General features: G+C 37.0%; 2 protein-coding genes across 3 annotated transcripts; one reads left to right on the top strand and one right to left on the bottom strand.

Moving 5' to 3' along the window:
- Positions 1 to 17,611: 17,611 nt before the first annotated feature.
- On the bottom strand, positions 17,612 to 33,936 carry LOC149779071 (uncharacterized). Of its 2 annotated transcripts, none has more exons than XM_089938554.1 (2): positions 33,681 to 33,936; positions 17,612 to 19,001 (listed from the first exon to the last, which is right to left on the bottom strand). In XM_089938554.1, the coding sequence occupies exons 1-2, from the start codon at positions 33,688 to 33,690 to the stop codon at positions 17,989 to 17,991; spliced, it is 1,023 nt and encodes a 340-aa protein (XP_089794680.1). In that variant the 5' UTR covers positions 33,691 to 33,936; the 3' UTR covers positions 17,612 to 17,988. The 2 variants fall into 2 exon arrangements, with proteins under 2 accessions (XP_089794680.1, XP_089794681.1); XM_089938555.1 differs by lacking the exon at positions 33,681 to 33,936 and adding an exon at positions 20,361 to 20,495.
- Positions 33,937 to 34,005: 69 nt separating this feature from the next.
- Positions 34,006 to 64,656, top strand: LOC149779070 (uncharacterized). The gene is made up of 7 exons (XM_089939625.1): positions 34,006 to 34,124; positions 36,708 to 36,888; positions 42,343 to 42,411; positions 43,283 to 43,434; positions 48,952 to 49,012; positions 54,798 to 55,066; positions 55,704 to 64,656. Exons 2-7 carry the CDS (start codon positions 36,733 to 36,735, stop codon positions 56,191 to 56,193), a joined length of 1,197 nt encoding a protein of 398 aa, XP_089795751.1. The 5' UTR covers positions 34,006 to 34,124; positions 36,708 to 36,732; the 3' UTR covers positions 56,194 to 64,656.
- Positions 64,657 to 72,089: the final 7,433 nt, after the last annotated feature.

Genomic DNA, 72,089 nt, shown 5'->3' with positions numbered 1-72,089 from the left:
CATATTCGGTGCCAAACACACAGTTGTACTTGTGCGAAAACCTGATGATAATGACGCTATCTGGCGAGATGCTGCTGTTGCCCCTGGTCAGGTAATACTAACTAAACTGTGGTTGTGGATGCCAGTGTTGTCTCCGTCAATCACCGAAGAACAACGACTGTTGTCTTTCATGGACACGGGCGGTAAATCACTGCTATCCTGGAAAACAACAACCACAGACGTTATTCAGGGTGATAATGGTGGGTTGTTTACATGGCATATATCATCGCAACAAGGAGTATCAGCACCACGACATATTTTCATTGCATTTCAATACCGTGCTAGAACAGATAGCCAGGAAAGAAATCCAATGGTATTTGATACACTTGGAGTTTCTGAAGTTTCGTTGAGAATAAATGGGCATCAGGAGCCATCTGAGGATATATTAATAGATTTCGAACATCATCGTGTCGCACGCGCGTATCATCGTCTGATGTCATTTATGGGGCGCGACCTTAATGTAGACACTGGCCTGCAAATATCACAGCGAGACTTTATGAGTTTATATCCGATTTATTACTTTTCGCTGGAACATCTTGATCTGGTTAAACAATCTGTTGTCGACCTACATTTCCGAGCTCGTGTAGGTGTTCCTGCTGGTGGTTACAGAGCGATTGCTGTCATACTCTCCGATAAAGCAATGCTGCTTGAAGGTGTTGGCGGACGAATGAGGGTCATCGACGCTCCAATCGAGAATATGTAACGCAATTAAAATCAAACTTAGGATATAATGTCATACAGTCATGTTAATGTCACCTTGACTTCCGGTCAAACGAAGAAATTGCAATCAAAGAACGCAAGCACGTGCGGGACATCAATAACACTAAAACGAGATCAGATTACTGGTGGTCCAAACAAATTGTCGTTGACTAATACTCAGCTTAAACATTTTAATAAGGCACTAACAGCAAAAACCGGTGTCCGACTTGATTTCTCTGCTGCAGCTATCAAGGACATGACTAAAACCGGTGGAATATTTCCTCTTCTCGCAGCAATACCGGCGTTGATTGCCGCGGCAGCACCAGCCGTAGCAAAAGCCGCAGCACTCGGTGCAGTTGGAACTGCAGCTGGAATGGCACTAAAAAAGGCAACGGGAAAAGGATACAAGAAAAAAAAGGGACGCGGTCTAAGACTACCAGGAACTCCACCATCATGGTATCCAAAAAAATTCTAACGCCGTTGAGCAATTTTGATTTACTCGATGCTGTTAAAAAATTGCGTGTAAAACATTTCAGAGGCGTATTTATGCGAGATCAATTACCGCAACGACCGAATAATCCAGAAACTGGCATTATCAATCTCGACAACAAAGATGGTCCGGGAACTCACTGGGTTGCTTACGCGATCGATCCACGTGGAATTATCTATTTTGATTCGTACGGTTTAGCACCGCCAGTTGAGTTTCTCAAGTATGTCAGCAGATTTTCTAATGTTCCAGTGTGGCAGTCGACGTTACCAACACAAACATTAATTGATCCGCCTATTTGTGGGAGGGAGGTTTTAAATGTTCTTGATGCAATCTCAAGAAATCCAGCAACTCCTCCTCATAAAGTAGTGTATGAATATACCGCATCGAGAAATGCTAGCATTTGAAAAACAGCAATAAGAATAATGGTGGATATTTACGGAAGACCTTTCACACGAGGAGGTAAACCAAGCACAGATGCTGATCTCTCAAAATATGCGACCAAAGATGAAGTCGATAATCTTTTGAATATAGCTGGAGTTGACCCAGATGAAGTTGCTATTTTCCAAGACAGGCAAGGAAAACTAAGAACGAGCAACATTAAGTGGAATGATATAATTCGCAGAGTTCTTGGAGCTACCAAGGATAACTTCGTTGCATTTAGTGATGGCGGCCGGATCAAGGACTCGAATATATCAATCGCAAGCATCAAAGACAGTATTGATAAAGGTGTTGATAAATGTGTGAAAAAAGCCGGTGACACGATGACAGGCGAACTCAGCATGAGCGGCAACAAAATAACCGCGTTAGCGAATCCCGAATCCGACCAGGATGCGTCAAACAAACAATACGTGGACATCGTCAACGGTAAACTAAATACGCTGCGTGCAGAGCATGATGTTCACGTGGGCGCGTTTACAAGATTTCGAAGAAACTTCGTAAAAACTGATGAGGTCGTGGATAAGTTCTTTGGGACTCCTCCAGTCGTCGATGTAAAACTCGCTGATGTAAAGACCGACATTAACACGATCAAACAAACACAGCAGGATATCGTATCGGGTATTCCTGATATCGTTAACAAAACCAGTTTGATTAAAGTTCCCACTGGAGTTACTCCGGGGCATATCACCAACATCGTATTCACGGTATCATCGGGATTCGCAACATGGTCACGACAAAATAACACTATCAAATATACAGCAACAGCCACCGGTGTTTACAGGTTGTCTGTGTTTTCAGCCGCTAAATTTGAAATCTTCACAACATATCCTTGGAGACATTCCACCGATAAGTATTCCGGGGTTTGCACTGTAATACTAAACAGCGGAACCGAGGAAACATTTATGCTTGAAGCCGAGGACGATAGTTTAACAGCAACATCTTACTGGTTTTGTTTGGAATTCGTCGCTGCAACGCCTCAATTGGTTACCGCGTAATTGAATAATGTCAACGACGCCAGATGCTCAACAATATCGATACAATCAAGTCCGTGAGTGGCAATCTGAGTTAAAAACTGTCATCGAAGTAACTAGTCAAAAAGTAAAAAAATACAAGCGCCGCATAACAGTGCTGGATATTATGGTTTATTCAGTATCTGCCGTTGTTGCATCTGCCGGAGCAATACTATCAGCGGTCACTCCGGTAACTGCAGCAGTCGCCGCCACGATCTGTGTTTCCGCGGCCACAACAACAGCTGGAGTTTTCGGCATCATAGCAAAAAAAATATCATCATGTGCTAACACAAAATTACACGATTACACGACAAAATTAAATACAGCCACGACCGCATATCAGAAATTATCATCGCTGATATCATCATCGTTAGACGTGCAAAGTAGCGACGCTACGATATCAGATTCTGAATTCAAACTAATGTCAGATGCGTACAATGACTATTTGAAAACTAAACAAATAAATAATGTCAATAGAACTGCTTCAACAAATAGTCACAAACACAACACCGGTAAGGACCACAATGATCTCAGTGTCCTCGACGACACCAGAATTCGGTATTAATTTTCGAACTCCAATTCCAGTGAGTGAAATCGCGTTAGCAAAGCTCAGTGTGTATCACAGCTGGCCCAATGTTAGGTCGGCATCATTTGGTGGTCTGCAGCCAAATAATTCATTCGTGTTCGGGAAAAGCAAAGCCGACTCCGGCGAACAGGGTGAACTTGACTGGAATACAATTACACTTCCCACTGGGAGTTATCAGATCGAAGAAATCAATAATGAGATACAACGCCAAATAAAACGAATCACCGGCAAGGAAGCCAAAATATCTATAACAGCTCATGAACCAACGCTGTCTGCGGTCATTGAAATCTCAACGCCAGGATACGCCGTGGATATTTATAACAGCTCAATCCGAACATTATTAGGATGGCCAAAGGCCCCCGAGGTTAAACCTCGTCCACCAAAACCTGAAAAATCGGATTTTATGACCTATAAAGAAGCACTACACGACCTCGAGTACAATTATTATTTACTCCTTGCAGATCAATTACTAGCAAGAAAAAGTACTTTAGTGCCCGATACTTGGAGTATAGAAGCTCCACGTGTTAAGGGGGGGGCAGGAGCTCCGTGTTTACCGTCTAGATGATATAGAATCTGAATTATTTATTCCGATCAATCTAGTACATAAACAACAGCTACAACTCCTGCGAGTATATTTCCTAGATTATATTTCTGATTTAACAAGTCCGCGTGATAATATTATCACAACCATAGAAAAACTAAACAAACTCGCATCGGCCATGGAAACTATAAATCAAAGAATAATTCAGGCTTTACTGGATCTTAAAGACTATATCGATGATAATTATAGACAGATAGCCAGAGCAGATTTTGCAATTAAATATGGTATTCAAGTAAATGATATTTCAGATTTTAAATTTCCTGGATATAACGTGCCCGAGCTGAGAAAATCAGTCTCTGATCTCATCGATCAATCTTTCGAAGATATTCTTGCCGCGTACGAACGAATAAAACCACAACCTGTTATTCTCAAGCACGACAACAGTACAGCATCCGATGGCAGACACATCTCACCCGGGATCGTAAATATCACAGATGTTATTGCGGTCAATCTTGTATGTGACGTCATCGATGGCAGTTACAGCGCATCAGATACTACGACGGCACAACAGGGGTTTATCCTGTATACGTTCACACCAAGAGACCCCCCTGGTTTTCTGATTGTGCAAGAACCAATCAATCCGGTCTATCTACGGTGTCATAACCCGTGGTTGTCAACGATAAATTTCAAACTCACCGACCAGAGGGGGAATTTGTTGGACCTGCGTGACGAGACTGTTAGTATAAACTTACTGGTGAAGTCCTAAGTCAAGGGATCCATAATATTTATAATAGTTTTTTTTTCTGCACTGATCCATTTTCGTCATTTTATCGTGCAAATACCCTATCAAAACCAGTATAAGTTATCGTTGAAAGTGCTAGCACGCATTTAAAAAAAAACGGTTGTGTATAATGTATCAACCCGAGTACATTCATGCACGAGTTCATATTCATGATAAGCAAATTCTTTACGAGGCAATAAAAACCGCATTTCAAATACAGACATTCCCAGAACAGTATTTCCCCGTTAAAATAGTTATTGACGTGTATGGTGACGAAGACTTCTTGTTAACTCCGTCACAATTAACAGAGCTACAGCAAAATCATATGATCATAGTTTGGTGTCAACGAGAACAGATTATGAACTATTCTCATTCCTGTATTGATGTTGAAACGCTTAAGCAAATCCTGAAAATCTGAAAGCGCCCTTCACTTGAGAAACTCTTTGAGTTTCCAAGGGCAAAAAAAATAATACACTTTTTTTTTTACCCGTGGAAATGTGCTTTACACTCCAAGCGGGGGGGGGGGGGGGGCGCTAGCGTTCTCAGGTTCTACTTTCACTTTGTGCTGTGAGTCACACGCTATGCGGTTTATACTTCCTTGTCGGCCTCGTAGTCAGAAACACTAGTATTTTTGTCAGAAATGCAAGGCATTTCCGTGTCTAGATTCTTTATATAACCTTTTAACCGTCTCACCCTGGTGCTAATTAATTTTCGAGTCTCATACTCTTGTGACAATCCAAGACGAATCTTCTCAACTGCACGGCACAGTGGAATAAATTCAGATACCTGATTTTCAGTTATCCCGGCAAGTGATCTGTAAACACGATCTTGCAAACCCTTAATGAACCTATAACGAGCAGGGAGATTGTTCTTCCCCAACCGTGATAGCTCATTCAAGGATTCAAAATCTGACATAATTGTTTCAGTGTCTAGTAAAATATTAAAACCTCGCTGTTGTAATTCTTTAATTTCAACAAGTATGGTATTTATATTTTCGTGATTCATATTATTATATATTTTTATATTTTTAATAGAAACACTTTGCATGAGAAACGCTAGCTTTCCAAAACAAAACGAGACAGTCGGAAACATTTATCCCCTGCAAGGGCCTAGATCGTCAAATAACGTTCTAGAACCCCACGAGGACTGCTTCCGACATGACAATACAACATGTAACACGAAACACTTTATCCCCTGCAAGCCTCTAGATCGTCAAATAACGTTCTATAGGCTCAAGAAGACGTGTTTAGTGAATTGACAAGGACAAACATATAACACGTAACTTATCCTAAGGACGGACCCCTCTGACTGCCAAGTGACTCAGAGGCACATTTATTTACAAGACGAGACAGCCCTGGCTTCTAGGATCGAGTTCTCTAGCAGGCCCGGCAAACATTTATTTGACAACACAAACAACCTTTACCTCTGATTCGAGTATCACAGCAAGCAAAGGTACAATGAACATGTAATCTTATCCTAAGAGACGGTACAGAACAGACAACCTTTACCTCTGATTCGAGTATCACAGCAAGCAAAGGTACAATGAACATGTAATCTTATCCTAAGAGACGGTACAGAACAGACAACCTTTAACCTCTGATTCGAGTATGACAGCAAGTAAAGGCACAATGAACATGTAATCTTATCCTAACTTATCCTAAGACCTTATCCTATGACGACACAAACATACACAGGTGGGTCATTTTCTACGGTCAGCAGCAGAGCAAAACCATCCATTGAATCGACCATTGGATGGTGCACAAAAGACACCCGCCATTGGCGGATTAAATTTATGGTTTTGCTTGCGCGTGCTGACTTTCGATCGACCCAAAGGTCTTATGGAGCGATTTCGTATATAACCCAACTGTTACTTGCGAGTTGGAAATTCGCTCTAGCAGTGGGCGGGACTTGTTTAAAATATTTTAATTGTATGTTTTCTTAAGCGCGGTCATATAACAAGCACAGAAGAGCAAAACAGTCGGATATATTCAGTAAAACGAGGATATTGTTTGTAAAAAAATATATATTCTACGGTAAATAAATGATTACATGTTATGAACTCGATAAAATATTTTATCAAGGTGGCTTTCTTAGGGGGAGCAAATCCTCTGACCAGCAACGACAACTCTGCAAAGCGTTACACACTCTCGGAGGAGTTATCGTCGTTTGTGTCAACGATAAGAGTTATATAACAGAATGAAATCTTCTGTTTGAGCTTCTTTGAAAATGCTGTTTTGTAGATCCCATCTGCGACATGCTGTACAGAAGGTGGACAAATACCGAAATACCTACCGGCGGCGTTTATTGACTGGAATACAATTTCTTCACCTGTAATTGCGTTTATAGATTTAATAGCTCTTCTTGCAACTGTTTTACAACGCCCTGTGTTACCCAGTAGGCAGTTCTTGCTCTGAGTGACCACGCGAAGATTGTTTATAGAGTTATCAAGTATGTTACCGTTAATGTGATCAATGACAAAACCCTTAGGGATCACTCCAAAGAAACATTCGTAAATAAAACGATGACATAAATACCTCTTTCCGCACGTGGCAGTAAATCTTGAATAACCACCATTATCAACTCCACCAACTGGTCGTCTTCGCGTGCAGTGTCGTACTATGCCATCTCGGTTTGCCTCATAATTTGGAATAGTTGGATGTCGGACGAATTCTTGATTCATTATACTATAAGCAAATCATTTGTCTAATTCATAATTTGTCTGAAAACTTATTTATGTAATCACGCTCCGAGAGAGCGTTATCACAGTCTGGATTTTTTTTATCATAATACCGTTTTAGTTCTCGATAGCGTTTTCCCCCACACGCTGAACATAATTGCGTTTTTCCTCGTACTCCAATGCCGCATCTGATACACGGTATCGGTCCTAGACTCCCACCGCGGACCTGTTGAGCATGTTGTCCACAGTATTCGCCTCTGCAGGGTTTGCTACACGGCGCTGATGAATTTAGTTTGATCCACTTGCATGAGAAACTCTTTGAGTTTCCGTTCATTATATATAATATTTTTGTCTATTTAAATATTTGTCTTAATTATAATAATGGGTTTTGAAAGACTATCCAGAATAAAACCCGTATCAGGTTCTCGATTCGATCTTGACCGGTTAACCGCTGATCCACGACGAAGAGAGTTAGCAACGGTAATTGGTGTTATCAAGAACGCCAAAGAAGAGTTTCGTCGTGATGGTGCCGGACATGTGTTCTCTACGTATAAAATTATCCCCGACGCGAGCATTATCATTGATGCTACCATGAACGATACAATCGCGCGTAACATAATTGGGTATCTCGACGATAGAAGATATTTCATACAGATAAAATTTATTGTTAGAGTCGACGACGGAAAGTGGATTATCAGAGACAAACTAGACCCTGTTCTTGATGCCAAGGGGGTTCGTGGAAAAACCGTTCTGTTAAGTAAAGACTCAAAACCGGGAGTACTTGTTGGGATTGATATACCATATTATGCCAGAGCGTATCCTGTGACCGCAGTCATTTATGGAATTTATCCGATGAAGAAACCAAGCGTTGATAAACTCAAACCGATGAAGGTGTCGCCGTTGACAGAGTCAAGGATGAATTGTGTAGCTGAGCGAGTAATGGAACATTTTAAAAATGCAATGCGAGGAAACGGCCTAACACCGCTAAGACAAACTAAAATAACAGCGTGGGCGACACGAGTAGCGGATAAAGGAGCGTCAATAAATGATGTTGCTGAGCTAGAGCGATTACTAAAATTTCCTATAACGGTTTCATCGTTAACCGGTGAGGTATTGTATGAGTGTAAATACAATTCCCGTGGAACACCAATAACTATTATCGATCATAACAGTCACGCCTGGACTGACTCGGTTAGGATATTCCCGCGAGACCGTGTTGTGAAGTATTATCCGGAATTGCAAAGCAATTCTGGGAGCATGTTTGATTTTATTTATCAGATAAGTAAAACCGATCCGGTGTCTGTGTGGTTATTCAGAAGTAGTGAAGATGGAGAATATGATCAGTTTGTGAGACCCGACGGGGAAATATATAGAACAACGGCGTTACAGCAGGAAATGAAAAAACTCGCAGAAAAATATCATGCGGGCAACACTGATACATTACTGACACACTGTTTTACTGTCCCGGGTGTTGCCGCACATGTAGCCCGGGAACGAAATTCATGGAGACCAACTCCGAAAAGTTTTCTTGCGGATATCCAACAGAGCTGTGTTGAATACGGACACGGCGGTTTGTGGAATACTCGATATGATCACCGCGGTATGATATCCGTCGACATGACGGCGTGTTATCCAGGAAGTTTCCTTGGGCGTGGAGAATGCAGCGAATATTTTAAACGATTTGGCCACGTTACAAACTCGATGACAAGAGTTGCTGTAAACGGACCATTGCCTGATTTTGACTTGACCGGATTTGCTTGTGTGTCGTCGTTTAAATTCGCTAAGGATTTACATCCTGTGTGTTATGTTTGGTTTGGCAGACATTTCGTTGAGAAGCGATGGGCACCGATAGTGTTATTGCGATACATGCTTGACAGTCGAATACTGTTGTCGCTGACGGTCAGCGAAGCGATTATATGTTATTGTCGTCAAACCGAAGTTTGGTTGCCAACTCCAACGCCGGTTACGTTAGAAGAAGTCATCGAAGATTGGTCACGAGAATATCCAGAAACTTCTATCGACGCTATCATCAAGAAAGCTCCTGAAGTACTTAAAAACAAACTCAGAAATGACGAAAGCACAGCAAAAGATCTAGGACGAAGAATAATAGGGAAATTCACTCAAGGTGGAGCGTATGATCATAAACAACATCACAGTCGATTAATCATGGACAAGACTGAATTGGATCTTGTTGTCGCTGATGCAGCCACGAACAACATGTTCTGTAACCGCGAAGATGTGTTTCTGTCAAACGGGGAAAAACTAGGGACTGTTTTTAGTTATATCGACGGAGAATCATCTCAGTACACACATTTGAGATCTTCGATGCTAGCTTATGTATCCATAAATTTGTTGTCGATGATTAATAGATTCCCTGTTGTCGCAGTGAGAGTTGCAACGGATTCATTTTATATTAATAAAAAATACTCAGCGCTGTTGGATAATGTTATATCGGATGATCCATCGTGGGGCTCGTGGAGAATAAAGAATGAAATGTTACAAGGATATTGTGAATCAGCTGACGTTGCAATCGTGGATGAGTATCGCAGCGCAGAAATGTCTTCGACGGTTTCGTTGTCTCCGCCGGTGCACGATCCTGTTACAAGACACAAAACAGTTTATCTAAACGGCCCTGGTGGTTCTGGTAAGACAACTCGGGCGATTGAATTATTTCGCGGTTCTGACTTGGTCGTGCTGACTCCCACACACAGACTTGCCAGGGAGATGAGACAACGGGATGTTAACGCGTGCACGTATCACAGTTTTTTCAAATACAGCGGCGGCACGTGGACACCTGAACGAATGGGAACGAAATATATTCCCGAGAAAATAATCTGGGATGAGATAGACACTGTGCCGTTAGATATATTAAAACAGTTTCTGGATTGGTTGCTAAAGAAAAATACCGCAGTGGTGATGTGCGGCGATCATGGTCAACCACCGCCATTTACAGGTGAATCTCCACACGAGTGGCTGCAAACTTTTGTAGATTATTATGAGGAAATAACTAACGATCACAGAGCACTCGATGAAACGCTGAAAGAGTTTAAGACACTGATCAGGCTACAAACCAATAAAGTCCAGTGTGAGATAATGCGTGAAATAATTCCAGAGACTTCGCTGAGCGACTTTTGGGAAACGTGGAAACCAGGTGATTTAATTGTGGCAAGTAGAAAGATAGTCAGGGACACACTTCAGCAGCGGTTATTTCAGTTACATCAGAAGAAATTTCCCATGTTGCCAGTGCCGTTGTGTTATAGACCAGCTGATACGCGATTGCAGAATATTGATGTTGATATTCCAGGACGCCTGACTGCGTCAGGGACGGAAAAACAAAATTTAGTATTAAATGATATTGTTATCGTTGATGTTGATGCTGTCGAACAGGCACTGAAAATGAGCAAATCCCCGTGGACGCTAGGATACGCTATGACCATCCACAGTTCGCAAGGACTAACTATTTCAGATACAACAGTTTGGATTGTTGATGATCGCATCGAGTGGTCAAATTTAGTTTATTTAGCCGTGTCAAGAGTAAGAAGGATAGCTCAGTTACAAAGAATTGTATTAAATGATGTTATCAACGACAGCATCAACAGATCAATCGCTGATGATACAATAAGAAAGAAATTAGCCGGTTACAAACAGAGCGACAAAAAAAATGGTAGAGAGTTTGATCCCAAACAAAGTTTGGATGTTGAATTTGTAATACAATTACAACAACAGCAGAATAATCACTGTGCGAGTTGTAATTGTTTATTGCTGTGGCAGTATTCGAAAAACGACCCAAGGCAATTCACCGTAGATAGAATAGATAGCAGTCGCGGTCATACACGTGAAAATGTGATGTTGACCTGTCTTGAGTGTAACCGACGCAGAGGTGTTGCTGCAGTTATTTAAATGATTGAATCACTTCAGTGCGGATCACTTTAGTGATCGGGGTGGTAATTGTGTATCCTCGGGAATCACCTGAAGTTGCTCGCGTTTAAATCCGCGTTGAGGAGCAGTCGAATCTAATCTGTAGATTGCGTTTCTCCCAGTTGATCTGGTTATGCTGGATATCTTATGTGTAGTAACACTCCATGTGGGATCGGTTGCTCTTTTTTTTCCTCCTTCTAGTTCGCCTGGTTCGTATAAATACCTAACGGTGACATTACCCAGCAGTGGGGACGCTAGCGTCCCTGGCTGCGTTGAAACATTTTGTTGCTGTTGTCCGCGTTCACTGACGCGGGGTATATATTTTTTTGTGATTGCATTTACAGGTCTCATGTTTGTTGTTCTGGTAATTTCATTATTCAGTGCGGCTATCACGTTTGGCAGTCTTGCAACCCATTCACGAGATCTCGTATCGTAAATGAATTCCCTCGCGTACTGGTATCCGAATAATCTCTCAGCGAGTGTTCTATTAAATCGCTCAACAATTGCCTGATCCCGATGAATTTCAGTATGTCCTCGTCGTATAACAACGTTATGCTGCTTTGTCAGTGATGACACCGCGCCCTGAAATTCCTTGCCAGGATCAACTTGTAATAATCGTGGCCAGTTTAGAGGTCCTCGCTGATAAATTCGTTTAAACGCAGAGGCAACTTCAGTGGCTGTTTTAGTCGCTAACGGTTCTGCTTCTTTGTATCTACTGGCAACATCAACTACTGTTAGCGCGTATTTGTATGTTTTTCTACGGACAGTATCATGAGGCAGGAATAGTATGTCAGCCTGATGAACTTCATTGGGGGTACTAACATCAAAATGTGCAAAGTTGATTTGTCGAGGTGGTGGTAAGTAGATTTGCCATATTGCTTGTTTTGATAGCCAATTTTTGGCAACCTCGCGTGTTACTGATGCCGCGTTGGCGAGTTTATTAATTGCTGAGTTACCTCTCCAGTATCCGATTGGGGAATAATAAATCGCTTCCATTGTTATTAATTATCCAGCGCCTAATGCTAATTTAGATTTCATCGCTGATCTTATTAACCAATTAGCGAGTGACTCCTTAAATGATTTATTTTTTATGGCGCTTAGTGCATGAATTAATTTCACATCCGCGATATGCCTGTCTTGTAGATCTTTACTTCGATAAGCAACATCATGTATGTGACACGCTGCGTCGATAGCGTTTATCGGATACTCTCCCGGTTTTGGTTTAGACTGTTCATCAAGTCTGATATCTAGTCGTGTCCCTGGACCGCAGTAATTGTATCCTGGGAGATGTTTTTCTCCGGGATACTTTGCCCAGGGAGTTCCGGGGAGCTTTCCAAGTTTGGCTGCAATGTCACCTCCGCTAAATTCTCGCTTTTTTTTTGAAATCTAAATTTTTTTGTGCCACATCGCGTACACTTACCAGAAAGTGCTTGTCTGTTATTTTTTGTTGTAATGGTTGTTAGATCATTCGTAGGGGTTCGTGCCTTACACTTCACACAATATAGATCCATAATTATTATTCTTTATATACAAATGGAAATTACAGATTTTTCTGCGACGCGAAGAAAGGAGCCAGTTAAGCATAATTCAGTGCTACCAAACTCTATCAGAATGATCATCATAGGACCGTCAGGATCGGGTAAAACGCAACTGCTGTTGAACATGATAATGAAGTGGATGAAGTGGGATAAGCTGTATTTGGTAGCACCATCTGTAGATGATCAGCGATGCTATAATGTTATAAAAGATTTTAATGAGAGTGCAAAAGCGCTGAGTGAAGACGGCGAGGAAGTAGTTGAATTTATCACTGATATCGAAGAAGCTCCCAGCGTTGAAGACCTTAACGGGGAAATAAATAACCTAGTAGTGTATGATGATGTGATGCTGGACAAGCAAAAAAATCCTGCAAGAATATTTTCCCGGGGTCGTCATAAAAACACCGATGTCATTTATATTACTCAACGTTACACACAAATACCAAAAGTAATCAGGGATAACTGTAATCTTCTTGCTGTGTTTAATGGAGTTGATGTTCATACGCTGAGAAATATTCATCAAACCTGGTGTAGCGGCGATATGGATATTAATAAGTTTAAGAATTTCTTTAGTCACGCTCAAAGAAACCAGCACGGATTTGTGACAATAAATTTACACGACCCGCGGACACGATACCGTATCGGACTTGATACATTGTATGGTTAACATAAAAATGTTTTTCCTTGGAAACTCATTTCGTAGAGCAGCAGAGGGGGGGGGGGGGGCTGGACCGACCGACCGTGTCAATGACGACCCGCGGGGGAATAGTTTCAGATTTATTGAAGTAAACCAAGAACGTCAGCGCGCGGATGTTATTGCATTTCCCCGGTCGTCGAAGAGTCTCTCCGAGAGAAATTATTCGACGTTCAGGGATATTTTTTTTTTATTCTGTGGTCGTCATGGAAAGGTTTATCGTCGAAATAAGTAAACCGAAACTGTTTTTGTCTATTCAGTACTATTTTAGTTTCGGTCTGTTCACCCCCTCTGCTGCTAGTTCCTACTTACTATTAGCTCAATTCAACTGTAGGAATCTTGTTCCATAAGAATTATACATTTATCATCTTATGTACATTCAGATCGAATGCACGTTACACTCATTTCCAAAATACCCTGACTATGCAGCTCACACATTAATGGTGAAACACGATTGACTCAAAGGGTAATACTTAAATAACACGAATGCATCTGGTTCATACGGTTACCTTTTGAGCCAGTCTTATTTGTAGATTCGTAAACATTGCGTCTCTCAGTAAATATAGCACGTTGCATACGAGCTTAAGTGAGTTCCGGCAGGCAAAAAATGCGCATTTCGTACGTTTCCGAGTCCGTAACTTCAGTTTGGTGCAACGCAAAAACATTGATATAGCTTGAAGAATAGAAAAGTTTTTCAAGAGCAAAAAGAAGCCATATATAATGGTCGTGTGCCTTCATAAACGGAAATAGCAGAAGGAAATCGAGGGTCAAACGTGAAACGAAGTTTTTCGAAGTTATTTACGTTGTCTCGTTTATAGAATGTTAGATAGGGTCCTATGTCAGGACGGGGCATCGGGGTAATCTGAGGAAAGTTTGTCACTCAGTATGATTTAAAAAAAAAACTTCAGGATATTGTTTTTTTGTTAACATTAAGCTCGCATCGAGCACTGTGATAAAAAATATACTACCGGATTAGTGTCCGAAACTCGGATAACATTTGTACATAAGTAATCTCGAAGAGTTTGGGAAGTATTCCAACCGGCATGATAATGCATGTAAAGCTGACATAATTTTCCCAAAGATATAATTGCTATTTTTAAAAAAGCGTTTCTTTTCACAGCGGTTATTCTCTCTCTCTCTCTCTCTCTCTCTCTCTCTCTCTCTCAATTAAGCTTAACACCGACTTGGTTAGTACGAACTTCGGTTACTTGTAGTAAATGAGAACTACTCTCACCGTATTATAGCACTAGAGATGCTATGATTTCCAAATTTTGCCAAGAGTTCTTGGGTGATATTGTCGGAATGGATAAGCAAATGATCCAATTTCATTAATTTGAATGAATTTAGGAATCCAGAAGGGACTTATCTGAACCAGCTAATTCAAATAGCACGTGCCTTTCCAGTCCAGTAATTCTCCATTCGCCCAGATATTGGAAAAACTATATATTTTATACAGAGAAAATTAAGGAACCATGCAGGCATCGATCTATACAGTGAGCAATGTAGAGCATGGACAAATAAAAATGTTAGGCAAAATATAAAACTCATCATAATTCTGCAAATTGGACATGACTGAAATTTTGAATAAAAGGACTGCAAAGTGCGAAAGAGGCAGGGAAGGGGAATCTTTGCTGGCAGTAAAACTTCATTGTATAACGAGATTAAAATGATAAGATAAACTGTTAATCATATGCTTTGTATAACCTTAAGTTCTACTGTAATCTGCGACAGGAGAGAACGGATGGCTGTCAAAAGACGCTCGCGTTCGTTCTAAATTGAAATAAAGATAGTATATTGTGAAAAAATTTCAGCACTATCTTAACATATTTACAACAATAAATAAAATATATAAGAGAGGGAGAAAGACGTCATTCTGGTTTCCTTCCGTCTGATGGATTTTGCTAGAAAGGGTTTTTGACCGTAATGGTGAAATTAAAAGTTAATTCTTGGATTGGATTCATGCAAGGGTCGTCCGAGAGTTGTGCATTGGTACGTTACTGTGTTTCGAATGGATATGTGTGGTGTTTTAGTCTTCTAGCGATTCGGAAGCGATGATAGACGCATGAGAAAAGTCGAATCGAGCGGAGGGTTGTGGTCACGCTTGCACTCCTTGTGTTAAGTTATAGTACCGATAAAGTAATTTCATGTTGTCAGAGATTTCGTTGTACTTTATTGATAAAACGTCATACTGTGAATAAAATATATTATTTTAAATGCCTGCGCGGACATGCTATCAGATGCATAGTTTTGTCTGGCAGAAATAACTGAAGTGGTCCCAGTGTCTTGTGTGTGGAATGTAACCTTACCGGAACACGATATTTGCCACTATTCCATTTTCGGATGCAATGGACCCTATATATGCTCGCTTACAACTTGACCGCAATTGCATGCTGCAGACCCAGATCTAATGTCCCAATGCGACAGCAGACCTTGATATAGAAAGTTGGCCAGAAGTAATCCTGTGAACAAAAAATATAGACCCAGATCTGCTGGTGCATTAGGCAAAGGCAGATCATTATGTTCTTAGCAACTGGACTCAGCTTATATGTTAGTATATACGGTAAATGTGGTCTGTAATAATAGTAACGTCTAAACGCTTATCATTATAGACAGGCCTCATATCGCACAGAGCAGGTTAAAATGTGTGTCTCTGTACTTACGGTATCTTTTCACGTGATATTCGCTAGAACAAGGGGTCTCAAACACGTGGCCCGTTAAGCTGTATCCTGTGGCCCGCAGAATGATTGGCGTCACAAAATGTCATGATAGATAAGAAAGGTGGCGCGGCCCTTGGGCCATCTAAAATGTCCTCATGCGCCCTCGGGGTGATTTCAGTTTAAGACCCCTGCTCTAGAAGACCCAATGAGGCGGACTGGGGGTGGGGTGGGGTGGGGAATGGGTTTAGCCGTTCCTGCTAGAACAGTACACTTTGCATCAACAAGCAGAATGTTTGCAATTTTATGCAAAACAAACCAGCAAATTGTCGTAATCGAAACTCACGCTGTAAACGGTATGGTTCTTCCCGGGTTATTGAACAATAACCACCTGTTCAGATAGACTTACCCAAAGTATTGCAGCGTAATACCATTCTTGTAACTGGGAACTTGTGTACCAGTTATATGCATATATGAAATCTTGGAATACCTGTATTAGTAGTTAAATACGAGACCCCATGATTAGGTGTGGCAATTTATCTTTCCGTTAGAATGTGTGGCAATTTACCTTTCCATTACAACGTGCGGCAATTTACCTTTCCATAAATACGTGCGGTAATTTATTATTTCATATTTACATGCTGCACTTTATTTTTCCATGATTAAGTGCAACGATTTATCTTCGCATTTTAAGACAGGATGGTCTAAATGCTACCAGTTTCATAACGTAACAAAAGCAGAGTATAAACAAGTAAATAAAAGTGACATACGTAACTATTCATGAAAGCTATTTTTGTTACATGTTTTGTTTGTTTATCGTTGAAACTTCTTTTACCATTTTGTAAAAAAAAAAACTGTCTAGTTGAAAAAGTTATTACTGGTGCATAATGGGAAGAAGTACAAGTTTTTCGAAGATGCCTTGCTTTACCTGTCTTTGGTCGACAATTTAGGGGATTTTTCACTCAAACGCTGACAAAAATGTATCGAATATTCTGGATGAGGGCGTCATAAAAATCTGAGCAAATCTCGCCCAAAACAATAAATAAAAACCCAGCGCGCATCAGGCTGGGAATAGTGTTGTCCTTTCAAAAACTAAATTGTCACTTCACTGAAATAATCATAGTTCGACCAAATCAAGTAAGCGAATGATTATGCTTGTATTATGGATTTAAAATATTTTTTTTATCTTACATCATGTTATGTACGTGTACATTAATTTAACCAAGAGACGTTCAAAAGGAAAGGTAAGTCTACCTTCTACAATTTTAAACCCAGAATAAATGACGTATCGTTTATCTATTCACTTTGTACTGTAAATATGATACGATATCATTGAATCTGTGGCGTAAGGTAAGTATGATACGATATGAGTGTATATCTGGTTTACATGTGTACTGTATGATGCGATATCAGTGTATATGTGGTGCTCATATGTCCTGTAAATATGTTACAATATTACTGTATATGTGGTGCGTATGTGTGCTGTAAATATATTATGATATTAGTGTATATGTGGAGGACACATATAAATATAAAGTAAATGAATATCCACAACGTTAAATATTTTATTTCAGCATCATTTATATACATATACGTGTATGTGATTGCATTCCTTTTCAGTCTTTTGACGGTCCATTGCTGAGACTATGTGTCTCTTGTTATATTTGTATTTTGTATCTAAACCTATATGAAATTGTATGAATGCATAAGTTGCTATAATAAAAGTTATACATAATTGCTACACTAGTTTAACAAATTATATTTAAATAACTTAGGAATCGTTATTTGTCACGGCCGTAGATTCCAAAGCTGTAGCACTGTCTCTCCATGTCACGAACGGTAACAATACCATTCCTTATTGCGAAGGAGTACACATACAATTTAAACAAAAAACCCCGTCATTTTTCTAAAACAGAATTACAATTGTCATTTGCAAAGGGCGGCCAAGATTCGACGTGGCGGGGTGTAGGAACGTCGCGCGTGCAGCACTTGTCGGTTATCAACCATGGCGATATCCCCTTTCTTCCACTTGAACGCAATGGTGTGCTTCTCGAATACTTCTCCCAGTTTCTTCATTGATTCCTCAGGCATCTGAGATCCATCGGGAAACGTTATGGCCTTCTGGGGATCATTTCGAACATCTTTCCAACCCTGATATGCTGCAATGATGGAATTAAACCACATCTTTTTGCCTGTGCGCGTGTCCTCTCTAATGGCAGGAAGAACTGCTGTGATGGTTTTCAGACATCCGTTCGGTAACCATTCGAAAGTAGTACCCTGATCTTTGCATTTTCTTTCTGCTTCTTCTTTATCCTGCGTTTGGTATGTAGATTTCCAACCTCTTCCAATTGGAGAGCTTGGGTCGTCTTCCTGCGGCATAATCCTGGTATACTGGACTCCGCTTTCCATCAATTTCTTCACGAAATTTTCATCACATTCGGCCATGCTCTTGTATATTTCGTTTGAAAGAACTAACGGAGTTTGTCCCCCTTCGGATGGTTCTATATCACAATGAAAAAATAATATCTTAGGATACGTTGGTACTTGTGCCATTTCATGGTGGAAAGGAATAAGTTGCTCTGGCGGTGCCTCGTTGGCTGTAAACACATTTCCTACCACGACCGTTCGAGGAGCTGCCCCTCCCACATATGGCAAGGGCTCGTATTCAAAGGCTTTTACAAAAGCGTCGAAATCTTCTGGGCAGGTTACGGGGAATTCCCGGAAAAGAATGGCGCCGTGTTCCAGAAGAAGGTCCTCAATAACATTTTTCTGATTTTTCATCCAAGCTACTGTGCTATCTATGCTCGAGAACTGGTTGTCCTTTTGGTCATCCTTGGGCACAAGTATAAGGGGAAAAAGCTTTTCGTTGAACACCTTCTGTTGTGGCGGCTCGAGAGTGAGCTCCCTTACAGGAAGGTCAGCGAGGATGGCAGTCATTCCTAGAAGATAAAAAATGACTTGGATAAGTTCAGCTTAATGTATCTTTTAGTCCATATAAGTCTGATCGGGACTTAATTTAATCCTTCTGCGAAGATTATATTTCAAAGTGGTATTTTTTTATGGCAATGAAATAATATTTTAAAACTATTTCCACCGCTTGATTTGCAGTATCCTAATTTAAGCTTCAACAACAAACCAATGTGTGATGTAGGGACACGGGAAAATATTTAATAATATACGTCCCATGCACACTCGTGACAGGACATACAATTATCCACAGATCGCTAAACTACGACTGAATACAATACTAAGACAACACTGAGGTTGGCAGATAAAGTAGTGGACGAGAACAAAGAAAACACATAAGACAACCAACAATCGGAAGATGGCGAAACGTATATAGGTGTGTATCTAAAATGAAAGACAGACTGCATAAATATCACACGTTAAACTGAACAATTTCGATCTTCAACCACATTACGCACAATGAACAGGTAAACAAAATATATAAGTTACTTAAATAGTGCTGGTTTCAACATTTTTTAAATTTCTTCAAAAGACTCTAAGCATGAGTTTTACTCTCTTTATGAGACTTGATTCTGAATTCAGTTTTTTGTGTTCAGTGCGTTTCGAAACAAAGTGAATAAAATAGGTGCATCTGTCTCAACGGAACAAAAGCTGCACCTGTGTTTTAGTCGTGTGATTGGTGTGTGAGAGATTTGGATTTTTAACGTAGCGACAACAGTTTTTCAGTTTACAGTGATCTGTAGCACTCACGCTTCATGCCGGAGGCATGTAGCGTCGTGTGCAATTTAGTCCCATTATCCTGCCACCAGGTAAACCAGTCCTAGCACTAATCTATTAATGCTGATAACCAAGCAAGGCAATTACTAGTACCATTTTAAAAAAATAAGTCTTTGGTATGACTCGGCCAGGGTTCAAACCCCCGACCTCCCACATCCAAGTCAGACGCTCTAACTCTTTGACCACCGGAGCGGTCCAGTCGTAAGCTTAACTTACTTATCATTTATATAAAAATAATGCCTTTAGTACTTTACCTGCTCTCCCGTTTACCGTTTGCACGGTATAGTCTTTAGCGTAATATCTCTCTCTCTCTCTTTATATATATATATATATATATATATATATATATATATATATATATATATATATATATATATATATATATATATATATGTATGTATGTAATATATATATATATATATATATATATATATATATATATATATATATATATATATGTATATGTATGTGTGTGTGTGTGTGTATGTGTGTGTTGCCTTTGAAATTGATAATCCCGCCTCATCCCCCAAGAAAACAACAGACGAATCGCTTACCTGGTCCACACAATATTTCTCCAAATTTTCAGTGTTCAATAAAGGATACGTAATTCAGCTGATTGAGAAATGTGGAAGACCTATTAAATGACTGTCACACGATTCAAGTTTATCTCGGTATGATTGCCGAAGGACTGATAACCTTTTAATCGTGTATAAGTTATCTACCAATCAGATTCGGGTACAGAACTCTCCTTGTATGTATGTATGTATGTATGTATGTATATATATATATATATATATATATATATATATATATATATATATATATATATATATATATACCTGGCTGTTCCAATGTGCGTGTATATTTTTTATGGAAACATGTATTATATCATACGGACAAAGTTATATAATGTTCGAATAAACCAAAATGTTTCCAACTATCGAAATGAGATGATGAAAGAATACGTTGAGCTAAAAGGTTTTAAACTTTGTCATGAACTACTCCGAAACACAGATATAATCAGGGCCGGCCTTAGGAAACGCAGTACTGAATTTGGATCATTTTGGCGGGGCCCTCTGGACTCACGTGAAAATAAACTTTTAAACAAATTTTACATGATACTGAACTTAACATTTTCTTCCATCGCTTTAAAATTACCTTCTCTCTATTGATTTATTTTTAAAAATTACTAATGTGCAGGGCCCCTGTGATCACGGGGCCCGATTGGGCCAAATAGGTCAAATCGGCCTTAGGCCGGCCCTGGATATAATACCCGTATGGACAAAAATTGGCAATGAATTTTTGCACACGGTAGGCCAAACGTGGCGACCATCATATTTAATAGAGGAAGACCCTGAGAAGACTCGAGGAAGAACCACTGACCGACGGGAAACTACTTGTAATTTTTCTCAGATACCTGCATTGTCCAGCCGAGACTCGAACAGACGCAACAGAGCTGAGATGTGAGTGATATATCAAGGCGAACTCCTTAGACTATTCGGTCATCCGTGGGATCCATTTTACCATTAGTTGTTACAAATGATCTGATTTTCAAGCGCCAATAAGGCGTTCATTAGGTCGTACAAGAGCGTTCTATGCCGTATTGATCGCATGTAGCAGATGAATCTGAGCCGTCTTTATCACATGCAGCAGATGGATCTGGACCGTCTTTATCACATGCAGCAGATGAATCTGGGCCGTCTTTATCACATGCAGCAGATGGATCTGGGCCGTCTTTATCACATACAGCAGATGGATCCGGGCCGTCTTGATGAATGGAAGCAAATTAATCGTCTTCATTGCATGCAGCAGATGGATCTGGACTGTTTTTATCACATGCAGCAGATGGATCTGGACCGTCTTTATCACATGCAGCAGATGGATCTGGACCGTCTTTATCACATGCAGCAGATGGATCTGGACCGTCTTTATCACATGCAGCAGATGGATCTGGGCCGTCATTATCACATGCAACAGATGAATCTGGGCCGTCTTCATCGCATGCAGCAGATGAATCTGGGCGTCGTGCAATATCTATGGGACAAGTCGAGGAGAAACTTTGTGAGAGATCTACGATTTCGAAGAAATTAAAATTTATCCAAGAATGAAGAGGGATCAACATATTAGAGATGAAAGAGCCGAAATCAATCTAGTTTAAACATGTTGTTTAATATATTTTGTTTCTATGGCTTTTCAGTGAACATAATGAGATCTAGAGAGAAAATATTTGAGTTTAAGCGTGCAACTTAGTTGAAGAGATCACGTATTCACGAAACTTTCTGAACTTTCGTGCTCACTCAAACTCAAAAGTAACTTTATCATCGGTCTTAGATTTTCTAACTTCTTGCAAAATAAAATAAACATATTTAAGATATTGGTATCCAGATTTATTATTTTCTTTATTGTATGCCTCCAATTTTGAGTTTAAGTGCTATACACAAATCCATCCAGAGAACTCAAATGCCACCCAAAGATATTTATTTGGGAGTGGGTGTGGTTTGGTAGGGGTATAAATCCCCAACATTTAGATATTTGAATTGCTCCATTTCACTAATGCTGACAATCTGCTACGTTTTTAGAACTTTAATTTTTTTTTAACCTTTAATCGCCATCATATCGCCATTGCTATCATGGCTTGACGTGAAACCCTCATACACACATGCAAAAAATGTTTAAGACAAAGATAACGATTTATCCAATTTGTGTTTTCGTTTGGAAAACCAACTAGCTCCACGTATGATGTACTGAGTGCAAATCCAGTGTTTTTAAGAGCAATCATGGTTTGTTTGTTGTTCTGCAGCACAGCAACACATGTTTGTTCTCGCTCTGAGGCAATTGGAGTAAAGTGCCTTGCCAGATAACACGCCAAGTAGTCGACACGGACTTATCTGATGGTAGAAATCGAACCTGCATATTTCAACTGAGAGTACGAAACTATAACAAAGTTACAAAATGCTTGTGATTTAGACCAACCACTTCAAAAGTAGTTGTTTATTCTCAGCAGTTTTACCAAACGTCCATAACACAAAATTTAAAAATCAGACACGCCTTGCAGAAATTAAAATTCATGAATTTTACTCAAGAAATTAGATCTAAATGAACAAGTCTTAGATGTCAACGTTTTTATTTTAATTCTTGACTTCGCGGTATTCAGTTCAATGTTTGTGCTCAATATCTATTAAATCATCGATTGACTGGTGTTAGTGACAGATACATACATTAAAGATTTGATCGTGATGAGGCAATTGAAGTAAAGACTCTTGCATTGAGACACAGCGGTCGACCGGGCGTAGTAGGAGGCCGAATTCAAACCCGCCTTAGTGCTAGACATTCCTATAAACTGCCACACTGCAGAAATCGTAGCGATATGACGGAAAAATTGTTAAATCTACGTTCAAAATTCAAATCACACACACACACACACACACACACACTAAACTCGCTAAATATACTTGGAGGGTGAGGACGCAACACAACACAAATTTCTTGGCCAACCACACTATTCTTTCTTTCTTTCATTCATGTAGGCTTGACTAGCATATGAATCAAAGGAAGGTGAGCTTGGGGCGGGATGGTTTGTTTTTGGCGGTTACATTATGTAATTGGTCATTTTGCATGGAAATCAGTGTAGGAATGTGATTTAACACAAAAGATGCTCACAGTTGTTAACAGCAAATAATTATATACCTGCATTGTGCGATTCTCTAAATTTCAGGAGTGTAGACAGTATTAAAGATACTGTATGAATGTACTTCACGCTGAATTCATTCAAGCGCAGTAACTGTTCGAAAACTTATTGCACACCTGCAAATAGTGCATGTACATGTAAAGTCTAAGAAGATTGCAGAAACAGAGTAAGAGATACAGGCATAACATTCAATTATTTTACAAAGTCGCTGAACCATGGAAAGCAGGTTACAGTAACCCATTTTACATCCATTTATAGAACATGAAAGATGAGTTTTCATATACAGTGTTATGGCTGCAGAGCTTATCGTGTTCTGCTGAGTGTAGGGACTCGAGGTGACAAAATTTATCAAGCACAAAAAAACAGATAACGGAGGCCAACTTTTGGTATGATTTAGTTACCTTTTTGAAATGCAACCATCACCAACAGAAGTTTTGTGAGTGAACATGAAATATGGTCCAAGTTGTGGATGATATTACTAATGAATTACTAAATGTACAAGATTGAAACGTAGATCACGCTGACTTACTTTATGTAAAGTGGAAGTATTCTTCATGTAATTGTTGCACACACTTATTTAGACCTACATTTGGCATGGTTTCGCAAAGCATCATGCCTCTCGTGTTTTCTTAAAATGTTTTTCATTTGGGGGAGGGGGGAGGGGATCGGTGGGGTGATCGCAACTTTAGATAACCTTTTGTCAGGCAATTACACACGACGGATGTGCCTCCATCTAGCGTCAAGTAACGAAGTGCAGTGATAATCCAATTTCGGGATACAAAACGGCCTTGTATATATGACATAGTGGTTTCGTAGGTAGATACTGTACAATAACATAACCTCGAGAGTACAGGTTAATGGAATCATGACAGATAAATTTGAACTCCAAAGATCAGTGAGGCAAGGATGCCCACTATCTATGCTATTATACGTAACAGCAATTGAAATGCTAAGCATCAGCATAAAACTCAACAAAGAAATAGTTGGTATAAAAGTTCCAAACTTACAAGATTATGTGAAAATGCTACAACATGCAGACGATTGCACAAACTTTATAGAAAATCCAAATTCTTTTAAACACCTACTTAAGGAATTTTAAAAATTTGGCAAAGCTTCAGGATCACAAATTAACCAAGATAAAACAGAGATATTAGAAATAGGCAACTGGCGCGGTATACACTCAATCTTACCAGCACATTTGTTTTAAAATACAGTAAAAGCACTAGGTGTATACTTTGGATTAAATAAAGAAAAAGAAAACTGTAAGAAAATGGAAAATGAAATAAAAAGAAATGCTGATATCTGGGCACTAACGCCACTATGCACAATGGAACGAGCCCAAGTGGCTAAAACATATATGTACGCAAATCTAAATTATATCATGAAATCTGCTGACATTAATAACCTAACATTAAATAATATAGATAACCAGATTATTAAATACATATGGAATTTTAAAATGCACTATATCAACAAAGAAACGTTATATAGGGCCAAAGAAAGGGGGGGGGGGATAGGAATACCTAGCCCCATACTTTTAAAAGTAACAAATATTTTAAATAGGTTCAAAAGAATAAATGCAGACCCCAAATTACCATGGGAGGGAATATACATCTACTGGTTTGGTTTTACATTACGGAATAGGGAAGATATATATATATAAACAACCATCTTACAAAATTACTTGAATGTCCTAGAAAATTTAAAAGTATGAAAGATCTATTATTTAAGTATAGGGATAAAAAAGAACTATGGGAGACGGATGAGAAAATGACTTACACGTGGATAAGAGAAGAAATAACGGGAAAATTATTATGCAAAATAGAAAGGGAACATTTATATATTAATTGGAAAAGAGCATGAGGGCACTGGTTGAAACTAGGCTCCCTAAAAATTCAAAGCCTCTGCTTCAAATACATGCATGATGCGTGGTTGATGGGAGAGGCGGCAGCGAGACGGCATATGGTCAGAGTACCGCCTAAATGTCCGCTGTGTAAAAAAGGCCCCTATACTAAAACACATACATTGCTACAATGTCCACAAACAAAAGAAAACAGAAAAAGTAATATCGGGAAAAAAATGACACATACAAACATCAAAACATACTGTATTTAGATGGAAATTTCAACAAACAAACATTATACAAAGTAACCAGCTTTATAGTCTCAACCATAAAATTGTGTGGACCAGTTATAATAACAAAATTAAAAAATTTTTTTTAAAAAAATGAAACTTTCCAACCATAAGGGAAAGTACGGATAAGGACATTATGGGGCTAAGTCACATGGCGCTACGCGAAGTGAACAGTCTGGAAAAAGAACCCTTATGGTCTGGACCCCTTATACAATTTTACAATATACATTCCTTTATTACCCTATCCTACATAGTATCTATCAAATTACTTTACTAACATTAATACAGATCTTTACTGTACACACGATCCTGAAAGGGAGACAACTTTATTATTTATTTTGGCTATTCGGCATAAATTTTCAATACAAGACGGACCTGCTCGAGATGGGAGACATACAAAAATAAAGAAAGTATAAACCTCACCTTGAGCACAGTCTGAATGTTAATTTTATACGAGAGAGTGGAACTCTTTAATACACACATACGAACCAATAAGGTTTTAAAGGTTAGCATATAAAAAACACTCTCCGCAAAATTCAAAAATTTTTTAAAGAACACTCCCGGTGTACGGATAAACACGGGAGAAGATAAGACAACAGGGTTTTTGATTTGACATATATTGCTGTCCCAACATGAAAACGAAAATAGCACTCAAAACATATAGCACACACATATAGCAAGCATGGGACATAGGTGACCCTAGCAAGGTCGACCAATAAAACTAGGGAAAAGACTCCGAGAGGATAATAAAAATCACTCTCGGACGATCAACCCTATAAACACACTAGGAAAAAATTTAGAAATACCCCACTCAAAATTTCTAAACAAAAAGTTTTAAAAAACCTTTAAAAACAACACAAGCAACACACCTTCGGGGGAAACAAAAACACATAAAAACCTTTTAAAGCTTTTGGCTAAGTGGGGGGGGGGCATCTGTCTGGTGCCCCCCCCCCCCCCCAAAAAAAGTAGGTAGATATGATTATGGTGCAATCTCCACATTATAAATCAAAACACCAATTTAGTTTATCATCACAAGTCAATATATTCAGTATTTATTACATTATTTGTTTCTAGGGTACTGCCTCTAAAATATTTATTCAACCTTCATTTACTTACGTATATTAAAATATGTCAAAGGAACCATCAAATGTGTGCGTATTGGTGTAATTTTTTTTTAATTTTTTTAAAAAAAATTTCAAATGAAGGAAACCAGAAAACACCGACCTTGGATGGGCAGGCACACAGCTGTTCACGTAAATAAAATGGAAAATGACCATGGGTCTGCATATGTGCAGTCTAACGGATTACCTGAACTCTGGATAAAAAAAAAAAAAATACTAATGACTGATTCTGGATTTGAACATGACCTAACGTAAAGATAAACCATCAGGGCGCCCGCAGAAATAGTAGTAATACTTTGTGTGTGGGGGAGCTAACATGTAGTGGTCAGCTATTAAGTTTTGCGGATGTAAGCCAAGTGTATATAGGTAAAATCGCGGGGGTGGGGGTGTGTGCTCACCCACTCCCACTCCCTTTGCTTCTATGTGCGGGAGCCCATGTTAATCACTCAATATCAAATTATGTGTATTTTCAGCTACAATTATTTTCTCGCGTAGCTGATTCCATTCGTCTCTTCTAAGAACCTTGGCAGAAGAAAGCAATATCTCTTTCTTCTATAATTCCAGTTGACTAAAATAGCATCGAGTTCACCGGTATCAACCTGGCATCTCAAAAGCGACTAGAAATGTGTTCATACATTATGGATACCCCGCGAATATGCATTTAGACGGCTCAGTTCTAAGTCAAACGGGGACATAACTCAGTTATATCTTGCCAGGAAATATCACTTTGCGCCGTAGTCACTAAATAAGTGAACCTGCTATCTGGCGATTTATTATCCAACTTTGGATATTATCTCTACGCCAATCAACTCTGAGCTCACATATCCATTTTAAGAGCAACACATTTAGCTCCAAACACATGGCCTCATTACTTTGTTAATTTTAATGATTTACTGAAATCAATCTTATACACCTCTTGAAAGTAATTAGGCATAATTCTTTCAAATAGTTGTTGTTGTTGTTGTTGTGGGGTTTAACGCCATTTTTCAGCACACGATAGGCTATATATACATGGCGGCCAGTATTAATGGTGGAGGAAGAACCCGGGAAAACCCCAGCAAGAACCACCGACCCACGAGAAGCTACTGGCAAGCTTTCTCACATACCCACATTGGCTGAATCTGAGACTCGAACCGGTGACAGGTGAGATGGCAGTGATCCGTAACGGAGAGCGCTTTAGACCACACGGTCACTAGGGGCCCCCTCTTTCAAAAAGAGGCGTGTTAATGCGGGTTTTTCTAAAGCGTAAATTTTCCGATCCTTATTAGAGCACTTCCGTTGTCAAATCTTCATTTTCGGAATTGCGTAGTTTTGCGCGTTGTACGCTCTTCAATTTCGGAAGCAGTAAATCTTGTTTGTAGTTCGCAATCTCATAATGCCTAGATAGAAGTGATCGGTTTTCAAAAGAAACTGGAACTTGTGAAGTTTGAGAAAATATTAAATCAAGAATCTCATTGACCTGGCTGTCCTTAATATAAATCCATCTATGCAATTTGGTGTTTGGGTTTATATCCATGAGGTCCTTAATGTTCTAAAGAGTAGAATTGGAAAGTCAAATGTCAGCCAAACAGGGTGGACATATTGTAAAAGGTTGCCATATAAAGGTGAAAATAGAACTTGACTGGGATCTTTTGAATATGAAGTCTTATAACAAACTTGATTTAAATAAATGAGGTCGTTCAGAAGTTACTGAGCAGAAAGAAAGTGAAGGGCAGCCAAAAATCTCAATGTTAACAGTGTTACTTTTTTCCTGGTCGCACGCGATGGTACATTTTCTTGTTGTTGTTGGGCTTAACGCCATTTTTCAGCAAACGATAGGCTATACATAGCGGCAAGTATTAATGGTGGCGTAAAAACATGGGAAAACCCCGGGAAGAACCACCAACCCACCTGAAGCTACTGGCAAGCTTTCTCACATACCCACATTGGCCGAATCCTAGGCTCGAACCCAGGTAGACAGAGGTAAGATGGCAGTGATCCGTAACGGAGAGCGCGTACATTTTGTAATTAATCCGGAAAAATCGGCACGCTTTATAAAATATGTTGCTGACCCCAAGCAGATGGGGGTGCGGTGAGAGAAATCTTCGGTATTTTTTTTTAACACCTGACAAACAGTTTGGATTTTGTTTAAGATACGAAGATGTTTTACCATTGCATCAACGTGAAACTGACTAGGACGATGTTATTTTGGTGGTGGTTTGGCTCGTGAGAGAATATTGGGTTCAAGAGGCTCGAATGAGAACGAGAGATAACAATCTCTCTTGTGGTTTTGGTTCGGGCTTGGCTTGAAAACCTTTATGAGATTGTCAGTTTGAAATTATATATATCAAAAACGGGTGAATACACCGTTTTCTTCCCCCACAGTTAGATCGAGCGCGAATGAATCAGTCTTTGTACAAAACAATTTAGTAATGCTTAATAATCCGTATAATGCTTATTATAATTTTAAATTTGAAAACAAAATTCAAACCGATTTGCAAAGCTACAGAACTAGCTCTGTCAGAAAAAATCAGAAGAAATCAGACGTATTTGTTTTATATTTCGGGGTCTCCAAAAACGTGGAATTTTAATGACTCTTTAATAATGGTATAATTCGTACGACCAGTTTACAATTGTAGAGGTTATCACCCCCTCAAAAGAGGACCAATTGGCAGAGGGGCTTCAGACGTTTTGGACCATAATTACGCTAGTCAGAGATCTTCCTATACGGTCCAACTGACTATATAGATAGACAGCCCGTGCATTTAGATATCAAAACACGTACAGTACGAAGACATGTCTGTAGGTGGTTTCATTTTCGAAACTTTTAAATACTGGTAACAATATGTTCTCACTTGTCTCGTGGTTAGTATCAGCTTTCCCATAAACAGATGAGCACTTTTGGGAACATTTCAGAGAAATGACGTTTGTGAGCGTGCACAGAGATAGTCAGACATAGTGCCGCATGCTTATTTAAAAAGGTTATACGTGCATTTATCTATGAGGGGATGCATAGTTTGACAACTTTTCAGTATGTGGTGTCTTATACACTTTTTTTAAAAAAATGACTATAATCACTATAGCTAGAGATGGTCATACTGTTCAGCATGATTATTTAGATAGCATGTGCATTTATCAGGGCCGGGTTATCCATAGGGAAAAGTGGGCAACGTGATTTCACAGGCAGTGTTGTTAATAGTACTGTAACCATATCCGTGGACAAGGCAGGATAGCTATGGGCCCCTATGTTGGTTGTGCCCAGGGCCCCCAAATGCCCTAATCCTTCAATTTTACGAAAAGACCGATGTCGCATACATACCTATATCTATCAATACATACATACGTAATAAGGAGTACCTGGTCTATATAGACGCGGAATTAATATACCTTTCAATAAACAGCTGCTGTTCTTACAATGCAAAACAAGGATTGAAAATACAGTCATTTGATTACGGGGAATTGTATACCCACTTGATCTGGGTCAATCTGAGCACAAATCAGAAGAATGGACCCAACGATACAGCGGGGTTAACGGTAATACTTTCTTAAGAGTTAATTGTTATCTTAACGAGCTATGATTGGTTTGAATGTACGCAGAAGTACTACACTTTAATTAATTAACTGCTGAAATTAAAATTATTAAGAGTAAATATTGGCATAAGTTTTTTAATTCAAGGGTAAAGAATGACTGATGTTACACACCTACCTACGTTTCTCACAGGATTCTAGTTTTAAAATACCTAAATAGAATATTTCGTTTTATATACTGTTTTGTAGGATTAGTTTTCGGTTTTGATATGTAGAGAAAAGGAATAAAACAATGTGTCTAATTTGAAGGATTTAAGATTTGACGCACCATACATTTCTACAAAAAGACCGATGTGGCATATGAAAATACGTAAGTTTTCTGAGGTAAATATATTTTGAATACCTATATACACTATCTCGTTTTATATACTGCTTCATAGGATTTATTCTATATTTTAATCTACGAGAAAAGGAATAAAACAATAATTTAGTATGAAAGATTTGCTATTTGACACAGGTTGCATTTATACCAAAAGACCGATGATGTCGCATACATACCTGCATAAATAAATACCTACCTACATAATAAGGAGTAGTTGGTTTAAATAAACAGTATATATATATATATATATATATATATATATATATATATATATATATATATATATATATATATATATATATATATTCGTCTGCCCTTTTGATATGAATGCATTCTATTCCAGATTACCGGCAACTGGAAAATTGCATCACTGGTGCTTTAACGTGCCTTTCCCACTGCTTTTATGTTCGTGTGTGTGTGTGTGTGTGTGTGTGTGTGTGTCAGAGAGAGAGAGAGAGATTTCAGCAGCACGATCGTAATCTCAATTATTCAGTTTCCTGACGATTTTGAACTTGCTTATGTACAAGAGCAATATTATACTCCATTATCAATTACCAGTTATACCTCTGAATAAATAATTCCTAGTTTTAATTGATATCCACTATCGCAAAAACGACATGTCTTTGCAGTGTTATTTACATGTTAATTAAAATTACTTCGGCAAGGTCATGTCAGCTGACACCTGTCCGAAGGCAATTCTTCAGATCAGATCAAATTAGTGAAGCTCCCAAAAGGAAAATGAGGCTACTCATAGGAGTAGTGTGAAAATGGTACTGTGTAATGAAAGAAATGCCTGGCGCTTACTCGTGTATGTTTCTCAACCAGTGACACTTTTTTTTCCTCGCGGACAAAAGTGTCAGATCAATTCAAAGTAGCAATTATCATGAGCAAAAATCAAGTAAAGATCAAACCAAGTGTCTCCTAACCACAGGAAGTGTACACGAAATGAATGATTCAGGGTAAGGTTATTTATTGGGAATGGAGAGGTCTTTGTACTCGCAAAGAAAATAACACATCATACTAAACGGTCAGTTTTGGGGATTTAACGTAAAAGGATACAAATACTGTGAATATTTCAATATAAACTACGTATTGTTGAAACAGAAGACGTAAGGTATGTATTTTGTAAAATAGTTTTTGTATACGATTTTATCACTGTTTCATGTTGTTTTTTGTGACAAAAGTTTCAGCTAAACAGGCTGCAAGGTAGAAATAAGACAACTAAGGGCTGATATCTCTCTAATATCGTGGCATATTTCATTTTGATCACGAGGTGCAAAATGAAAAATGCCATGGAATACGTATGCCTTTGTCATGATTATTAGTTTTCTAACTTGTATATTCTAAAAGATACATATGTAGTCAAATTTAAACAGCACATATTACTAGTTCATGTTGGTGTAGTGTACACATACGTAGTCAAATTTAAACAGCACATATTACTAGTTCATGTTGCTTTAGTGTACATAATTACATCTGACTCACTTTAATTTCATACTGACTACCATGTACGTATTTTACAATCTTTATCAATTTTTGTCCCTTATTTTTTTTTGGTACACGATCTCATCCCCAGAATGATAATTATATTTATTACACTTTATGTTTAGTACTTTGATATTCCTATTTTGTATGTACATATGCAGATTAGATTTAAGATTTATGTGACATAAGAGTAGAATGGAGTGAATGGCAAGCAGAAACTTGCATTTGCATCCACGACTGTCCTACTGTTAATGAAGGAACGTATCGCAGAGACGCAGCAAGTACCCCAAGTTCGAGTAGAGCGTCACTTTTGACCCAGCGGGCAATATTCGTGCAATTCGTACATTTCGAAGCCGCTAACTTCAGTTTCGTGTAACGCAGAAAAATTAATGATAGCTTGATGACTGAAAATATATCACATGCGTAAAACTGGTCATAGATTATGTCAGCGTGCCTTCAAAGACAGAAATAGCAGCAGGAGACCATGGAACGAAGTGTTTGGAAGTTACTTCCCTCGTCAATTTGTAGTATGATAGATAGGGTTCTAAATCACATGACTGTAGGACAGAAAGTCACAAAACAATAAGTCACTGAAAAAATCACACTAATTATTTTTATTGGAGTCATGAAAAAGACGTAGGTCAACAAGTCACACTATCAGTTATTTAATTTTGAATTGTTTTTACTACATTAATTCGGGCCATGATTTTCACACTCCTTTTACCTAATTCCTTTATTACAATTTTTAATATTGTCTTTATGCTTTTATGCTAAAGTATTAAATTTTACATTCATTGATGCAGTATATGAAATATTTGTATTGTGTTCATTTATGTGATTTGTAGTATATTAACATATTTTATTTATTTATTTGTCACTTTGAATCTAGTTTTTATAAACTTGTAAAGTTTTACCTGCTAAATTCTTGTCAAAAACACTACTTCTTACGTACAGCATAATTGGATGAAGAGGGACCAGGCATTTGATTGTAACATGCATATCCTGTGACCTTGTTCACATTTCTTAAAGAAGCAAACCGTGTCGCCAGTTACTACATTCTTATCAACATCACCCCTTCCTGCATGTTACACCTGCTCTAAGAAACAATCCAGACTTTCAATTGCTAAATTATTGTCACAACCACTAATTTCTCTCTAACAGAAATGCTCCCGGGGGCCCCGAGTGGCCGAGTGGTCTAAAGCGCTCACCGTTACGGATCACTGCCATCTCACCTCTGTCTGCGTGAGTTCGAGTCTCAGGCTCGGCTAACGTGGGTACGCGAGAAAGCCTGCCAGTAGCTTCTCGTGGGTCGGTGGTTCTTCCCGGGGTTTTCCAGGGTTCTTCCTCCACCAATTATACTGGCCGCCATGTATAGCCTATCTTGTGCTGAAAAATGGCGTTAAACCATACAACAACAACAACAACAACAGAAATGCTCCCAATTTTGTGTCAATAATGTTTAATCATAATTATTAATGTAACAATTCTGTAGCATTAAAAGTTTTCAAATATCATTTTGACTTACACTTTATTATAAGAATAACGCAATGAATTGTACCTTTTGGCATCTGTGTTGTTGAGACTCTCTGTCCAATGTGCTTTTGGGACTTTTTTTTGTCCTGAGGCTTTTGTCCGTTTACATTGTGACAGAACGGGTCAATGAGTAGTCAGAGGTAATTTTATCACATGGTTTGATTTTTTTCCTTCAGGTTATTACTTTTCTACACACAATAAGCTTGAGTCATATATATACTCTTAGTACATTAAATGACACATTTGTGGGTAAAATAACGAAAAGTTCATGTCTGGCCTTGAGTGCTGAGCATCTAATGTTTGAAGGGTCGACTCAAGGTAACCCGGATTGATCAAGTGTATACGACAGGTGGCGCTTTTGATGGCGATTGATGGACGCCATTACATCTTTCGGAGAATTTACTTAAGTTTTTGACAGTTACTGAATTTTTCTATCTCTGATTTAAAAAAGATAACAACAGTGTAACAGGTATATACACTTTAGGATATATAACAGTGTTAAATTCGATTAGAGAGTCAAATTGTTGAGAAAAGATAGTCTTCGTGCCAGTTGCATATTTTCGAGTTGTCGATTGCACATAATTTTGTATGATACTGAGGGAATTAAATCACAACTAAGAGTTGATAGCCTTAAGTTGGGCTTCAGGAGCACATAAACATGCTAGAACTAGAGAAACATTCGATTTTACGAAATGTCTTGTATATTTACCCAAATCTGCGGCGAATGCAAATTTCTTGTAACTTCGCAATTTAAAAAAAAATGTTGGTTTTAACTGCACATTTAACTTTCTCTATCGAGATAATAGGGGCTAAATGCAAAAGAAATAAAAGTGGATACATTTTGTTTTGTGAGGCGTAATGGATCAAACAATTTTTCAACCACTTGTCCGGTTCAGGACTAGTCATACTACCCAAATAACGTGCTTGTATAGCGTGTTACAATGTCGGTCGACATAGGAACCAGTACTCAGAGTTACATGAATATCTCAGACACTTGGCAGCTCATATCACCACTCTTCCACAAATTTATATATAATTAATATACCTGTTGGAATCAGAATCTGACACTAGCAAATGGATGCATTATCATGTTCCATTGACAAACATTTGAATTTTGTTAAATGTGACGGTAGTTGAGGTATGCCAAAGTATGTTCAAGTAGGTTCATGTGGGGGACATGTTTCTTGAATGAAATGAAATGTTTCTTACAGTTCCAGTAAGGCATAATATATTTGTATTCATTTCGTTAAAGAATAATATTTGAACTTATCCCCTGATTTCGGCATTTCCGGCTTTCATAGCTTTCCAGCCTGCTGAAATGTAGGCTATTGAAACTTGAAAACAGGTCCATTTTTTTTGTGAGAATTTGCATTTATTAGAGAAAAGACATCAGGGTCAGACTAAAACATTATGACTTTGTAGAAAAGGATTGTTATTTGCCATTTGTGTGAGATATTCCTGAAAATTTGACTTCCGTTACAATGTTAGTTGACATCAAAACATGTTACACAGCACCATTAGTTAGGCAGTAAGACCCCAACGCACAACAACATAAATATCAGCATCAAGGTCTTACACATAGGACTAGTCCAAGACAGGTTGCTAGAAACACCAAAATAGACTGAAAAGCAGAAATGCACATGTATTTGCATGTTGTGGGTGTATGTATCGGTGTACATTATAGGAATTTAAATTTACATACCTCAGAGGATTGCTTTTCAAGTTTAAACAGTAGCTTAACTTTGCACTGTTTATGAGAAGATCAGCAAGGTCTTGTCAAGTCTTTGCATAAGTTTGTTAAGATTTCTTTGAATAAGGTTTTAATCAGCATTTTGTAAATAAGAAAAGTACCATAATATTATAACAGTTTTTAAGGCTTTTTAACTATGTTAATATTACCGAAAATTTGGTTTGGCATCATGTCTTCATATCTATTACATAGTCTTCATTAGAACTAGGAAATGTGTATAATCATCTGATAAATGATGTAGATAAGTTGGCATCTCTCTGTCTCTCTCTCTTTCTCCCTCACTCATCATCTAAAAAGTAAGCTTGCAGGGGTCATACACAATAAGCCATGCCCATTTGATAGAAACCATGTCCACTCCGCAGTGTGTGAGCCACCACGGCAACTCCATCAGGATGCATGGAGCTTAATCCTTCCCACTCTCTTTCTACACCAACACCACATTGTGGGGGGTTAACAAAATACATGTGAGCTCTCCTGTACTATATAATAATAACCGCTCCAGTGGCCTAGTGGTTAGAGCGTCCGCCTTGGATGCGGGAGGTTGTGGGTTGGGTTTGATCCCTGGTTGAGTCATACCAAAGACTTACAAAAATGGTACTAACAGCTGCCTCGCTTGATGCTCAGCATTAAGAGGTTAGTGTTAGGACTGGTCGGCTTAGTGTCAGGATAATGTGACTGGGTGGGACAGCATGCTACATGTCTACAGCATAATGCCCCAGTGCTAGACATCACTATAAAAACTGTCACATTGCAGACGTCGTAGTGATATGACTGAAAAATTGTTAAAGCTACGTTAAAATTCCAAAATCACACACACTATGTAATAATAGAAGGGAGAACACTTCTATTTCTTTGCAACCTATTTAAGGATTTACAAATCTCGGATAACAGTTTGCTTAGCATAATAACTTAGCACAAATGTTTAGAGCAGAAGTCAACTTTTTAGGCCTACATAGAATTGTATTCCCTACCCCACCTTTAAGTCTTAATTTAAAAAAAATAAATTCAGTACAAGATTGCAAAATGAGGCATAATTGGAGGGAGGCGGAGGTTAACAAACTCCAGAGTGGCTAGTATAGTTGCTTATTTGCCAAAAAATATAGTTTAGTATTTAACTTTACTTTGGTTGTTTTAATCAATATTTTGTTTTACAAATTTGCTTAGGCACCGGCAATGATGTATAAAATAACAAGATTGTGCATCTTGTTGCAAAGAACATGAGAATATCCCATACTTGTATTTTGGAGCTTTCTTTTCCCAATATAATATCTCCAGTATTTTTTCATTGTTTTCTCTCTTCAGTTCATTACATTGCCAACAAACCAAGATGGCACCAAACAATCCCTTGTCCTGCTGGGGCAATGATAAGACAATGAATTTGAACACCCTTATTCTGACCAATATACAGTCATCCCCTTACTTCAAGGTGAACCTATATGAACTGAAGACATACCATGAAGTCATTGATGAGATATATTACAAGGTAGGTAAGGACAGATGAAAGAAGATGCATGTCATTGCCAAAGGGGGTCATTTTATGCCAAATGAGCAGAAACTCCCCAGGTATCAATCTCGTTACCAAGAATTTTTATCTAGGTGTACATCTATGTAAGTGGTAGCAGCATGTGAAGTTTCAGTAAAAACTTTCAGTTACTTGTGAAGTTATGGCTGAAGTGGTGGAAGGGTAGTTTAGTTTTTTCACATGCAAATTAACTGGCTTACAGCAGAGGGTTTTTGTGTGCCTGTAATTTTGTTTATTATAAAGATGAAAGGATGAAATTCACTATACTGCATATTTGTTACAAGAGGAATCAGAATCTGAGTTCATATTTTCAATCATGGATATTGGAGATGGTCACCCAGGAAGAAATAATTATCCATGTGTATACATAAGTTGCCAGTCCTCAGGATTTTTGCGTGAATATCACGACTTTCTACAGCAATTCACAGATTCATGCCACATGCAAAAAATCACAAATTCCCCAATTCTCAATTATTTTTAAATTTTCCCATTACATGCTAGTGGTGATATTGCCATTTGCCAAAAAGGTATGGTACTGCAAGTCGTGATATTAGAACCTAAGCCGATTGGTACAGTTGGCCCGTTAGCAAGCATTTTAGCATATTTTAATCTGTATGACTGTGTAAGAGTAGTTTTACAAATGCATGTGAAAGAAACTGGGTCCTAATGGGAGTTTGTCTTTGTGATTTTGCTGCCAACACTGATTTGAATTGCTGTTCAGCATCACGTCTTGAAAACGTCTTCACCAACAAGGGAAAAGAAATGTACTGCACAAAAAGTGAAGTTTAGTTTGGAATATAAGAAAAACTGGCTGTGCATTCAGCCATCAAATACCAATACACTTCATGCTTTTTGCACATAGTGTGCCATAGATTTTAGCATTGGGCATGGAGGAAAGGACGATGTGAGGAAGCACTTTGGTAGCAAAAAGCACATAGAGGTTTGGAAACTACATGAAGACAGCTTTTTGAGTATTGGAAATGTTTGTATTGAAAGATTAGCATATATCGTTATTAGCTTGAGTTCAAAGTTTTCTGCACTTGCGTCAATGCCACTAATCGTTTACTGTTCAATGTTTCATCTTCTGGATTAATACCATTTCGTAATTATGCTACATTGCAGTTAAAATGTTTTCACCTCCAAGGAATTTTTTTTTGTATTCCACAAAAAGTGAAGTATAGATTGGAGTACACCAGAAATTTGGCAATGCATTCAGCCATCAAACATCAATGTACATTATGCTTTTCGCACAGAAGGCCTAGTGTGATGTGAATTTTACAGTTGGGAATGTGCACAAGGACTGGTATTGTTGTTTACATTTTACCTGTTATTCATGTACCATGTAGTAATATTGTATAGTACATGTATGACATAAATTGTAAATAATGATACGAGCCCATGTGGACATGTTGCAGAACGATGCAATAAAGCACACTGCTATAGCATCCCCAGCAGATTTCAGTTTTGGGATACTTTAAGCCACCTACTCAAGTCCTGCATGCTACCAGTGCATGTGAGCTTTCTTGTTGAACATAACCAAGATTAACCAGCAGGCAAGAAGTCTGTTTTGAAAACAAATTTACCATAGCCTGATTGAGGAAGTTCAGGACTGCCACAGTATCATATCCTGGCAAAAAGCATGAAGTTTGTGTATCAGTAAATTTGGCTGCAGATAAATTAGTACATGTAAATAATTTTGGTATTTTCATATAATGCAGTATTTACTGACCATCAAAGTTGGGTGGAGTTAGTGTCATGGTATAATTTTTAACTAATTGTGTTCAAAATTCACTAATTTTTATCCCACTTTTCACTAATTGCGAGTCTTGAGGGTTGGCAGCTATTTGTGTAATGTCAGACCTGCTGACCTTTGTTAGTTACTGTAAAGCTTGCTAAAACAACCCTTAGATTATGAACTTTTAGAATAATACCCAAAAATAGGAAAATATGATAATTGCAGTAAGTCCAGTTATAAGAGTGGTCCTGATGAAGAACAGTCATCAACTTCCTTAAGTCAGAACAGTCAGCACAGACATATAAAGAGATGTCCAGATACTTGACAGCAGAACATAAATGGTAAACAGTTGCCATTTTTGCTTTCTGATGCTGTGAAAAAAGATCAGAAACGGGAAGCTGGAAGTTTCATTACATAGAACTTGAACCTGGATTCAAAACCCTTATTGTCTGCTTGTTCTTTTGATGCATCTTACAATGATAATTTTTCACTTAGAATAGATGGACTTATGTCGACACTGAAAATTAAATGACATATATTTATAGTCAGATGCATGGGCATTGCCAGTACTTGTAGAATTCAATCTGCTGAAGAGTGATTCTGCCAGATATGATTATTCAGTAAGCAATCCTTGATGACAACAAGGCTGAATGACTATGGTAGTCTTTTTTCCCAGCTAATATTTCAGCTTGTATCTCCATACTCTCATAAAATCTAAAATAATGCATATTGCTAGGTATTCCAAGCTGCCTTAGCTGACCAGGTCAATGGGCTGCCAGCAGGGCAAAAGTAAAAATTTTGCACATTTTGAACAATAAATTTTATGTCATTACTGTTCATAAAAATCAATAAATATATGCATTTTTTTTACAAGAACTACTTTTCTTCTATCATTTTATGCATAAATCTTTGTGTTTTTCTTTTCTTTTCATATTTAAATATGCATTTGTTTTGAGGTATGTTAAGGATGTAATTTGTGCAGCGGTGGTTCGTTAGAACATTGAAATTTTGCATACATGTTTATTGTAAGGCTTGGGACTATGCGTGGTATTTCCCATGCTACTATATTTAGCACTCTTGTAAAGCAGAGAGAATGACCTGCATTTTGATATCTTTACTGTGTAAATTGGTATTGTTCTTGCTTCAAATTTTACTTTGAAAACTTAAGAATGACAATTTTTCAGGTAAATCTCAATTTTAAAATACAGATTTGATATCATTTTAAAGCATGTTCATTATACTTTATTTCTGTATGAACAGCGGAATTTTCCGTGATGTCACGCGAAATCACCGCGCTTTTTAAAGTGTGCTGGGAATAAGCCATATGCAATGGCTGGCCTAACACTTATGTCACACGACTCGATGTAAATCCAAGACGCATTATGGCCTCCAATATTCCATCCATGGATTATTTATCACTAGTTTGTAAGTAAAATGATTCGTTTTTATTGTTTCATATTTATTTTTGTCTTCATATATGTATTTTAAGTGCTTGAAGTCATTAATTGGAGGTCCTATTCTTTGATTCAGTGAAAGCCTTTTGAGTTTGTTTTCTTTGGCTAAGTCATTTTTACACATAAAATATGCATGTAGAAATGGTCTCTGATGAAGCTTGGCATATTATTTTACATATTTAATGCAAATTTGTTGACATATTTTTTTCTTCTTGTATGTGACCAAGCAAGTAATAATCAATAACTTGGATATTGATAAAATTGTGTCATTTGGCCTTTCTGTTTGTAAACATGATTCACCAAAAGGAAAATGGGCTCTGTTACCCATCTTTATTTCGTTTACTTTGTTTCTTTTGGTTTTTATTTTTTAGATTGGTCCAAAATTTGGGATTTTTGTTTATTAACGATGAAAGGGCATTGTAAATCTAGCTAGCTACAGACTGGAATTTCAGTACATTAAAATGAGACCTATCCCTATTTTCCAATTTTTATATATCTACATGGCATTTCTAATTTTTCCAGTCAATAACAACTCTCTACATTTTCAGGTCAGCATCATTAAATGTAGCTAAAAGTACCTAATTTGTTTTAAATACTTCATGTGAAATGAATTAATTTGACATCATTTAGGAAATCAAAGAACAAGCAGTGCTCAACCACAAAACTGGACCATTTTTAAAAACAAAAAAAAACTATTTTGGGCTAAACAAATAATCTACACGAATTTATTTAAATCTTTTACTTCTTAATATTTTTCTTTGCTTTGTTGCATTCATCAGTTCAAGTGCATCTGACTTAACTCTTTCTAACCTTCTACATTTCAGGTTTATGAGTGGATTAAGAAACTATTCCAAGACAACCTATCCTCATACTGCTTCACATGGGTAGCTGTGTATTACAATGACCAATATTACATTGGACAAGTGTTGGAAGTACACCAACTTGATCTGGCACTCATACAGTTTTTATGTCAGATCAAATCCAAAACCGATCGTTTCAAATGGCCAGCCAGTTCTGACATTGTCAGGGTTAAGTCGTGTTATGTGTTTGGTTGTAACTTTAATGTACAACCAGTTTCAAGTGATGGCTGAACTTGGAAAATTAAAATATTGGACTCATTGACCAGCAGTATACAGCAGAATAAAATTCTCAAGCTTAAACTTTGTTAAAGCTGTTACTTTTCTGATTATATTAAACAAAGCAGTCGTTTATGACATTTACAATAGTATCTACTGTTTGAAGTGTGCATTATCTTCAAATCATTTGTCATAGTGAAAGATTTTGATACTTTGTCAATGGCTCATGCTTTTTAACCTATCTTTGCTTTATCATAATTATATTTGCTTTATTAGTATGTATGCATTAAGGCTGTAATATGCTCCATTTTGGTGCAAAAACTGTCAAAATCAGTTACTAACTGATGAAGTTGTAAACTTTTGAAAATTGTTGTTTTTGCCTTTTTGTCTGTTTTCACATTTTGCTTCAGCTTTAAAACCTACTTTCACACTAATGTTGACACTCTTTGTATGTTGCATGAATTCTGCATTGTGGTACAAGAATTATTAAAATCTGTTAATAAATATAAAAAAAAGTTTTGACCTTTTGAAACTTGTCATTTTTGCATTTTTTGGGGACATTCTCATTTTTGCTCTTTTTTCTGATTTCTGTGATCTGGTACAGCAAAAGTTTCATACCCCTTGCCCCAGAAAAAAATTGGGCTTTGTTTTCAGAAGGTTTTCTCACAGGAATATACTTTAATTTGCATTTAAATGTCATAGTCTTATTATAGCTGGTTGCATAGTCATGGAAAAGCTCAATTTATGGCTTTTCCAGTAAGGCCACCCTCTGTAGTTTTACCTTTTTAGTGTGAACCTGATAAAAAGGATTTTTTGTCTATGATTGTACTGCTTGCATTTCTTGAATAACAAGGAACTTGTCTAGCTTTGCAGTAAATGCCACTGTTGCATAGCTTCATTTTTTTTTTGCTCATCTGAAGTCCCTCAAAATCTTTGAAAGGTCATATCTTGAAAAGTATTTGATATTTACATGATATTTTCAACATTTTATTTTCATATTAAGGTCTTAAGGATGGTAACAACAGCTTAGTGCTTTTAATTGTATTTGCTCTGATATCCTTAAAGTGCTTGGAATACCTAATATTGAATTGACTCATTTGAAACTTATTTTACAATTACTTACATATTACAAAGTTAAATTGAATTTTAGGTAAACCATTTGGAGCCATGGGAAAAAGGAAGCAGAAAGACAGCTGGCCAAACAGGAATGTGTGGAGGGGTATGTATTAGTAAGCTGTATTAGAAGTATTCAGAACTTTGACAACCTTGTAACAACAGAAGAATTGTGTATGGTGCATGGTACAGTTCAGTCATTATCTTAGCACAGCCAAGATAATAAATATTGCGACTTTTAATAAATTCTGTTTGGAGTGGAAAGACTATTTTGGACTGCAGTACTTCGGAACCAAGTACAATCTTTTCAGCATAAACAATCCAGAAATATTTGGTTCATTATAGTTAAGATAAGCATTTATTGACATCCAGAATGTGCTTGTAGCCATGACATCATAGGAGATTCTGTCAAGCTAAGGGATTACTGTTGTCTTAAATGGAAGGTCGTGTAAATTTTGAAATGGGGAGGGGGCAAATCATAGAAAATTCCTTTGATTTGTTTGCTTTATTGTACCTAAGCACGTGTTGTTATTTTGGTTTTTAAATTTTATAACTTTTAGTTTACATAAATGTTGAACAGATCAGAATGTTTTTGTCATCGCAGTTGATTAGGTAGATGTATGTGCATAAACACATGCATGATTGAAATCTGGTGGGTTTTTTTCTATTGAAAAGGAATTGTGTGGCAGGGCAATAGCAACCAAGAGTCGTATTGAGATGTATAAGCAGTTACTTGGGGAAAGTGGGGAACACAAATATAGTCTGCTCAGGTTGACTCTTGAAAGAGAAATTGGATTCAGAGGTGCAGAATTCTGTATCTCAGTACTTAGACGGGGAACTGGTGATTTTAAAGTCTTTAATTCTGGTTTCCCAATATTTCCAACCTCACCATGTAAATGTGGGCAACCTTCCCCTCGAACGAAATGTTTTTGTCACATCTGTGCATAATACATAACATTTTATTTTATTTGTTGCAGGTTCGTGGAGTTGGAGCAGGAGGTATTGTTTCAAGTGCCTTCTGTTTACTGTACAAACTGTACACTCTGAAGTTGACGCGCAAACAAGTTATTGGTCTCCTTGAACACAGTGACTCTCCATACATACGCGCACTTGGATTTATGTACATCAGGTATGAACAATTTCCATTTGCATTTGACTGTTTCTATACGGTCATGTTCAGTAAATATTTGCGTAAATAATCATAGGGTGCCAATTAATGGTTAAGACAGACTTTGTAATTTTCTGTTAAACACACAATGTCATATTTTCATACAGTCACCTCGTAACAGAAAGTACCTAAGAGATCTAGACAACGGAATTCCGCTATGAAGCAGATTTAGAGAAAATAACATCCAGTTAATCCCTCACTGAATTCTGTTATCAGATAGACCAAGAGAAAGGGTTATCATCAAATCACTTTATTACATATTTACACAATATATAACTAAAGAAATGATAGTAAAATGTTTATTTTCAGATGTACATTATACAGTGTGACCCCGCTATAGCACGCTCTGTTATAACGCGAATTCGGATATAATACTGTCGTGGTGTGGCTTCTGAAATTTCATATACATATACATGAATTTTTCTTGTACACAGAAAATTCTTTCTTAAAAGTACGAAAAAAACCTAAAAAGTTTATTATCATTTTGGGAAAGATAACGCGCATGAATAATACAAGACGATCGTGGCGTGGCTCCTGAAATTTTTTATGTATTTTTCTCATACACAAAAAAGTAGTTTTTCTTCTTAAAAATATGAAAAATAATGCAGGTCTTCACCAATGTTGCAAACTTGGATTGTTTTTTCTTATTGGCTGCCAAATATACCATGTGGCAATTTTTTTATTTATTGGCGACATTGTTGGCTGTTTAAAACTTTTATATACAACCATTGGTTTGGAGTGCAGAAATTCAGAGGCCCTATGAAAGAAAACCGCAAACTGGATATAAAATGCACTGAAATTTATCTATTGTTTCATAAATTCTTTGTCCATATTGACAAACCATCTAAACAGTGCACTGTTATGTCATAATTCGCTTATCTTGACATCTAGCATGAGTACTGTATGTTGTGAAATATCTGCTTTTTTGTTGATGACATTTCTGGTAACAGACATCAACCGGAGCGGGCATTATCTCGTAATCTATCTTTCATCGGATTTTCGGCCGCTCGCTAGTAATTAATATATTTACAAAGACTAACATTTGTATGTGGATGGTAAGTAAAATTCCTCTTTTTTTCACTTAAAATTAAATCTTTCAGAACACACATTTTCTGTTATAATCCCTGTCATCAGACCAGAACACCTGCGCCTCTATCGTCTGTTGACCCTTTGTTAATTTTCAGGCGCATGCGTGGAAGGCAGAATCATGCTGCTACAAATGTAAAAAAAAATTAAAAAATTAAAAATAAAAACTACATCTTATTGGTTTATAAAATTGGCATGGAGGGACAGTACCTAGAATAGTCCAAAAGACGGCCAATTCATTTTTAAAAATGTACCCAGATAACATTGTTTGCTGAAATTTCAAAGGAAACAGAATACCTTTGAAGCACCGTTTATTATGAAAATGTATTCAGCAAATGCAAATAAAATCAGTCTCAATCATGCAGTACAATTATTTGATGTTGCTGCCACAATAAGAAATGGGCATTTGTTTGGTTCTCCAAAGCTGTCAACGCATGCACCCTTCATCAAAGAAAGCTGACTACAATCTTTCAATAAAAACAAGAACTTTTCTTCAAAGGAAGTCAGTACCAAACTTAAATAAAAGTGATGGAATCTGATGGATTTTTGCATTTTCCGACGTGATTGGAACACGTTAACTATGCAGTGAAAGTTTCCTTTTTGTAGGGAAAAGGTTTATGCTTACAAACGCTACCAATGGCGGCTTAAAACACAAACTAACTTTTACCGACTTGGGACGTACTGAAAAGTAAATGTGCTTCGTCATTCGTTACATGATTTTGCTGTTTTCCACTGAATTCAGACCAATATGACCTGTGACAAAATTATTGAATATTTTAAAGCTGTGTGTGCATATTTTCGATGGAATCACTTGTAGATTTAATGTATATGATGAGGTTCGCAGGTGAGTACACTGTGTTGATACTCTATTCATGCTATACGTTAGACATGTATATATAAACAGTATTCACGTATATGTACCAATTTGTGGTTCTCTAAATAAAGTAAACTATTATATATGTCTTCTCTGTTTTCACTAAAGGTGTATTTCTCATTTAATATACATCAATTTAAGATGGTAACTGTGCCGATGAAGCACATATTTTACTGCCCGAATTTATTACCTACACACCCCCCTCACAATTTTTTTTGGGGTACATGCATCATTTTCTTCAGCTAACTGACCTGGTTGCTTATAACACAGTTCAGTCTATAACGTCAGGTTCTATGGCTCCCGACTACCATGTTATAGCAGAGTCACACTGTATATACATTGTATTTACTTTTTTTTCTCACACACTTGGAGCAACTCTGTGGCATGCAAATATCTAATATTTTGATACACTGGACTAGCTTATAAATGTACTTAAAGAAGAACATTTGCAAATAGACTAAATAACATTTGCAAATAGACTAAAGAATATACACAGCTAGAGTATAGTGCAACTAGCTATGGAGTTACAACAGGTACTTGAACTCTGATAATACAAGTGGCTAGTGAGCTACATTTAAGAAAGTAAACTGCTTAAATTAAGTAAGGAGCTGTTGAGGTACAAGTAATTCTGGGGGCAAGAGAATGAAGTATAATGTTTCTTTGATATTAGGATACATATTCTTTCAGAATTATACTTAAAAACTTACTTTGTTTTTTATCCTTCTGGTATGTAATTGGTTTGGTGTGAATGTATCTTTGTATCAGTGTGCCAGTCTGTATAAATTTTTGTTTCTTGAGCATTACTTTTACCCCGTATGAAACTTGTTACTCATGTTGGATTAGAGGTCCAGCTGTGCCTTTTGATATTTTTGATGGTTTCAGTATTTTGATTGTTTTTATCTAGTTGTACATTCATACATGCAGTATACATGTTTGTTTCTGTTGCAAAAGCTTTAAGATGTCTATGAAATATGGTATAAATTTACCTGTGCCTTTTGATGTTTACAGTTCTTTACTTTCAGCATTTTTCATGTTTTTGTGTTTTGTCTGCAGGTCAACTACCATTTACACTTTCATCCATGCACTTTTTTATATATGGAGAAAAACTTCACAAATCCAAACCTTCATTGCAATTTAGTCCTATACTCCATAAACATTATACCAAAATACAATAACTCCGTCCTTGGTGTTTAGGTAACAAGGGCAACTTTATGCAATTTTTGTCAGCTTGAAAGTTTATATTTACTGAATGATTGCACGATCTGTTTGATCATAACAAACCACATGCATTAATTTGCTTTGCTCATTTGTCACCCATGGCTGCTTGTGCTGAGATTTCCATTTTTTTCTTTCATTAGTATGCATAAACCAGTGTATCCCCAGGGGTGTAAAACTGAGGGCAAAAAAACCCTTGGTGTCAGAACTGGTGGTCAAATAAAAAGTCTGGGGTCAAATGTACTGACAAATGTTTCAGCTTGAAATAGGATATTGCAACTTGAACAACATTCTCTCTCTCTCTCTCTCTCTCAAAATACAAATAAACCAACACACACATTCAAAGAATAATTATATTAGTTCTTTGTGTTTTAGTTTAAGTCATACTTTTAACAGTGTCTTTATAATCTCTTTATAGCAATATTATAGACTAACACATTACGTATAAGCCAATACAAAAAGCCAAATAAATCTTTTAAACCAAATGGCAGTTACTTTACTGCCTGTCATAAAATGTGTACTATCATTGGTTTCATTGTACTTTGCCCTAAAACAAATTTATCTAAATATCAAAGAGGCTAATGATTCATCTTCTCTTTACTAAGTTACAATTGAACTTTAAGGTCTTTCTTTTATTGCAGTAAAGTTAAAAACCAACAGAATCTGCAATGACCCACTGAATTGGTAATCAAAATGACGCATTTGTCTCTGCAAGTTTACTGATTTCTTTGTTGTGAATGTCTTGGGTAATAATGTGTTCTCCAGATATCTTGTGGCAAATAAGGGCAGATTTTTTAAAATTCTTAAACCCTGTCATGAAAGGATTATTCACTTTTGCAGTCTTCGCAATCACGTGATCAGACGTCACACCGGTAATCCCATTAAAGGGAATTATTTTCTCCATTTTTCATTAAAGTTAGATCCACAGTCACTCTTTTGTGTTCTACTGCTTTCACTTTTTTGGCTAATGATTCTTATAGCATGCCATTTTAATCTTGAGATCACATTTTAGTGCACCAAGCATTGAGGTTAAACAGCTAGATGATATCTTGCTGAGCTCGATGGAAATCATGTGAGAGCTCGCGAGATATGAGGAAACTACTCCATCATAACATTGCCTTTGCTAGTCTGGTTCCCTGTTTCATATGCTCTGGATAGCAGAGTGCAATGCAGGGAGCATACGAAATAGGGAACCAGACTATACCTATGCTTGAAGTATACATGACGCCATCTATTCTTGAAGTATACACGATGCCATCCCTCATCCAAAGCATTGGATATTATGCACATGGCAACAAAATGTGCATCAATTTACTCTAGCATGCATCCCTGGTGCACAAATGTGTGCAAAGGGAAACACTGATAAACATAAATATGGTAGAGAAAGATTGATTGGCTCATTAAACAGTGTGAAAGGTCATATTGGGTCACAGTGGCATGAAAGAAACTTGGTTGCATTGATTGATTATTAATGCGTCACGAAAATGAGGAAATCTTTGAACAGTTAACCACATGTAATGAAGAAGCATAGCAGATTATTTCTCAGGACATGGGAAGATCTAGGATTGGAAGGTAGCAGGAGATCGAAGCTACATACTATCTGTACCATAAAAAAAGGCACAGAACTGAATGTGAGGCTGTTTTCAGGCATTCGCTCAAGTGCCAAAAACACATTCTCTGAAGATTACGTTTACACTGTGTCAGTGAGTGGAATTAATATTAGAACAGTTAGTCTGGTGGGTGATATTTTCTTGGCATATTCAAAAAAAAATCTTCTTGGCTCCGTGTTGTGAGCTGCCAACCTGAGAACAATATTTGCAAACAAACATTTTTCTTGTTTGGCAGGAATTTTCGCAGTAGCATTGTTTATAGTGAATTGTCTCAATCAAAGATATTCCTAGATTGCATGCACCTCTGACCAAGGAAGGATGGATCATTGTTTTTGTTGTTGAAAATATATCAGTATAATGTGTTGTATATGTTTGCTTATAAGTTGAGTCCAACTGAAAACTGCTCAGACCCAAATCTGCCAGCACTTTATGTGGGGATAGATCTGGGTCTTTGCAGTTTGTTAGGAGTGGTCGATAGAGCAAACAACATCAGCCCAGATCTTCAATGTGAATGTCAGATTATGGTTTATGTCGTTTTCATTTTGATATGTATCATACATTTGCTGTCTCTGATGCAAAACATGATATTTTCCAAATTTTATACCTAAATTATCGAACCCTGACATTTATATTTGTAAACCTCTCCCTTCCAATCCTTAATTTACACTTAACAGTTGTTTTCTGTGACAACAGGTACACTCAGGACCCCAGAGACCTGTGGGACTGGTATGAGCCCTATCTTGAAGATGATGAGGTATGTAACAGTCAGATGGGCAATACATAAAAGCAACAGTAACCTTGACAACCCTTTTCAGTGCTGTTCAGCCATAAAATTTTCTTAATATAGACAAAAACAACTTTAATGAAAACTATATATGTTTTCATATCAAAATTGAAACACATCCCAGGGAAATGTTTTAGTTTCAGTTAGAATTGAAGCACTGTAATTCTACTAGGAAAAAGAATTTTTAACATTGACTTGAAGAGAAAATATCCAGAATTGACTACACGGCACTGAATTGGTTGGCACATTACAATTTACACATTACAGCGTGTTCATATTTGAGAATTAAAGCTGTCTCAGATGGAAGTAGAGTGATCTTGAGAACAAGAAGAATGAATCAGACATATTCATTAGAGGAAAATTAAAGAAATCCGATGAGTTTGACATGAAGGGAGAACTATACTGTGATTAATATATGCTTACACATTTGGATTCCTGTTTGGAAGTGAATTGTACTGGTCTTCATATATTTCAAGTATAGTGGCCACTTTAATAGATAGAATGGTTCCATTCCGTGAAATTATTTTTGATATGGGAAGAATTTCCATGGTTTCTGGCACAAAAATGGCAGCCAGTGGAGAGTATCTTCTGATTGTGGAGGTTGTTGTGGGAGGTGAAGAGAGCAAGAAGACCTCAAAGTGCACGTGTTGCAGCTGGAACACCAAATTGCGTATTGATTCATTCGGCAAGGATGTCTTTTATCATGCTGTTTTATCCTCCTGGTCATATGTGGCCATCCATTAATACAAGTTTATTATATCTACACCTAAAAATACTTGTGGGGTTGACTTGAAACTTTGCACACACACACACACACACATACTTTTCTCATGATCTGGTTGGTCCTAAATGAAAATGGTTCCACCTGTAAATCCAGTATGACCACAACAGTGGCCATCTTGAAAATGTCATTATTCTTCTCCAAGAAGGGATGGTCATATCAACCAATATATTAGCTAGAAAACGTCTCATGAGGTCTAGTTGGTCTTGAAAATTATGTTATCGCCTCTCCTTCAGAATAGAAAAACATACTGCTAATGGAGTTTCCACCAGAAGATTTTTATGTGTAGTGTGTTGTAAATGAATGGATGATTGTATCCACAAAAGCTACCTTAAAAATTGCAACTCATCCTGATTGCAAAGTGGTATTGACCTTGAGTTTTCACCAGAATAGTTCTTACAATGTCTAGTTGGTCCTCAATGAAAAGGGTACTGATCTGACATCGAGTATGGCCAACATGGCAGCCATCATGAATATATAGTTGTTGCTACTCCTAAATGGGAACTCATATTAACTTAGGGTTCTCACCAGAAGACTTTTTATGATGTCTTGGTCATAAATGAACGATACTGCTAATCTGTCAAATATGGCTGAGTGGCCATCATGAAAATCTTATTATTACTACTCTTCCTGAATGGATAGCCATATCGATGTGGAATTTCCACTAAAAGACTTCAATAATTAATATTTAGTTGGTCCTAAATGAAAAGGGTACTGCTCTAAGGTACAATATAGCTGTCTTGTTTGCCCACAATGAAAATTATGCAAACTGATGTTAAATATGGCCACCATGGTGACGTGTCTTGAAAATGTTATCTCCCACCAAATGGATAGCTGGATCAACATTAATAGACTTCTTATGATACCTGATTGATTCTAAATGAAAATGGTGCCATTTGTACATCAATAAAGGAGAGTGATGATGTCTTGTAAGAGAGCCATCAAGGAGAGTGATAATGTCTTGTAACAGAGCCAGCAAGGAGAGTGATGATGTCTAGTAAGAGAGCCAGCAAGGAGAGTGGTGTCTTGTAAGAGAGCCAGCAAGGAGAGTGATGATGTCTTGTAAGAGGGCCATTAAGGAGAGTGATGTCTTGTAAGAGAGCCATTAAGGAGACTGATAATGTCATGGAAGAGAGCCAGTAAGGAGAGTGATAATGTCTTGTAAGAGAGCCAGTAAGGAGAGGATGTCTTGTAAGAGAGCCAGCAAGGAGAGTGATAATGTCTTGTAAGAGAGCCAGCAAGGAGAGTGATGATGTCTTGTAAGAGAGCCATCAAGGAGAGGGATGTCTTGTAAGAGAGCCAGCAAGGAGAGGGATGCTTGTAAGAGAGCCAGCAAGGAGAGTGATAATGCCTTGGAAGAGAGCCAGCAAGGAGAGTGATGTCTTGTAAGAGAGCCAGCAAGGAGAGTGATGTCTTGTAAGAGAGCCAGCAAGGAGAGTGATGATTTCTTGTAAGAGAGCCAGCAAGGAGAGTGATGTCTAGTAAGAGAGCCAGCAAGGAGAGTGATGATGTCTTGAAAGAGAGCCAGCAAGGAGAGTGATAATTAATGTCTTGTAAGAGAGCCAGCAAGGAGAGTGATGTCTTGTAAGAGAGCCAGCAAGGAGAGTGATAATGCCTTGGAAGAGAGCCAGCAAGGAGAGTGATAATGTCTTGTAAGAGAGCCAGCAAGGAGAGTGATGTCTTGTAAGAGAGCCAGCAAGGAGAGTGATGATGTCTTGTAAGAGAGCCAGCAAGGAGAGTGATGATGTATTTGAAGAGAGCCAGCAAAGAGAGTGATGATGTCTTGTAAGAGAGCCAGCAAAGAGAGTGATGTCTTGGAAGAGAGCCAGCAAGGAGAGTGATACTGTCATGGAAGAGAGCCATACAGGAGAGTGATGATGTCTTGTAAGAGAACCAGCAAGTAGAGTGATAATGTCTTGGAAGAGAGCCAGCAAGGAGAGTGATGTTTTGTAAGAGAGCCAGCAAGGAGAGTGATGATGTCTTGTAAGAGAGACAGGTTGGTACATAGAAGGATAAGAAAAAAGAAACTAAAGCGCTGGAAAGTAGACATAAAGAAACACGTAAATGAAAACAAGATAGTTATATATAGATGGATATTTAAAGTTATTGATAAAGAAGAGAGGGTGAGAAAGATCTTCATTTTATACACACATACCATTGCCCATCTGACAAAAAAGTGCTGCTGTTCAAAGTAATAGTGGTGAGTATATCAAGAATTTTTCTTTTTTCTTATCAGTAAAGGCTTCAAAATATTGTTATACTATTGGATAAAGAGATTATATTTTTAAATGGTTTAATAATATTCACTGAGTGATGAACATTCATAATTTTAAGAAAGTCAGATATATTTTTAATTGTAATTACAAGTTTTGTTTAAAATCAACCAATAGTATAATTTTCAGGCCATAAATTTGTGCTCTTATCCTTGCTGTTTTGTGTCTGCAGGCGTTAGACAAGCCAACAGGCAGGGTGTTGCTCTAGGCTTCAACAGTGTGGATGTGAAGAAACAGGCCTCCTACTCAACCTCAACCGTCTTCCTCAGTGTCCTCACTGGACCTCATTTTGAGGTTATAATTTGCATTGAGCTAGGTCTCAGGGGAAGACTAAAGGGGTCTTCCTCTAAACATGTACAAATGGAGTAATTATGCTCATAATTGGTGTATGGATTAAAAAAACTGATCTTAGCATTTGTACTTAACTATGAAAAAAATCGGGGATATTAGGCAATAAATTTAGCAGGCAGTGCAATATTAATGTGCTTTGTGATAGACATTTTTGTATTAATCAGACCTCTTTTAGAGTATACACTCTTGTCCCTAGATCTTTCCATTAGACTTTATTATCAGAAGAAAATAATAAGCAAATTATGTACATTATGAATGAAATTCTTCTTTAGTCAAATTAGAACTAATATACTTTAATTAGGGGTTATTATAGTCTAATTAGGGGTTAAAATATTTAAGTTAGGGGTTAATTAAGGCAATTACAGTTCAATTTGGCTTGGGATGGAATTGATAGCTACCTCTTGCAACTCCTGCACCATTAAAGTAGTTAAAAAAGAAAGACTCACTAGCATTTCATCTCAATTGAATAGCCCCTATTTGATATATGTTAGTAATCAAAATTTAGTGTTACAAGAGAATAAATTACAGACTGCAATGGCATAGTTGGTAACATATTCGACTTGTAATCCAAGGGTCATGGGTTTCATATTTCCTAGGTCGGGGGGCCATGAGTGGCAGAGTGGTCTAAAGTGCTATCCGTTACAGATCACTGCCATCTCACCTCTGTCTGCGTGGGTTCGAGTCTCGGATTCAGTCAATGTGGGTATGTGAGAAAGCTTGCCAGTAGCTTCTCGTGGGTTGGTGGTTCTTTCCGGGGCTTTCCAGGGTTCTTCCTCCACCATTAATACTGGCTGCCATGTATAGCCTATCATGTGCTGAAACATGGCGTTAAACCCAACAACAACAACAATTTCCCAGGTCAGCCCCAGTCAGTTGTCTTGGTGTATTTTTGGGGAAGGTACTTAACTCCGATATCCTTAGCATGATGCAGTCTATAAATTTGCTAAAAGTGCCATTAAAACCAACCAACCAGCTTGTCCTAGATTTGGATTAAGAAAGTATTATTGATTCAAGAGCTCTTCAAAATGTGTAAATATTTACTATACAGGGAAAAGCTTCATTATTATTTTAAAGTCAGCCTGGGTTTCATTTCACCAGCATAAGTCTTAAGTCTAGAGTTGTAACATTTCATTGGTCAATTTAAAGTCGGACTTAAATTTGAGCTAATCAGATTGCTGGATTCTTAGCTTATATTCAAGTCAAGAATAAGTTCTGTTGGTGAAATTCAGGTCTGGGTTTAAAGTGATTGCTATATCCAGACAGTGATAGTTGATTCCAGAAACCTATGTTGGGTTTGTTTGAATTTTTTTATTTGTTTGCATAATTGGCAGATATTTAAATGTGTACATGCAGCAGAAAAAAATCTTTGCAGTATGTTTCTTATTTTCTCTAGTAGAACTTTACAATAATGATAGAAAAGAGACAGTCAAGGTGTTATTTCAATATTTTATTAATTCCGGTCTTTTGTATTTTACCTTGTTTTTGATCATATTGATCTCTGCATATCAGATTGAAAAAAGACCAATTATACAAAATGAAAACCCAACCTATTTTCGTGGAAAAATTAATTTTGCTTTGAAAAATGTTCTATTTTGAAAAGGTGGCTTAAAGCCAAAAGTTAACGAAAACATTTTAGTGGCCAAAACTTCAGGATTGTTGTGAGATGGTACTACACATGGATTGATTATAACCAGTGAACTGCTTGTGATATTCCTGATTGTTGTGAGATGGTACTACACATCATTTGATTATAACTAGCAAACTGCTTGCAATATTCAGAATTGTTGTGAGATGGTATTATTATAATTACTGTCAGGCTCAGACAAGTGTATCAATATTTTCAAGTTTTTTGTATTGAAGATGATTTTAACTTCTAAATGGAGAAATAACTCAAAATTGGATCATGATCTAAAAGGTCGAAAGTGAGTTCAGATAGTCTCTACTTTAACTGATGGAGCATTGTTTCTTATTTTTGAAATATTTAAATCCAAACTAATATCCAGCAACATATCACTTGTGTATCAAACTTCATTTGTTGAACACAGGTGGGTCGAGGGGGTGGGGGAACTAGAAACTGACATGGTTCTGGTATATTTGTGAGCAATTGTATTTATTCTGGAAATCCTTTCTTTCCATACATTTTTTCAAAGCAAAAAGAAAACTATTTTGTTTCAAAATGAGGAAATTTTTAGAGGTACAGAAACTGTTGAAATGTATTAATTACTGTGTCAGATATGATGATAGTTTATTAGGATTGTTTTTTCAGTCCACAAAGGGGGCTAGAGCAAGACCCAGGGTTATTTTAGTCATGAAACCGAAATCTCACAATGTGAATCTTCTCTCGTTTCAGGAGATAGATGTCAAAGCTGGAGGTGGCCATGTAATGATTATTGGAGAGATGATTAGACAATGGATGACCAAGTTGGAATGGTACTCAACTCTCTTTCCTCGTATTCCTGTCCCAGTTCAAAAGGATATTGATCTGAAATTGAGAACTTTGAAACCAGCAGCAGTATTGATGAAAGCCCCAGAGCCTTGTGAGAGGCGAGAACCCAAGCATATACCCGATGAGGATTTGAATTTTGGAGAAGCAGAAAGGCATGCTCATGGAAAGATAAAGTAATTGTGGCTTCTTTTTCTTGTTCCTTTTGTGTTTGTTAGTGCTTTCGTCATATTGACCTATGACCTACAAAAGCGAAGTTCTAAGTGCTTTTTATCTTTGTATTTAGATTCCTGGATATAAAAGATGAATAACTGTTGAGTTACCCCTCTGGTGGCCAGGTGGTTAGTGTCCACCTTGGATGCGGGAGGTCGTGGGCACAATCCCCGACAGAGTCATACCAAAGACTTACAAAATGGTACTAACAGCTGCCTCGCTTGGCGCTCAGCATTAAGAGGTTAGTGTTAGGACTGGTCGGCCTGGTGTCAGGATAATGTGACTGGGTGGGACATCATGCTAAATTGTTAAAGCTACGTTAAAAATCCGAATCACTGTTGAGTTAAATCTGTTTTGAAGCTTCCTATAGTTAAGCAATCTCTTGTCATAAAAAGCCACTTCTTTCATGTTTCTTACACCTTATAGTTGAAGAAAATAAAACCAGTAACCAGGGATTCATTTTAGTAGGTCATTTCATTGTCTGATATGCCTACAAGAAGTATGTTTGACTAATTATAATACAGTGTTACAGTTGGAAATGTCAGGGTTTGTTTTGCTATTGATTAATTATAAGTTCTTATTTTGACATTCTTATCATAGGTCACCAGTTGACAGCCAACCAAGACCACGACCAAGGTCACCACCCATGCCTCGAAGAGTAACCCCTCTTAGAAGGTCCCGTTCGCCTCGTCGAAGATCTCGCTCACCTGTAAGGAGGACATCACCACCACAGCGTTCACCATATAGAAGATCCCCTAACAGATCCCGTTCACCACGTAGATCTTCTCCAAAGCACAGGTCCCCATACAGGGGTTCAGCATCTAATCGCCCAATGTCAGATATGGACTTTGCTAGGGAGTTAGAGAGGGAAAAAGAACGGCAAAGGAGAGAAAAAGAAGGCAGAGACAAGGATAGAAAAAGGTCAAAGTCAAAAGACAGGAACAGGTCTATTGAGAGATTTAAAGAGAGGTCACATTCTGATAAACATCGTTCTAGTAAACACAGATCCAGATCACAATCACGAGAAAAGAAAAAGCACAAAGAGCGAAGACGGTCTCGTAGTAGAGACAGAAATGGATACCTGAGCTAACCAAACACAATGCTAATGAACAGTGACATATTATTAAATTTTTATTACATAGATTTTTTTTTAAATTCCTGATACATAATCAGGTTTTAATCTCACTTAATCGAGTTCATTTGGCAATCTGTCATTGAATTTTATTTTTACAATCTTAGTAAATTATTCTTCGTGAGATATAGTAGATGATGGTTCTGCAACCTATGGCATGCATGCTGCAAGGTGGCATGTCAAGAGGTTTTGTTTGGCATGCAAAGGGCAGCCAAAAATCTCGATTTTAACAGTTTAATCTCTTACTGGTGTCACAGGCTTGTTCATTTTGTAATTAATCCAGAAAAAAAGTGGCACACTATGCAAAATCGGTTGCTGACCCCTGTAGTAGATGTGTATTAGATAGCATCTATTAGGGTCCAAAGAAGTATTTCTGACTGGAAATTGCTCTTTTCATTACCAGAAAAGATGCTGAGAATATTTTTAGAATGCTTTGTGGACAGTATAGGCTTGTTTATTCCTTAGTGTTGGATAATTTAAGACGGGGTTCTTAATAGTTTTAGTGAATTATTATGCAGATATCTTGCATCAGATGAAAAGTTTTTGTTGCCTTTTTTATGTCCCACGACAAGTGTGTAAGGAGGTTTTATTGTTCGTTTCTACTGTCCATCACACTTGATTAGGTTTTGTTTGTCAGAGTCTTGTTCACTTTTGGATGTAGCTTGTCAAAAATTGCAGGATGGATAGTAGTTGTTGTTACCTGTCCTTGAAAAGATTGTCATTGTAACCTGTATTCCATGCCTCAGCAACTTTGGTTATGTTTGCGTGGGTCACCTTATTGGGCAATTGTTGGTAGCCAAGTCCTGCAACTTTATGCATTGATGCAACACCAGCATGCCAAAATTAGGTCACTGTGACACATTTTGGTGCCTTGGTAACTTCTGTGTAAGATTGTTGTAGGTCATTTGCTAGCTGTCAGGACCTACATCTTTGTGTGTGAATCAGTCTTAGTACAACATTACCTCAAAGTAGGTCACTGTACTGGGTGTGCTTGTTCCATGAACTTATATAATGTTCAATTCTCAAAACATGAATAATAATATCATTGAAACAGGTGGTCTACTTGCTTGTCCTTGACAGACCACATGATTTATTTTCCTTCAGAATTTTAATAGCCAGGCAGTATTTTGAGCAGCTAACAATCTTTTTTATACATCAACTCCTGATCTTTACAGAATTTTTAGACCCTTGAAATTTTTGGCCCTTTTAAAATATTTTGTTATTCATACATACATGACAGGGAATTCCCAAACAGTTAAACTCAATCTGTTTAATTTTTCATCAGGTCATTGTGATTTTCCAATTTCAGTCTTTGATAATGTTCATAATAATTGTAGTGGTGACTGGTCAGTTAGTTTATCAACTTATTCCAAGATGGTACAGTGATATACTGTTTCAGGTATTGGGAGAAGATAATCACTGTCATAAGTATATTTGTATTGGGATTTAACTCCCCAATAATGGCTACATAGTTTTGATTACAAGTTAAGTTCATTTTAATATACAAAGTGGTTTTGATACACCATCCATTAAAAGAAAAAATCTAAACATTTTACAAGTTTGTAAAAGGTGTATACTATTAAGAAAATGGTAAAAAGCATAAAATATTTATGAAGTGTTGAAAATTCTTTTATAAACCACATTCACTCACAATTTTAACTGTTGATGTATACAGTAAACTGTTGAATTGGTAAGATATGTAGTTGACATGGGTGCATTGCCAAATGATAACTGCATAAATTTATGAAATTATAAAAATTCCAGAATTTCCAGTTTCGATTCAGCTTGGACATATAATTTTATGATTTTTTTAAACTCAAAGGCTTGTCAAAGGGAATTAAGCAAATATACTGCATTATTGTCATCATTCCATTACAAAACCTGTGTTAGTCTGAGCTGATTTATAATTTAACTTGTGCCTCTATATATCTTGCAAGTTTTAGACTTGTCATATAGTTTTCTTAAATTTTTTGTATTTTTCTTGGTCTATCAGAGGGAAGCAAATAGATTGTATTCACGTCTTTTCTTCCAATAAGAAAATCATGACCTAGTTTGTATTGAAATGGAAATACTTGCTTAATGCATCTCATGTTTAATATTTATACAAACCATAGATGCAGATATACATGTATATAAACTTATTGCAGATAATTATGAAATGTTGCCATTGTATTGCTTTTTAAGGAATTTGTAGAATAATTGGTTGGTCTGACAAATGCTGTTTTCACAAGTGAAAAGATGCAGTGCACAAGATTTTCAGGTTATCTGTGAGTAAGATATGTAAAATTTGTAATTCCTATGTACATATATGTGAATCATTGTCAAGTCACATCTGTATTCATCTTTCTGTATGTATCAGTTGTTTATCCTGCAAAAGATTTCTCAAAGATAAATGGTGTTCAAACATTTATAATAGTGTTATTTTCTTTATATTCATGGATGTAAATATATATGGTTTTCTGAAGTCCTATGTTTCTGTTGGTACTTAATTTTGTAAAATGGGAAAGTGCTTTTACTGTTTCCATAGAAGGATCACATTTTGTGAGGTCATTAAATTTGTGGTTGATAGCAAGTAGTAAATTCAGATGAATTGATTGCTTGACCAGAATTGTGTTGTATGGAGATATAAACAAACCATGAAGTAAGTCTGGCTTTTTTTTTGTAAATAATTACTATTAAATTTGCATATTAGGCATATGTAACATATCAAACTATGATCACAAGAAACTTCAAAATGGTAATGTAGCAAAATTAGGTGTAGTAATAAGTTAAAAAAAATTCATACCATCATATGGAAGCATTTAATTCCAGTAAGTACATAATCTGGTGGAGAGAGCCAGGATAACTTGGTTTGTGGAGCATTGGACTTGTAAATCAAGGTTCATAGGTTCTGTGCCTGCCCAGAACAACTTATATTGGCTGCCTTATTGTGTCCTAGGAAAAGGCAATCCCATTTCTTTGACATTATGCAACCAAATAAAGTGCAGGAAGTTACTTGAAGCATTGATCCATATTATCTAGTGGGCATGATTCTCACATTATGAATTTATGATTCAGTGTCCATATTATGGATTTTCATTTAAATTAATAGGATAATGGCAAAATCCACATTTTAGAATTATAATTTTTCTTATTTTAGTTCAATCTTAAAATAATTAAGAGAATTTCTGGGTCCATATTTCACAAGAATCATACATTAATGTAGTTTAAGTGCTCATAATGTAAGCCTATCTTAGCATGAATAGGGTAATAAACCAAACAAGTCATCATGTCATAGTATACAGTTGTTGAAAATTCAATTTTTAATAAAGCATTTCTGAAATAAGAGCACATGGTAATTACTAAATTTAAAATGGAACATATTTATTAAACCATTGTTTACAGTGTAGCCTAATCCATTTCAAACCATTGTCAAAATTCCACGTTGCACACTTTTCACTTGCAGCTTCTTTTGATTGGTTTTCTTGTTTTTCATGAATATGCACTTTAAAAAATCATTAAGAACTTGATGAAATAACCTTATGTACATCAAAGAAAGTGAGTTCTTGATTAATTGATAAGTGACTGTTTGGAAGGAAAAATCAGTGGGTCAACCTTTTTAGTAGATATTATCTGGAATTGGTGATTGGTTAAGCAGGTTTATGCATATTAATTTGAAATAAGTAGATCTTGTCACAGGCAGCCACAGGTGAAAGTGACCATAGTGATTTTAACCGGTCACTTGAGACGATGGTGTAGTCATGAGAATACCGTTTTGTATTAGGACTTTGTATATATTATGACCCTGTGAACCAATTCAAGGTCACCAACTAGGCTTTGATGAAAATCATCACATCACATTGTGCTTGGGCTGTTTGGGTTTAAATATGTCACTTGGCAATGTTTTACATGTATGAAAGGGTGAAGAAAAAGTGTTGGCCATATATTTTTTTATCACATTGCATTTTGTCTCTTCAGGCCATTGAATAACTTTTTAGGGATTTTGTGAATTAAAACCAAATTCAATTTAAGGATTATTTGAAAATATCCTTGGTTAAGTTCGGTTTTCAATATTCTATGGAGTTAAGACACCTGTTTGACTTGCATTTTTGTCTTTGCATACTGAACCAAACTTTATTCGTTTGAACAAACAAAAATTAGGGGATCGATACATTCTTGGTTACTTTATAGATGCTGATCTGTAATATTTGTGGTAATGTAATTGTGTAAATAATATCACTTGTCTTTCAGTCTGGCAGTATAACAGGTTATCTTTGTAGTAGTGAAGTTTGACAAAATTTTATGAAGGTATGAACAAATTGCAACAAATTGAAATCAGATAGTGTGATATTCTATTTTTATCTAAAAATTCAGATTGCTAAGGTGCATACATTGTATCATGATAAGTTTCAAAAAAGAAAGTACATTTCCTTAAATTTGGATACTTAATTTACTCATTACAAACTAATTGTTACATTTCCAGGTCTTTAGTACATTCTGAAATTAACCTTTGTGAATGTGAATGCCGTTTTGGAACAAAGACAGTACATAGAAATACACTAACCAAAACATTCTGCATACTTTAAAATATTTCTTGCCTTTATAATTTTCTTGTTTGATAAGGATTTTACATTAGATATTAAAGCAGTTGATTTTGTATATCACCAAATCTATGAATCCATTTTATATTATATAATCGGTGGATGCGTAGCTATTTATGTCCCTAGAAGACAGATGGTATTGTGTGTCCTTTCGTCAGTAGGTCCATCTGTCCATCCATATATCTTTAAAATATTTCTTGCCTCGTTTTATAATTTTCCTGTTGTTTGGTAAGGATTTTACATTAGAAATTAAAGCAGTTGATTTTGTGGATCACTAGATCTATAAAATATGTTCAAATTTGCAGCTCACAACAATGAATACATTATATAGTATGTAATCAATGGATGCATAGCCTTTTATGACACAAGAAAACAAATGGTCTTGTCTGTCCTTTCATCAGTAGGTCCATTTGTCCATCCATATATCTGTCCTGAATGTAGGTTCTTAACAAGATTGCACAAAATCCATATTTACATGTATATGTAGATGACCTGTCCAGATTTTCAGGTCATTACAGCAATTTTCTATTTTTTTGGTACACATTTTAACTTTTTTTGATAAAAAGCGTGTTAGCGCAATCAGGCAGAAAAAAACTCTTGAGTTAGACCAGTAAAAATAGATTGGTGTATTTGCATTTTCTCTAGATTGGGTCTGATCAGATTTTCATGCAGTTATATACAAGAAATTTTGCAATTTTGACTGTTGTTCATAAGGGACATACATGCTTTACTAACATATTTTCCTAGGCAAAATATAGGTCACAGTAAACAGTAGTACACAGCCACACTAAATGTAGGTCACTGTGATGTACTTGTCAAGCATACGTGACCATGTACACATTTTTATGGTCATGTCTGGGCTGCTTTTAATCATGAGATTTTATTGATATTACGAGGTTACTATAATTAAGCAACCATACAAAAAGCTGAAAGTTGGTCATTATGACCTAGTTTTAAATACCCTAATAGCCATGAAAACGATGCATGTTTTGGTCAGATTCAGGGATCCTTTTTTTGTTTTTCAGTCTTCAAATTTGTATACAATGAAACCTGTCCAGATGGTTATCTTTATATAGCATGTATAATGGTCATCTAGTATCAGTGGCCATTCTGGACCCCCCCCCCAATTTCCCACATAAAAATCTTGTATATAATGGTCACCTGCTTTCTGTGGTAAGCGGCCAGGTGGTTTTGAATCGATATATAGACGGTGATCTATCAGTGTATGAAAATTAAACTTTTGCTGCATGAGGAAGGCATTGTTTTGATAAAAGTGCATCATGTGAATCAATCTGTAAACATTTCAATTTTCACTTTTACTAATTGAACTCCCGAGTGGCCGAGTGGTCTAAAGCGCTCGCCGTTATGGATCACTGCTATCTCACCTCTGTCTGCGTGAGTTCGAGTCTCAGGCTTGACTAACGTTGGTACATGAGAAAGCCTGCCAGTAGCTTCTCGTGGGTCGGTGGTTCTTCCCGGGGTTTTTCAGGGTTCTTCCTCCACCAATTACACTGCCTATCTTGTGCTGCAAAATGGTGTTAAACCCTACAACAACAACAACTAATTGAACTCCACTCACACTGTCAGAGTAACAAGTATCAGTATGTCAAATTTGAAGGCATGATTATTTTAATCAGTAGGGCCAAGGGGAAAAGAAGCTCATGTACTAGATGTTAAGAAAAGCAGTTGTCACAACAGAAATGCGAGTTGCCTTTTGTGCCAGTTGTGTATAATTCAGTCTCTATGCGTGTGAATAGATGAAATTCAGTCTCTATGCCTGTCTTAGATTAAAAATGTTCATCCTTGAGGAAAATAAGAGAATCCCTTTCCATTAGAGTCAGGGGTCATTCATTATTTAAAGTCTTGTCTGTAAAGACAGTTTTGGTTCATCTGCTGCTAACAATAGCCGTATATGGCTTTTTTAATTTCCTAATACATGATATGCATCTGTAAGCTGTTAAATAGTGAATTAGTGTTTTGTCATGATGCAGGAACGAACTTGAGTGATTTCTTGTAAGAATGAGTGAAAATTTAATTTGTAGGAAGGATTTAAGTGAATAGGATAAAGTAAATTGCGTGGAATGTATGTTTGTGAGAAAACAACATATACATGTATTTAATGATTTTGTTGAAGCATGCAACAAAATAAATCAACTGATAATGTAATAATAAAAATAGTAATAGCAGTAGTTGTATTGTGTGTATGGTATTCAGAAGCAAAATTTGAAAAGTGAATTTGCCTACAAAGGTCTCCTGTGTACAAAAACCAGTTTGGCTTTCTCCCATATGTGGACACTTAATGACTTGTTTGACTATGTGAACGCTGCAAATGAGCATTGGCAACTCTGCTATGATATGATACGTATCATGAAAAATGAAAACAAACCAATGATAATTGTTGCTCTAAAACCGAGTTTTTACGAAGTTTTCATTGTTTAATGATGAATTATTGAACAAGTTGAATTTTTGGGTTGAATTTTACACCTTTTATTGAACGTATACAGTTAAGTTTACATCTTTGATCCAGTATTGTTAAATGGATTATATTGTCAAAATATGAGATAAATTTGATAAAGTGCAAGATACATATATATTACTTAGGTGACCTTGGATCAGATTAGTTGAACTTGTTACCACTCTGCAGTCCTTTTTAGACCATTCCAATGGCCTATTGGTTGGAGCATCTGCCTCAGATACAGGAGGTCGCAGGTTCGAACAATGGGTGAATCATACCAGAGACTTGTAAAAATGGTACTAACAGGTGCCTTGCTAGGCACTCAGCGTTAAGAGGTTAGTGTTAGGGCTGGTCGGCCTGGTGTCGGGATAATGTGACTGGGTGGGACATCATGCTACATGTCGGCGGCATGATGTCCCAGTGCTTGACATCACTATAAGCTGTCACACTGCAGACATCGTAGCGATATGACTGAAAAATTGTTAAAGCTACGTTAAATCACACACACACACACACACAGAGGTTAGTGTTAGGACTGGTTGGCCTGGTGTCGGGATAATATGACTGGGTGAGACGTGATGTTACATTTATGTGGCATGATGCCCCAGTGGTAGACATCACTATAAACTGCCATACTGCAGACATCGTAGCAATATGACTAAAAAATTTTAAAGCTATTTTTAAAATACACACACTGTAGTCATTTTCTTTTCTGAAGTTTTGATTATATGATCACCATAACAAAGCAAGAGTAAAGTTGGCATTTTGAAGTCACTTCTCCCTCTGAAAAGCACGACATGGTCTGAGTTGATAGTCAATTTCCTATATACTCTGTATTTCAGCTTTTAATGATTGAATGCATGCATGTAAGCCTGTAAATGCATGACTGGAAAAATAACAAAGAAATGAATTGTTCATTGTGTCATGCTTGATGATTTAATCGTATATTATGTCCATGAGATTGATTTGTGACACTCAGAATACTGAGGACATTTTTATATGGCTTGTTAAAAGAAATTATTTAATGCAGAAGAAGTAGATGGATATAATGCATATATTGGATAAATCCAGTAAGGACAATATTACAGTATAGCTAAATGTATGCATCGCATTTTTGTATTGATGATGACAAGGTTAATATTTACTTCATTTATTCTAAATCTGTAAACATCTGCAATATAATCATAGAATGAAAAAACTTATAAAGACATGAATACTCCTAAAAACAAGTAAAAAATAACATTGAGAATGATGACCATTATCTTTCATTATGGCAGTTGTCTCATATTCACTTGCATAAGTGTTTTTACCAGCACATTTACACAGTGAGCAATGTAGAGAAATCACTTGCCATTCTGAATATACCAAATAAAATATTTTTGTTGAGTTTCTTTGATTTTTTTATTTCCAAACTTTTAGAAGCCAAAGATAAAAAACTAAACATGCCCACTTGTAATTGATGTCTTGACAGGTAAAGTCATTGCTTTGATGTTGTTTAAAAACAGTTTCAAATAACACCTATAATTAAAACCAAAAATTGTACTCGTCCAGTTAGATGACACAACAGAAGTTGGACATTTCATCCACTGATTATTTGGTTTGTGTGCAATTCTTTCCACATAACCTCACAATAACTTGATAAAATGATTGTACTGTAAGAGAAAAATAATTCTACATACGTGAGGCGTGAAATGGTTGCAGACCTGACCAACCATAGCAAAAATGCGTTTCCATATAATATAAGATGAGCTTCATTTGCCTTCAATAGTCTTTACAGGCGAGTTGCCCTGTTTCTGAGCTCGTTTGAAGGTTTAAATCTAAAGGTCGTTAACCAACCATAGCATAATGATTTCTGTACAACAAAAGTTCTACTTTACTTGCCTTGGCTAAACTATACAGGCATTTTCCTTGAAAAAATCACTTGATTTTTTCCCCCCAAAATTATTTCATCATTTATCCCAGTGTTCGAGGTGTGGGGGTGGGGGAATAACTTCCTTAATTGGATAAAAGAAGAAACAGTAAACTTGTCCTTTTCATGTGCGTACATCGCTGCTCTACCTCAGCCTCACAGGTGACGTTGAAATTATTTGAAAATGAAAGCAGATTTATGTGGAACAGGGTTGCATGCATATAACAGAAATCCTAAATATTATAGAAATGACGTTGACTACTTTGTCAGCAGGGGGCCCCTAGTGGCCAAGTTTTCTAAAGCGCTAACCGTTACGAATCACTGCCGTCTCACCCCTGTCAGCATGGGTTCAAATCTAGGGCTCGGCCAATGTGGGTACGTGAGAAATCTTCCAGTAGCTTCTCGTGGGTCGGTGATGATTTCTCCACTATTAATACTGGCCGCCATGTATATCCTATCTTGTGCTAAAAAATGGCGTTAAACCCTACAGCAAGAACAACAACATCTTTGTTAGCAAACATAATATATTGGGCAGCATCTATTTTGTTGAATATAGTAAACATTTTAGCTAACCTATTTGTAAGACTAAGCGAGTTTGTGATATGGCCATGTATTTTTGTCGTGTTTTCTGACGAACTTTGTCGACTTCAATTGCAAACGTTAATCGACTCACCAAAAACAGAATTTGCCTAATTTGACAGAAAATGTGGCTTGAAAATTTTCAGTTGTGTACAAATGATGTAGATCTACTCTAAAACAGTCGCCGTTACTAAAATTAGTAAAAGAAGAATTCGAAATTAGGTTTTCGCGAAATGTGCTCAAGAGAACGTCAACATATTTGACAGATAGCAAGCTGGCTTAAAGGGCTTTAAATATGCTGATTATGCATCAAATATGGCAGCTGTGTCTGAAAATAACTTATCAAAAGGTCATCAACATAATTTGACTTGATTTGACTGAACTCTACTTGGCATGGAGGCCTTTAAGGCCTATCCGCAATGAAACCTTACAACCATTACTAGGCACAGAAAAACCTGTAACCATTTTTTTATATTGAAAAGCAAGAAAACATTACCAGAATTTAACCAAATTGGACAGAAAACATATTCTAATTTAGATTCACTGCTAATAAAATTTTTTAAAGTTTGTAAAAATGACGCAAATCTGCAAATCAATATGGATAGGGTTACTAAAATTATAAAGATAACAATTTTTTACACGACCTCTCATAATCGCTAAACGTAACTGAACAAAATTTGCCCAAAGCACTCTGAAATGATAGGCTTTTACATTTTAATGGATGGTACCAAATGGCCGTTAAATATGGTCTCCATAATTGTTCTGGTGAAGATTTTTTATCACTATGCAGTCCATGTGAGGCGACCACAGAGACTTTCCAACTTGATAATTCGTGTGAAGATATTAATCTGTCAACTTGTCTACGCCTGTAGGAAAAAGTCATTTAAATTACAATTATTAGTTTTCCCCCAAGGAAATTCTGGCGTACTTGATTTTTATTTGGCTTTCTGTTAAAAGGACCTGACCTTGTTGACAAGTTAGAATGATCTGGTAATGAATATTTATCCCTCATCTTGATTTTGTGTCTTAGTTTTTATATAGAGGTTGTTTACCTTATAATGATTTATTCCTTTTCCTATTACCTATTTACTCCTATCTTAAACACCAATCTGAGTGGTGTCATTTAGTTGTGCTCAATTATTATTTGAGAGGATTTATTTATGTCAATTATTCATTGGGATTACAATGTGCTCATAAAGTTAGGATTAGGTAACTATTTTGGAATTGCTTTGAATTTATTTAAAGACTTTTTGGATATGATTGTGATATATAAAGACAACATATCACACTATTCCAGACTATTAGCACATCAACACAATACATTGAACTTTGTTTGGAACTCAGTTGGAACTCATTTAGAATACTCGATACTTTTGGGCTATTCTGGATGTCAACAACCATTCTGTAAGTTATATTTTATTGTAGACTTTGAGTTTTAGAAGAATCGATTATTTTTTTGAATTTTCACAAAACTTGTTGGCTTTCACACTTTGTTTTGAAACTTAGTTTAAGACTATAGAATCGTATCAAGAAAATTGGGGGCGCGTCTGGATTCGAATTTCTTTAAAATATTTCAAAGAAGTTACAGTTACTTTTGAAATCTAAATTCACTTTGTTCATAAATTTTCTTAGTCCATGCTGTTTCAATTTCACATATCTGAGAAAAGAGTGAAACCAACAAGCTGTCAAGATATAATTTAAAGTGGAAAACGTCGGTTTGTATCCAACCCAGGAGGGTTAAAATCTTTGCAAACGAAAAGATTGAATTAGAGTTAAGGAAGTTTCAGTTTCACTTGCAGAGAGAGAGAGAGAGAGAGAGAGAGAGAGAGAGAGAGAGAGAGTAATTTGGATTTTTAAAGAAACCTTAAACAAAAATAATTCATATCATGTGTCTGCAGTGTGACAGTTTATGGTGATGTCTAGCACTGTGGCATCATGCCGCAAATATGTAGCATGATGTCCCACCCCGTCACATTATCCTGACACCAGTCCGACCAGTAATAATACTAACCTCTTAATGCTGAGCTTCTAGCAAGGCCGCTATTAGCACCATTTATTTTATAAGTCTTTGGTACGACTAGGCTGTTGTTTTGAATCCTACCTTCGGCATCCTAGGCGCTTGCTCAAACCACTTAGCCACCGGCGAGGCGGGGGGGGGGGGGGGGAGAAGCAGATGGAAGTTGAAAAATAAATGCAGTTCAAATTAAAAGAGTTATAGCTGGCTAGTAGAACACACTTCCCCACCCCGGATGCTAATTACGCTATGACCTAGAGAGTATTGGATGCTGTTGTTACAAAGTGTATTTATTTGCAAAGCTTGATGAAATCTACACTTTACTCTTGGGTCAGCAAAGTGCCAATTATCATGCGATTAGGGAAAGTATATTGGAAGGCTATGATCAAACCAACTCCAGTCTCATTCTGTTATGGAGAAATATGAACTGGTCACGTCAAAAGTTCTATATCACATATATGTGATCTGCTAAGCCCATCTCAGTTAAAATACAGGGACACAGGAGCTGCTGAGAGACTTTTTCAAGAGCTGTGTCTTTCTATGAAAAGTCTTATTCTGGTGAAAGTTTTCTTATTTAGGGATTAGAGTATGACTTCGTTAATGTTCTTATCCATTGTGTCAGTTTGGCATTAAAAGTGGTCCCATGACCCGTTACTGTTGGAGATGTGATTTATTTACCTGTTGTGGGTAATCATTTATTGCTAGGTAATGAGCTAGCTGGAAATAAAGTTGTGTTTAATCCACTTGTAACAAACAAGCTTCGATCGGATCAAATATTTGATCTTGTTGAGATTTGTCATCCTCCTTGTGTATCCACTATAGCTATGGTAAAATGAGCTCTTGAGAATGGTGTTAATCAGGAAAGTATTCCTTTAGCACATTTATAGGTCAGTCTTTTGATGCGTCACCTTTGCTCTTAGTATTAGTATTGGTCAATCAAGATGCATTGATTACAGTGATCCTCCTGTACTACCCATTCTCTCTTTTCTAGTCAGGATGACAAAAGACAATCTATCATTGTTTAACAGGAAAATTATACCGAGATCTGTTTGTTTCATATGCCTAATAGCTAACCTGAAGCCAGACAGACAACAGTTTATTATTTTATGAAACGTACCCGCTGTTGGCGAGTGGTAAATGAACTATCATATCAGTTCTAAAGTCAATCAAATTTACTTTAAAACTCCTTCAAATGACTCGAGAACGATGTGCAGAGTCACTCAAAACGAAATTAATTGGTTTATACGAGATATTATCTCGTTAAATTAAGCCTGAGAAGTAGTTAAAAACGAATTTTTAAGTCGTTGAAACGACTTTAGTATTCGTTAAAACATGTTGTAATTTGTGCGATACAGAAATGTATAGATGTTTCCTTTGTATAATTTCTCAGGAATACAACATTCTAAATAACTATATAAGACGAGTATAAGACGAGTAATGCTTATTATGTAACACGACTATAATTTAAGTCTCTATAACTGCAACGAGATGAAGACGTTTCATTAGTAAAATTCATCAGGAATACACCATTCTTACTATATAAGAAAGATAATGCATGCTTTGCAACGTGCACATCATACGTCACGAGCATATCTACATATAATCATAATGGCTATGTTATCACGACTTGCATTTCATGTGATTCCTCTGTGCAAATAAAATGTTTATACTCTATCTCAGGAAGCAACAGACTATCTCGCCCCAAGGTGTCACTGATTGGGAATTAATAGTGAAGCCTCACCAGTTAGGCTGAATCTGTGTGGACTAGGAAACATGTTCGGGCACTACTAGTTGATAGAGATTTGCTTACAAATTATAAGTGATCACAAAATGAGAATTATTTGTATGGGTTCATTAAAGGAATACATTGCAATATATATTCCGTTTTATAGCTTGTATTTCATTGCTGAATCGGTATCTTACAGAGAGATACTTTACTGAGGAGGTCTTGCTAAACTACATGTCCTTAGCGTGATCTACCTTCAGTCAGAGATCTCCATTACCCACAGTGACTTAAGGATGGTGATATACTGGCACACCATTGGTCGTAATAGATAAAGAGAAACAGTTCTGGTAGAAGTAAGCCGTTATCGATTATTGTATGTGTCTGTACTTCTTTCAGTATTTGAATTTTTTCAGGCTACAAAAAGAGAGACATCAACAGGCTGTCATAGTCAACATGTTAGATGTGATCAATACAGAACCAAAGATCCCGGACAGAGACACGGAACTAAATCTTCGTTACTGCTTCATGCGAGAGGCCCATCCCAGAAATCATTTCATTTACTTCTACCAATTTCTGAAAATTCGTCCACATCACAGCGCTGCAAAGTTTCGCCTGACAATTCTATTTTACAATGTCCATGTTGCTAGAGGAAGACGAAGAGATAAAATGTAATAAGTTAACTGACATTCTGCTTGAAATTGCTGTTGTGGAAAAATGTTCACCATATTTACTAAAATATTAGGGGCCCCGAGTGTCCGAGTGGTCTAAAGCGCTCTCCGTTACGGATCACTGCCATCTCACCTCTGTCTGCGTAGGTTCGAGTCTCGGATTCGGCCAATGTGGGTATGTGAGAAAGCTTGTCAGTAGCTTCTCGAGTGTCGGTGGTTCTTTCCGGCGTTTTCCCGGGTTCTTCCTCCACCATTAATACTGGCCGCCATGTATAGCCTATCGTGTGCTGAAAAATGGCGTTAAACCCTACAACAACAACAACAACAACAGCTAAAATATTAAGTTGGAGATATTGGTCTAATAATAATAATTCAGAAAAAGTCTAATTTTAATTTGGCATTTGTAGACATATTTGTTACTTTTATATATAAAAGGGCCACTTATAGCTCTATATGAAAATCATTTCCAAAATGTTGCTTTTGTCACGTAGTGCTGTTCTTCAAACAGTAAGTACCATTTCATGAACAAGTTAAATGCAATACTTTGTGACGAAGTCTTTTCGTATCTGGTAATCTGTCATGGAAATTTGTTAGTCTTTTTGGTTGGTAGTGGACAAGACGGAGATGTAAAGGATACATACGGGTTCTTCGTATGATCGAAGATACTGGTGTGATGGACAAAGATCAATGATAACAACATGTATAAATGACCACACACATTATTTAAAAAAATATGGGAACTGCCAGAAATATTTGTTGGCAAGAACGACTCTAAAGATTAATTTACAATTTTTGGAAACTGTAAATTGAAAATCTTGTACGAAAAGAAAATGAAAAATGTCCATGCCAAAAAACTATGTATGTTGAGTTCTGTTAGACTAATTATATACAAAAAATTACTCACACCTAATGGTTCTCTAAAGTCGACAACGGCTGAAAAGGCCCATGTTTCGATGACCTCTTTTAACATGTGGACAGTGCATAGATTATAGATAAATAGAAATACAGCAATACCGGATTGAGTATCCTTTCAGTTGATGTATTTCTCAATCATTACATGGGAATGAGTGATCTCCAAATTCCATCCATATAGAGGTTGACCGTGTGTGTGTGTGTGTGTGTGTGTGTGTGTGTGTGTGTTGTACAACTTGAATACCTTTTCTTTATTTTGAAATCATCAAAGTCTTAAATTGTAGAGCAAACAGATGAAAGAATGAAGCTGTTCGTTTCTTTATGTCCAACAATGTGGGTTGTGACCATTTAATATGTATTATAATATACGATTACTGCCATATTAAGCTGTACATATTACGAACTGACAACAGATCAAGTTTATGTAAACGAGATTATGTTTTGTGAAAATCAGATGCTAGATATGTTTGTGTGTGTGTCTGCATGCGTGTGTGTAAACAGTCATTAGAGCGAAACGAGTTCCATTAAAGTTCACATCTACGAATGTTGTAGCTGATAAAACTATCCATACACGTTTTTTTGTAACAACCTACATGTACCAACATGAATAGATCCAAATAAGTGGACAACCTATTTCTTACAAGGATATGATACAAATTTCCTTTACGTGGATCTACTCTAATGCATCCATTCATATCCAGTTTTTAAACGAATTTTTTATGTGATATTAATGATCATATACTGAACTACTATAATTATTATTTACAGTTAATTGTCTGAAATTAATCAAAACATTTGTATTTACTACATACCCACCACATGGCGGAGTACCTTATATAATGATTTTGTCAGTCCCTCCAATTTGACTGTTTCTAATTTCGTTTCTTCTTCCACACACTGACTCGAGCTGTTCATGATCCACAGTTACTAAACATTGGAGATCTTCTACACTTTGATGTAATGAAGGATTCTCTCGATTTCGTTGCACTAGGTTAAACACCCAGTTATACC

The sequence above is a fragment of the Sinohyriopsis cumingii genome, chromosome 17 (assembly GCF_028554795.1).
Source record: "Sinohyriopsis cumingii isolate HCF-2022 chromosome 17, ASM2855479v2, whole genome shotgun sequence".
Classification (NCBI taxonomy): Eukaryota; Metazoa; Mollusca; class Bivalvia; order Unionida; family Unionidae; genus Sinohyriopsis; species Sinohyriopsis cumingii.
This window is presented reverse-complemented; position numbering and strand designations above follow the sequence as displayed.

Bases quoted from the DNA above. Each gene is read 5' to 3' on its own strand.
- LOC149779070 (XM_089939625.1), top strand. From the start codon at position 36,733: ATGGCACCAAACAATCCCTTGTCCTGCTGGGGCAATGATAAGACAATG. The intron at 36,889-42,342 runs GTAGGTAAGGAC...ATTGAATTTTAG, and splicing joins TTGATGAGATATATTACAAG to GTAAACCATTTGGAGCCATG. The intron at 43,435-48,951 runs GTATGAACAATT...CTGTGACAACAG, and splicing joins CTTGGATTTATGTACATCAG to GTACACTCAGGACCCCAGAG.